The sequence below is a fragment of the Lolium rigidum genome, chromosome 2, assembly GCF_022539505.1.
Source record: "Lolium rigidum isolate FL_2022 chromosome 2, APGP_CSIRO_Lrig_0.1, whole genome shotgun sequence".
Lineage (NCBI taxonomy): Eukaryota > Viridiplantae > Streptophyta > Magnoliopsida > Poales > Poaceae > Lolium > Lolium rigidum.
The window spans coordinates 231,766,837-231,838,925 of record NC_061509.1 but is presented as its reverse complement, the minus strand read 5'-3'; the positions used below and the strand labels follow the sequence as shown (position 1 = coordinate 231,838,925).

At 43.1% G+C, this 72,089-nt stretch overlaps 3 protein-coding genes across 3 annotated transcripts; 2 read left to right on the top strand and 1 right to left on the bottom strand.

Annotated features, from left to right (window-relative positions):
• Positions 1-18,241: 18,241 nt before the first annotated feature.
• Positions 18,242-19,699, top strand: LOC124690645 (GDSL esterase/lipase At5g55050-like). Its single transcript, XM_047224005.1, has 3 exons — positions 18,242-18,521; positions 18,616-18,746; positions 18,850-19,699. The coding sequence occupies exons 1-3, from the start codon at positions 18,242-18,244 to the stop codon at positions 19,579-19,581; spliced, it is 1,143 nt and encodes a 380-aa protein (XP_047079961.1). The 3' UTR covers positions 19,582-19,699.
• A 6,291-nt stretch (positions 19,700-25,990) lies between these two features.
• On the bottom strand, positions 25,991-27,515 carry LOC124688295 (fructokinase-2-like). Its single transcript, XM_047221987.1, has 3 exons — positions 27,233-27,515; positions 26,210-26,872; positions 25,991-26,125 (listed from the first exon to the last, which is right to left on the bottom strand). Exons 1-3 carry the CDS (start codon positions 27,443-27,445, stop codon positions 25,991-25,993), a joined length of 1,011 nt encoding a protein of 336 aa, XP_047077943.1. The 5' UTR covers positions 27,446-27,515.
• Positions 27,516-40,735: 13,220 nt separating this feature from the next.
• On the top strand, positions 40,736-42,225 carry LOC124688294 (GDSL esterase/lipase At5g55050-like). Its single transcript, XM_047221986.1, has 3 exons — positions 40,736-41,015; positions 41,114-41,244; positions 41,344-42,225. The coding sequence occupies exons 1-3, from the start codon at positions 40,736-40,738 to the stop codon at positions 42,061-42,063; spliced, it is 1,131 nt and encodes a 376-aa protein (XP_047077942.1). The 3' UTR covers positions 42,064-42,225.
• The last annotated feature ends 29,864 nt before the right edge of the window (positions 42,226-72,089 follow it).

Sequence of the window (72,089 nt, the reverse complement as noted above, 5' to 3'; positions counted from 1 at the left end):
CATAGAAATCTTGATCCATTGATTTTCTTGCACACTATATCCAATGGCTAATGGTGGGTGCATAGCTAGCCACCATGGTAGCAAATCCGCGTTGTTATATGAATAATGCATATATTATTTGATAATAATATTAATAAATGAATAAAAATAAAATTATCCCATATTCAAATTTCTCACATTTTTCTAATAGTTATGCATATATTATTTGTCCACTTGTGGTTTAAAGATTTAAAGATATTAATTATTTGGTCATATTATATAAATAATGCATATATTATTTGATAATAATATTAATAAATTAATAAAATAAATTATTCCATATTCAAATTTCACACACTTTTTTAATAGTTATGCATATATTATTTGTCCACTTGCGGTTTAAATATTTAAATATATTAATTATTTTGCCATATTATATAAATAATGCATATATTATTTGATAATAATATTAATAAATGAATAAAAATAAAATTATTTCATATTAAAATTCCTCACACTTTTCTAATATTTATGCATATATTATTTTTCCATTTGCGGTTTAAATATTTAAAGATATTCAAATTCTCACATTGGAATGCTATATTATTATCTTATGGTAGTATTTACAACAAGGTACAACCACATTCGCGTGAGCACAACAGGAAAGTACCGAGGAGTTAAGCATGCTGAGGGTGGAGTAGTGTGAGGATGGGTGACCGACTGGTAAGTGACCAAGTCCAAAATTGGAGTATAGATTAGGTGTAATTAGTGTTAACAATGGTCCTAGTGAGAAAGTAACGAGTCAAACAAAAAGAAAAAAGATAAAGAAAAATGGAAATGAAAAAGATAAATGAAAAAAAGAAAACCTTTTGTCCCGGTTGTGCTTATGAGCCGGGACAAAAGGTCCTCCAGCCAAAATCCTGCATCGCAGCCACATGGTGGACTATATATCCCAGCTGGTAAGCGGACCGGCACAAAAAATTAGGCCTTTTGTCCCGCCTCCGTTGTCCCGATTGGCCAGCCGGGACAAAAGCCTGTAACGACCCGTGACAATAGGCCTGTTCTCCTCTAGTGACGTGCATTATCTTACGTAGTTGTCTGTCTCTTATGCAATACTTTCTTTGAAATTTGTATGATGGAGTTCTTTTTTTTTCGATAGTGGTTGGTCTATGCGTATGAAGAACCTAGGTGAGTCCTCCTATTGATTCATGAAGGTTTGTACCATTTATTTTGTTTTTATACCAAAATTTCCGTGTAATGTTCCACTATTGTAGCTATGCATGTTTTAAGAACTACAATATTTTGAATAATGGTCCTAAGACTAAGAAATGAAACGATACCGAAATTCGTATATTCTTTGCTTTTCCAACCTATTGCATGCATGTAATGAAGGGTGATTATCTTGCTTCCATCTCAGCATGATCTTCAGGTATAATCTTTACAAATAGTGTATTAAGCTATTGTAAATTACATTCAGAAAAGAGAGAATACAAGCAATTTTAGATGTTTAATGAAAGCTTGAAAAACCATAAGATCAGTGGTGGTGTGTGTATTCTTGCGTTACATTTATTAATCAGTTCTTTAAATAGGTACTCTAGAATCTTCATATGGTGCTCTCTATTAATATTATCTAGAATATTTCTAGTACAACTGTCGTGGTCAATTTCGTTTGTCTTGCAAAAACATTTCCGGGCTTACGACACATCTTTATATAGTTATTTTAATAGAGAAATCATTTATGTTATTTTTGTTTCTGTAATTAACAAAACTTCAGTTTGCATTACAGATTTTGGTGATATACAAATCCAGTACTATTTATGATTAACGTCTCAAAGAAGCAATGAAGTAATGTGATTTATTGCTGTAGTCTTCTCTTTCTTGGTCCCAACAAAATGCAGAGTCCTAGCAGAGATATCAACGCTTTGGGTGTAAAAATATGTATTAACGACTGTCAACTGCAGAAAGCCGCAAGTTTAGATAGGGGTAATTTGCCTTGACACATCATTGCATGGTTCAAATTGCCATGTGTGATGTGAACAAAATCTTTCATGTTGATCATATCGCTGATTTTGGTCGTGTCATTTGCTGATTAATTATGCACATAATTATCGCTATCAAAAGCTTGTTTGGGTTTTTATTATTAGGTAAGGTCAATTTGCAGCTTGGACATGTAGAATCAATTGTCTGCTATCATTATTTTATTATTAAAATATGTCCCACATATGTCTAGGCATCGTGTGAATTCTGCCCCATTTCAAAGTTCTGTTTATCATTCTCTAATTCTCTCCTTAGGATGCAGTGCACAACGTTCCCTCGCATGCAACTACGAAGATCTTCCACATATGTTATTGGTTATCTTAAAAAAATATCTACTGCGCCTCCTACAGAAATTGAAGGTTTCAGTGACTATTGTTTCACCTACTTAAGTACACTCATATGATTCAACATGCTAGGGCATGGCTTAGATGGGTGCATCTAGGTATCTACCATTATACAGCATGATGATTGTTTATTTTATTTCTGTCCATAGATTGAACTGCACTTTTGCATGAGTTATTGAAAACTTGCATTGTTTCCTTCTTCTAGCAAATGTGTGCGCTTTTGCAGAAAGAAAATTCCATTTTCCTATCCTAGATGCATTTCTTATGGTTTCTTGACAGATGAGGCTTTGTTCCCCACTCTGCTTGATCAAATGCAAGCATGCTAATTTTTTTATGCTTGCTAAGATAATAATATATTCCAGTACATGTATCGTCAAAGTGTAAATTAATTGCTTAATTTCCAAAATCTATTTAGCATTATATAATTATTTTCTTTAATATGGAAACGCGTGGTAACGTGTGCCTTCATGGATTCATGATCTACTAACATAACATGACTAAACTCTAAGTTAATTATTAATCGACAGGAAATTAGCACAACCAAAACTAATTAGGGAGATCGACGATACTGCCTCGCGTGGCAGCTGCATGCTGCGCATGTTGAGACGCGCCGCGGTGTAGTCAACCCCTTGCACGAGATGATCTAGATGCTCGGATGCAACTAAGCAGATTAAACCAACCCGATCAGAGCTCCACGTGCAGTTCTGAACTTCTGATGCCGCCATTTGTCGCTTCACGCAAAGGTCGAGATAAAGTTCCAATCGGATCACAAGTTAATCTATTTAGTCAGATGAAGAACTAACTACAAGATGAATGATACTGCAGTACGTGCCTTGTAGTTTACTCACGTCGTGTCATGTATGCTGCATTTTAAAGATCTCCGTGATCGATGGAGTCAACCTCCTGCAGCGCAACGTACGTACGAACCACGAGACGATCCACATGTTCAGATGCAACTACGAACCACGAGACGATCCACATGTTCAGATGCAACTAAGCAGAGCAAATCCAGCCATTTGCGCTTACAGTTGATTTGTACTGTATATATAACTCCATGTCAAGTGACGGGTTCGATCCTTTAATTGTATCCACGTGCAGCCATTTTCAACTAGCTCTAGAGCATTGTCCCTTCAGTCCTTCACGCGAAGGTTCCTTACTTCTTAAAACTGATTTTCGTCTCGCTGTATTAATTAACAATCATAGCGTTATAAAAGTTCGAAACAAAGAAAATACTGGAGCAATATCACAAACACACCCGAAAAAAGCAGAAAGTTACGACGAAGTGACAAAATGACGATGACCCGCAATCGTTGCGCCCTCCGTCTTTGTCCCACCATGCCCCAAGCGCCCCGAAACGCCCCGTGCAAAGCATCCCCTTCAAAAAAAGAAGTACTGTTGACACAGCGCGGTTGCTTTGACTAAAAGGTCCTAGGGTTTTTCCTGGCACGTAGAGTATATTGGGCAGGATACTCCCACGATGCCATTCAGAAAACAATGTTGCCGCTCGAGGGTGCGGTACCACGTCAGGGTCAAATGAGCTGACAAGGATTTCTTCCGATCACATCCACAAAAAATCCGGGCGCAAGGGAGCACCACCAGTCCACCACCCATCTCCACCGTTCACCGAGCGGCACCGCTTCAGGGTCAAACGAGCTAACAAGGATTTGTGCCGATCCCATCCACAAAAATCCATGGTGTAAGGAGCACCACTACCCATCTCCACCGTTCACCAACATGCGTCACCACGAGCAAAGTTTCCTACTGGGTCACATGATAATCTATTTAAGCAACCACGCAGGTAATACTGTATGTAGTATGGATAAGAACTAGTAATTACGAAAACCAATGATCGTTATTGTACTACTTTAAAGTTTACACACGTGGTTTTATGCACATTGCATTTTAAAGGTCTCCATGATCGATAGAGTCAACCCTCTTGCAGCTGGAAGCACGAAGCACAAACCACGAGACGATCCACATGTTTAGATGCAACTAAGCCGAGCAAATCAAGATGTGCCCATAACTCCATCTTTAATAAAATCAAACATGTTTCATGAAATCGAAGGGATATGTAACTTCATGCCAATTCTTTCTGGAAAAAACTATATACAAAGTTTATAGTTAAGGTGAAGGCCGAACGACGAAGGTTCTACTTGCGTCATAAAGATAATCGTTGTATATTCAGAAATTCATCTCACCCCCGAGTTCATATGCATCTGAAGAACATATTTGTCGCAAAAAAATCAGATATCTTTACTATTTATTTCATATTTACCGTTCATGCGAGGGCTCTCGGCCTCAACATTGCCACTGCAATGCTCTTATGTTGTGTTTGGATGCATAGAAAGTTGGCATGGAATTGAATTGGAGTAAGATTCTAAATCTGAGATGGAAATGAATTGGCTTCAAATTCAATTCTGTCGTTTGGATGTCTTTGAATTTTGCTGTTGGAATTAAAGGATATAACTAATTCCAAATCATGTTTGGATGTACATACTATGGAATTTGATATTGTGGGATGAATCTGGGCCGGAGCATCGAGTACGACCACCTGCCGGCGAGCGCACTGGTCGGAGCTGCTAGGAGGGCCGCCTGCCGGCAAGCGCGCTGGCCGGAGCGCAGCGCCCATATGGCGGCGAGCGCGGAGGCCATCTTCCGGCGAGCGCGACGAGGGAGGGAGGCGGGGAGGGCCGCCTCCCGGCGAGCGCGACGAGGGAGGGAGGCGGGGAGGGCCGCCTCCCGGCGAGCGCGCGGGCGGAGCGTCGAGGACGGTGACCTGCCGGCGAGTGCGGCGCGGCAGAGCGTCGACGAGGGCCACCTGCGGGCGAGCGCGGCGGGGCGGAGCATCGAGGAGAGCCACCTGCGGGCGAGCGCGACGGGGCGGAGCCGTCAACCACCATTCCCATACCGCCGCTCACCGCTGTGCCCCCTACCGCCTTCCGCCGCCGTTCCTCCTAGCGCCACCGTTCTTGTCCCCGCGATCTAGGGTTAGGCCAGGGAGTAGGGAACGGGAGGTCGTGGAAGAGGGAGGCCAGGGAGGGGAGGGCGTGGAGGAGGGAGGAGACGCGCCAGGGAAGGGAGGCCGTACCGGCGCCGGCGGCTCCAGCTCACGGCGGCGGCCCGAGCTCGCTCGCTCGCTTGATTTCTGTCGAGCCAGGAAGTGCCGAAGAGGTACGCGACGCGAGCGATGTGGAGATTCCGAGAGTTTCCGAGGTGCCGACCTCGGAAAGATTTGGGCCAAGCGTTACACGCGCGGGCGGGGGCGCGGAATTGAGCCCAGTTTCCACGTCCCAATTCTAAGCGCAATCCAAACAGCTGAATTTGCCGATTTGGCCCCCAATTCCAATTCCGAGCCCAGTTTCAGCGCAACCAAACACAGCATTATTGTAATTGTATTTCTTTTTAAGCTTGGTTGTTTGAGCTATCTTATCACGCTACAAGAGAATTGGCATGTAGAGGCACTATTTTGTTCCAATAGAGACACTTAAATTGATCTTACATAGTTATAGAGGCACTTTCCATATAGTCTCAAAACTGTCACTACGGGCGATGTGCCGATGCCTCTACGTGGTAAGGACAATAGTGATAATGTTTTTACATTTTAGATAGAAGACATAAAAGAGGCATTATATTGTGTCTCTAGAGTAAATAAATGTGAAGAAATCATGTGAAAAGTAATAATCGAACTCATGACCTTAAAGATTAGGACTTATTCCATTAACCGTCTCATCCTTTCACAAGTATATTTCATATTTGGAACAAATTTCTAATTAGTATTACCCACCGTGACCAGAACATAGAACAAATGTCTCTAGGGAACAAACAAAATATCTCAAACATTGCCTCTAGATAAAAAAGTAAAGACATACAATAAAGTGTCTCATGGATTGCCTCTTAATAACTTATTATCCGTGATACTTTGGAGTGTCTTATAAGTTGTCTCTAGAAAAAATTGCAATCTTTACAGAAATATCTCAACTAACGTCCATATATTTGAGATTATTTCTGAAGTATCCCAAAAAGTGCCACTATAACATGCAAAGTGTCTCGATGTGATTTTTAAAGAGGCAAAATAGGAAGTGTCTCCAGTAAAAGATCTCTATGGAAGGTTTTTCTTGTAGTGTCATCTTATTCATCTTACTAGTGCAATGACAAGCTTTCCACAATGTTCGAGAAAAAACAGAATAGAAGAGTACAGTAAAAATATAGAAAAGGTCCGGCGGTACTTTTGGTTTCCATTTGAAACACATATTCAAGATTCGTGTGGATGTCATATAGGGTTTTTGTGGAATCTCCATAATCATAAATATTTATGAGGAAATTACTTGTTTCTTGGGTGCGAAAGATCCAAATATTTTGAAGTGGTAGCAATCTAGATTTTTTTTGGTTGTGTATATCTGTAATAACAATAGGACAATGCGTTATTAGAGAGGCTAGGTGTAATTTATATATTCGTGATATAAATATATGCTTATAGGGGTATGTGAGCGCCTGCACTTGTACCGTGTTACTAAAAAAGTAAAAAAAAAAAGAAGTTGAAAAGGCCGAGAGAAGCCACGGAAGTGCAAGTGCCCAACATATGCATCGACTCGGTTTTTCTTCGTAAAAAGGTGGGGCATTAGAGCATCTCCACTCGGCTCCCCTATATGGGCTTCGACGTAGCTGTTTTAGGGCTCATATGAAGGACGCCGGTGGGAAAACTAAAATAGAGGCTGGGCGCCTGTCGCGATCCTTATACAAAAAATGTAAAATTTAAAACATAAAAAAATTCGACGAAAAAGTAAATTCGTTGATAGTTTGGCCATATTTGGCCGATATTTGTACTAATTTAAAAACATAGATCGAAGAAAAAACTAGCTACTGCCGCCGCCGTTGCCGCACCCTAGCCTTAGGCGGCGGTACATTGCCGCCGCGTAGTCCTCGCCATCGTCGGGTCCTCCTCCTTCGGCTACGGGAGGTAGCTGCTGCAACCCTGGCCGGCGTTGCCGCGCCTCTCGCGCGGCCTGTTGGACAAGCCAGGTTCCTCGTCGTCATCATCGAGGTTGATGGCGAGGCCGAGGCGATGGTGGCGCTCCTCCTCCTCTGGGTCGTCCTCTGCTGATGTGGGCATAACCCTTTGGGTACTCGGCATTGGCATACTGATACGTCTCCAACGTATCGATAATTTCTTATGTTCCATGCCACTTTATTGATGATACCTACATGTTTTATGCATACTTTATGTCATATTTATGCATTTTCCGGCACTAACCTATTGACGAGATGCCGAAGAGCCAGTTGCTGTTTTCTGCTGTTTTTGGTTTCAGAAATCCAAGTAAGGAAATATTCTCGGAATCGGACGAAATCAATGCCCAGAATCTTATTTTTCCACGAAGCTTCCAGAAGTCCGGAGAGGAAACGAAGTGGGGCGACGAGGCGGCGACACGCCAGGGCGGCACGGCCCAAGCCCTGGCCGCGCGGCCCTGTTGTGTGGGCTCCTCGCGTCGCCCCTAAACCTACCTCCTCCGCCTATTTAAGCCTTCGTCGATAATAACTCCAGTACCGAGAGCCACGATACGGAAAACCTTCCAGAGACGCCGCCGCCGCCAATCCCATCTCGGGGGATTCAGGAGATCGCCTCCGGCACCCTGCCGGAGAGGGGAATCATCTCCCGGAGGACTCTTCACCGCCATGGTCGCCTCCGGAGTGATGAGTGAGTAGTTCACCCCTGGACTATGGGTCCATAGGAGTAGCTAGATGGTCGTCTTCTCCTAATTGTGCTATCATTGTTGGATCTTGTGAGCTGCCTAACATGATCAAGATCATCTATCTGTAATGCTATATGTTGTGTTTGTTGGGATCCGATGAATAAGTGAATGCTATGTTATGTTGATTATCAATATCATCTATGTGTTGTTTATGATCTTGCATGCTCTCCGTTGCTAGTAGAGGCTCGGCCAAGTTGATACTTGTAACTCCAAGAGGGAGTATTTATGCTCGATAGTGGGTTCATGTCTCCATTAAATCTGGGGGAGTGACGGCAACCCCTAAGGTTGTGGATGTGTTGTTGCCACTAGGGATAAAACATCAATGCTATGTCCAAGGATATATTTGTTGATTACATTACGCACCATACTTAATGCAATTGTCTGTTGTTTACAACTTAATATCGGAGGGGTTCGGATGATAACTCTGAAGGTGGACTTTTTAGGCATAGATGCATGCTTGGATAGCGGTCTATGTACTTTGTCGTAATGCCCAATTAAATCTCACAATACTCATCATAACATGTATGTGCATGATCATGCCCTCTTTATTTGTCAATTTCCCAACTGTAATTTGTTCACCCAACATGCTTATTCTTATGGGAGAGACGCCTCTAGTGAACTGTGGACCCCGGTCCATTCTTAACATCGAATACAATCAACTGTAATACTCGTTCTACTGTTTTCTGTAAACAATCATCATCCACACTATACATCTAATCCTTTGTTACAGCAAGCCGATGAGATTGACAACCTCACTGTTACGTTGGGACAAAGTACTTTGATTGTGTTGTGCAGGTTCCACGTTGGCGCCGGAATCCCTGGTATTGCGCCGCACTACACTCCGCCGCCATCAACCTTCAACGTGCTTCTTGGCTCCTACTGGTTCGATAGACCTTGATTTCTTACTGAGGGAAAACTTGCCGCTGTACGCATCACACCTTCCTCTTGGGGTTCCCAACGGTCGCGTGATGTACGCGTATCAAGACTGTTTTCTGGCGCCGTTGCCGGGGAGATCAAGACACGCTGCAAGGGGAGTCTCCACCTCCAATCTCTTTACTTTGTTTTTGTCTTGCTTTACTTTTATTTAGTACTTTGTTTGCTGCACTAAAACAAAACACACAAAAAATAGTTGCTAGCTTTACTTTATTTACTGTCTTGTTTGCAATCTCCATATTAAAAACACAAAAAATTAGATACTTGCATTTACTTTATCTAGTTTGCTTTATTTACTGTTGCTAAAATGGGTACTCCTGAAAATACTAAGTTGTGTGACTTCACAACCACAAATAATAATGATTACTTATGCACACCTATTGCTCCACCTGCTACTACAGCGGAATTCTTTGAAATTAAACCTGCTTTACTGAATCTTGTTATGAGAGAGCAATTTTCTGGTGTTAGTTCTGACGATGCTGCTGCCCATCTCAATAATTTTGTTGAACTATGTGAAATGCAAAAGTATAAGGATGTAGATGGTGACATTATAAAATTAAAATTGTTTCCTTTCTCATTAAGAGGAAGAGCTAAAGATTGGTTGCTATCTCTCGCCTAAGAATAGTATTGATTCATGGACTAAATGCAAGGATGCTTTCATTGGTAGATATTATCCTCCTGCTAAAATTATATCTTTGAGAAGTAGCATAATGAATTTTAAAAAATTGGATAATGAGCATGTTGCCCAAGCATGGGAAAGAATGAAATCTTTGGTTAAAAATTGCCCAACCCATGGACTGACTACTTGGATGATCATCCAAACCTTTTATGCAGGACTGAATTTTTCTTCGCGGAACCTATTGGATTCAGCTGCTGGAGGTACCTTTATGTCCATCACTCTAGGCGACGCAACAAAGTTTCTTGATAATATGATGATTAATTACTCTGAATGGCACACGGAAAGAGCTCCACAAGGTAAGAAGGTAAATTCTGTCGAAGAAACCTCTTCCTTGAATGATAAGATTGATGCTATTATGTCTATTCTTGTGAATGGTAGGAAAAATATTGATCCTAATAATGTTCCGTTAGCTTCATTGGTTGCTCAAGAAGAACACGTTGATGTAAACTACATTAAAAATAATAATTTCAACAACAATGCTTACCGGAACAATTCTAGTAACAACTATAGGCCATATCCTTATAATAATGGTAACGGCTATGGTAATTATTATGGGAATTCTTACAACAATAATAGGAATACACCCCCTGGACTTGAAGCCATGCTTAAAGAATTTATTAGTACACAAACTGCATTTAATAAATCTGTTGAAGAAAAGCTTGGGAAAATTGATATACTTGTTTCTAAAGTCGATAGTCTTGCTGCTGATGTTGATCTTTTGAAATCGAAAGTTATGCCTAATGAAAATAATGATATTAAGTCATTTGCTACAACAAACTCCATCCAAGTTAGAATTAATGAGAATATAAGATTAATGGCCGAATTGCGTGCTAGGTGGGAAAAAGAAGAAAATACTAAAGAAGATAATATAGCTAAAGTTTGGACTATTACCACCACTAGTAATGCTAATACTCCACATGTTGCTGCACCTCCTACTATCAATGGTAAAATAATTGGTGTTGGCAATGTTTTCACTTCTAATGCAAGGCGTGAAAAACTGCCTGAAACTGCTAAAACTGCTGAAACTACCTGTGATAAAACTGCTGAAATTTTTTCCAACATTGGGGACAATGATCCCATTGCTTTAGATTATAATGGTTTGGATTTTGATGATTGTCACATATCTGAAGTTATAAAGTTCTTACAAAAACTTGCTAAGAGTCCTAATGCTAGTGCTATAAATTTGGCTTTCACAAAACATATTACAAATGCTCTCATAAAAGCTAGAGAAGAGAAATTAAATCGCGAAGCTTCTATTCCTAGGAAGCTAGAGGATGGTTGGGAGCCCATCATTAAGATGAAGGTCAATGACTTTGATTGTAATGCTTTATGTGATCTTGGTGCAAGTATTTCCGTTATGCCTAGAAAGTCTATAATATGCTTGACTTGCCACCATTGAAAAATTGTTATTTGGATGTTAATCTTGCTGATAATTCTACAAAGAAACCTTTGGGGAGAGTTGATAATGTTCGCATTACCGTTAACAATAACCTTGTCCCCGTTGATTTTGTTGTCTTGGATATTGAATGCAATGCATCTTGTCCCATTATATTGGGAAGACCTTTTCTTCGAACTCGTTGGTGCTATTATTGATATGAAGGAAGGTAATATTAAATATCAATTTCCTATCAAGAAAGGTATGGAACACTTCCCTAGAAAGAGAATGAAGTTACCTTTTGATTCTATCATTAGAACAAATTATGATGTTGATGCTTCGTCTCTTGATAATACTTGATACACACTTTCTGCGACTAGCTGAAAGGCGTTAAAGAAAAGCGCTTATGGGAGACAACCCATGATTTTACAACTGCACTTTTGTTTTATATTTGAGTCTTGGAAGTTGTTACTACTGTAGCAACCTCTCCTTATCTTAGTTTTGTTGCATTATTGTGCCAAGTAAAGTCTTTGATAGTAAGGTTCATACTAGATTTGGATTACTGCGCGTGAAACAGATTTCTTGCTATCACGAATCTGGGCCTAATTCTCTGTAGGTAACTCAGAAAATTATGCCAATTTATGTGAGTGATCCTCAGATATGTACGCAACTTTCATTCAATTTGAGCATTTTCATTTGAGCAAGTCTGGTGCCTCTTAGAAATTCGTCTTTACGGACTGTTCTGTTTTGACAGATTCTGCCTTTTATTTCGCATTGCCTGTTTTGCTATGCTTGATGGATTTTTCTATTCCATTAACTTTCAATAGCTTTGTGCAATGTCCAGAAGTGTTAAAAATTATTATGTCACCTCTGAACATGTGAATTTTGATTGTGCACTAACCCTCTAATGAGTTGTTTTGAGTTTGGTGTATGGAGGAAGTTTTGAAGGATCAAGAGAGGGAGATGATACAATATGATCAAGGAGAGTGAAAGCTCTAAGCTTGGGGATGCCCCGGTGGTTCACCCCTGCATATTTCAAGAAGACTCAAGCGTCTAAGCTTGGGGATGCCCAAGGCATCCCCTTCTTCATCGACAACATTATCGGGTTCCTCTAGTGAAACTATATTTTTATTCCATCACATCTTATGTACTTTGCTTGGAGCGTCTGTTTGTTTTTGTTTTTGTTTTGTTTGAATAAAATGGATCCTAGCATTCATTGTGTGGGAGAGAGACACGCTCCGATGTTGCATATGGACAAATATGTCCTTAGGCTTTACTCATAGTGTTCATGGCGAAGGTTGAATCTGCTTCGTTAAATTGTTATATGGTTGGAAACAGGAAATGCTACATGTAGTAATTGGTAGAATGTCTTGAATAATTTGATGCTTGGCAATTGTTGTGCTCATGTTTAAGCTCTTGCATCATATACTTTGCACCTATTAATGAAGAAATACATAGAGCTTGCTAAAATTTGGTTTGCATAATTGGTCTCTTTAAGGTCTAAATAATTTCTAGTAAGGGTCGAACAACAAGGAAGACGGTATAGAGTCTTATAATGCTTACAATATGTCTTTTATGTGAGTTTTGCTGTACCGGTTCATACTTGTATTTGTTTCAAATAACCTTGCTAGCCTAAGCCTTGTATCGAGAGGGAATACTTCTCATGCATCCAAAATCCTTGAGCCAAACACTATGCCACTTGTGTCCACCATACCTACCTACTACATGGTATTTCTCTGCCATTCCAAAGTAAATTGCTTGAGTGCTACCTTTAAATTTCTATTCTCTATCTTTGCAATATATAGCTCATGGGACAAATAGCCTAAAAACTATTGTGGTATTGAATATGTACTTATGCATTTTATTTCTTATAAGTTGCTTGTTGTGCGATAACCATGTTCCTGGGGACGCCATCAACTACTCTTTGTTGAATATCATGTGAGTTGCTATGCATGTCCATCTTGTCTGAAGTAAGGGCGATTTACCATGAGTTGAATGGTTTGAGCATGCATATTGTTAGAGAAGAACATTGGGCCGCTAACTAAAGCCATGATCCATGGTGGAAGTTTCAGTTTTGGACAAATATCCTCAATCTCATATGAGAAAATTAATTATTGTTGAATGCTTAAGCATTAAAGAGGAGTCCATTATCTGTTGTCTATGTTGTCCCGGTATGGATGTCTAAGTTGAGAATAATCAAAAGCGAGAAATCCAATGCGAGCTTTCTCCTTAGACCTTTGTACAGGCGGCACAGAGGTACCCCTTTGTGACACTTGGTTAAAACATATGTATTGCGGTGATAATCCAGGTAATCCGAGCTAATTAGGACAAGGTGCGGGAACTATTAGTATACTATGCATGAGGCTTGCAACTTGTAGGATATAATTTACATAATGCATATGCTTTATTACTACCGTTGACAAAATTGTTTCTTGTTTTCAAAACCAAAGCTCTAGCACAAATATAGCAATCGATGCTTCCCTCTGCGAAGGGCCCTTCTTCTACTTTTATGTTGAGTCAGTTCACCTATTTCTCTCCATCTCAAGAAGCAAACACTTGTGTGAACTGTGCATTGATTCCTACATACTTGCATATTGCACTTATTATATTACTTTATGTTGACAATATCCATGAGATATACATGTTACAAGTTGAAAGCAACCGTTGAAACTTAATCTTCCTTTGTGTTGCTTCAATACCTTTACTTTGAATTTATTGCTTTATGAGTTAACTTTTATGCAAGACTTATTGATGCTTGTCTTGAAAGTACTATTCAGGAAAAGTCTTTGTTATATGATTCAATTGTTTACTCATTACATATACCATTGCTTTGGATCGCTGCATTCATGACATGTGCTTACAATAGTATGATCAAGATTATGATGGCATGTCACTTCAGAAATTATCTTTGTTATCGTTTACCTACTCGGGACGAGCAGGAACTAAGCTTGGGGATGCTGATACGTCTCCAACGTATCGATAATTTCTTATGTTCCATGCCACTTTATTGATGATACCTACATGTTTTATGCATACTTTATGTCATATTTATGCATTTTCCGGCACTAACCTATTGACGAGATGCCGAAGAGCCGATTCTTGTTTTCTCGTCGTTTTTGGTTTCAGAAATCCTAGTAAGGAAATATTCTCGGAATTGGACGAAATCAACGCCCAGGATCTTATTTTTCCACGAAGCTTCCAGAAGTCCGGAGAGGAAACGAAGTGGGGCGACGAGGCGGCGACACGCCAGGGCGGCGCAGCCCAAGCCCTGGCCGCGCGGCCCTGTTGTGTGGGCCCCTCGTGTCGCCCCTAAACCTACCTCCTACGCCTATTTAATCCTTCATCGATAATAACTCCAGTACCGAGAGCCACGATACGGAAAACCTTCCAGAGACACCGCCGCCGCCAATCCCATCTCGGGGGATTCAGGAGATCGCCTCCGGCACCCTGCCGGAGAGGGGAATCATCTCCCGGAGGACTCTTCACCGCCATGGTCGCCTCCGGAGTGATGAGTGAGTAGTTCACCCCTGGACTATGGGTCCATAGCAGTAGCTAGATGGTCGTCTTCTCCTAATTGTGCTATCATTGTTGGATCTTTTGAGCTGCCTAACATGATCAAGATCATCTATCTGTAATGCTATATGTTGTGTTTGTCGGGATCCGATGAATAAGTGAATGCTATGTTATGTTGATTATCAATATCATCTATGTGTTGTTTATGATCTTGCATGCTCTCCGTTGCTAGTAGAGGCTCTGGCCAAGTTGATACTTGTAACTCCAAGAGGGAGTATTTATGCTCGATAGTGGGTTCATGTCTCCATTAAATCTGGGGAGTGACACCAACCCCTAAGGTTGTGGATTTGCTGTTGCCACTAGGGATAAAACATCAATGCTATGTCCAAGGATATATTTGTTGATTACATTACGCACCATACTTAATGCAATTGTCTGTTGTTTGCAACTTAATACTAGAGGGGGTTCGGATGATAACCTGAAGGTGGACTTTTTAGGCATAGGTGCATGCTGGATAGCGGTCTATGTACTTTGTCGTAATGCCCAATTAAATCTCACAATACTCATCATAACATGTATGTGCATGGTCATGCCCTCTTTATTTGTCAATTGCCCAAGCTGTAATTTGTTCACCCAACATGCTTATTCTTATGGGAGAGACGCCTCTAGTGAACTGTGGATCCCGGTCCATTCTTAACATCGAATACAATCAACTGCAATACTCGTTCTACTGTTTTCTGCAAACAATCATCATCCACACTATACATCTAATTCTTTGTTACAGCAAGCCGGTGAGATTGACAACCTCACTGTTACGTTGGGACAAAGTACTTTGGTTGTGTTGTGCAGGTTCCACGTTGGCGCCGGAATCCCTGGTGTTGCGCCGCACTACACTCCGCCGCCATCAACCTTCAACGTGCTTCTTGGCTCCTACTGGTTCGATAAACCTTGGTTTCTTACTGAGGGAAAACTTGCCGCTGTACGCATCACACCTTCCTCTTGGGGTTCCCAACGGTCGCGTGTTGTACGCGTATCACATACCCGATGCAAATTATGAAGATGGACCAGCAGAAGGACTCGACGAGCTGGACCCGCAAGGAATATCAACTTGGACTACAAGGAAAGAATACTCCAATACGAATCCTACTAGAACTCTTGTAAACCCTAGCTTGGCTGATATATAAAGCCAGACAGGGGCACCCCTTAGGACACGCATATTCAGAAACATAAATCATAGAGGCGACACGCCTAGACAACGCAATCCGCATATTAGAACTAGACTAGATCCAACAACTCCGCCTATGGCGGCCCCCTGTACACATATATTCATATAGTGGATTGTTAGCAGGACGTAGCGATCCTCCACCGCGGGGACGTGAACCTGGGTACGTCGTGGCTCCCCTCGCTCCCGAAACTTCCATCGTCCCCTTTCTCTAAAACCCAAGCCCCTCATGGTGGGCATTGCCGAGGAACCGCCTCGTCATCTGCCTTGACGATGGAGGCCACCGCCTTGTATTCCGGCGGTGGCTTCCACTCGCGCTGGCGCGGCTGAGAGGCCTCGCGGATGACGAGGGCACCGGCGCGACTTCCATGGTGGCGGCTGCGAGATGGAGCAGCCTCCACCGGCTCGTCCTTCACTGTCACCAGAAACCTGAGCGGCGGTGTGTTGTAGGGAGAGTACCCCGACAACGACACGCGTCCCGAGGACCTGCGCGAGGAGGAGGAGGAGGAGGAGCGCGATGACGAGGTGGACAATTGGCGCGCCATCGTTGCCCAGCCGTAGGTGTCATGGTGGCATCTGCAACGATGGGTTGTTCCCGTCGGCGATGTAGTGGAGGACCCACGTGAGGGTCCTCCCTGGCGCGCTCCACCATCGCCGTTGTCGACTGATATTGTAATTGGACGATGGGTTGCTGTTGCCATCGTAGGCGGCGAGGCGTTCTGCGTGCTGCCGGATGAAGAAGACGTCCCAGGCGTCATCGTTGTCCAGCGACCACTGGGGGTCGTTCTGCTCCTCCGCCTTGAGGTGGTCCCAGAAGTGATTGTAGATGGCGATCGTCCGCTCGGTCCTCGTCGACACGGGGGGGGGGGACCGGCAGGCCGCCGCGGCTGAGCGCCCATCCCCCCGGACAGCGCATGTCCGGCGGAACGAGGTAGCGCGCGTCCTAGAGGGCGCGCGCCTCGTTGATGTGAAGGGACCGTCGGCCGAAGCCGTTGGCGGCGGCGCCTGCCCTCTCTCGGTCTTGGTGATCCATGGCGGCTAGGTGCTCATGGATGACGATGTAGTGGAGGTTTGGAGGAGGAGAGGCGAGGTGGAATGCGCGGCAAGGGAGGTGCACGACGGTTTATATAGCGCCAAGGAAGTCCGTTGGCGCGCATTAATGCCGCAGCTAAAAACGAGTAGGCGGCACTGATGATGAGCAGGCGCATTAACACCGACGCGACTCAACGCGGAAGACGAGCAGGCGAGCAACCTCTGACCGCCGCTGAAGACGAGCAGGTGCATTAATGCTGACACGCCTTTGACGGGCGCGGAAGGCAATGAGGAAGACGATGCAGACGTTTCCCGCGGCTTCTTCCCATGTCTTTTCCGCCAACATGCGGTGCACCGACATCCCCGCTAGGCGCCCTTTCTACTGAGTTAGGCCTGGGGGCACTGGATGCAAAGTTAGACCACGTCGGCTAAAAAATAATTTTAGAGGTCGCGGCTAGACAGAAATTTGAGCGCTGGCACTCTCCAAAGGCCCTGGCCTAGGCCTTTGAAGAGGGCGAGTGGAGATGCTCTTACCTACAAGGTTAATTAAAAAACTCAAACGAGAAGAGATGACGCAATAAGGTGTTCTGTGGAGGTGGGACTTCAAATTCATTTTGTGATTTTTAGTCTAAAATATATGTTAAGCTAGAAACCTTAAAATAAACTATTAGTAAGATTATGGTGTGATACATCATACATCTCCATGATGCAGGGTTCTAGCTATTTAACGGACTGATCGCTTCGGACTAAGTTCAAATGTTGGCTATAAGCTCACTACCATGTCATCTGTAGTCAATTTAAAGCTAAGATGTATAATAGTGAGCTATTAAATTATACTAGCCACACCACGTGCTAAAGGTGATAGCTGCATGAGAGTCCACTCATCTTCTCTCTCCTTCTATATCACCTCAAATTAGGCAATACTATATTATTTTAATCTTTATAGCTAGCTGACTCATAGGTTTGATATCACCTCAAATTAGGAGTAGTACTTATTACCTTTTGCTAATTCTAGGTTGACCGAGAATTTAGCTAGTTCCAGATCAACTCGATAACCGTTAGATTTGTATCGTGATTCGTACATACAAGAATTACACATGGATGTGTAATTGCACATATATGTATAATTACATATTTTTTTGCCTCAGTGTTACACGTAAATTACATGAAAATCAGGTGACCAGGAATTAAGCTAATTCTGGGTTAACCGAGAATTAGCCGCGTCCTACTTATTAATACCGATTCGATACCACGAGCGGGTATAAATATCGTATCGTGTATAAATAGGCAGGAGAGGCCTCGCTTTGCTCCAACAACTCACAGGTAGATTGCCGTGCTACCATTCCAATTCAAGCACAGAGTGGAGTAGCATTAGGCACCATGGCGGGGGTGAGAGTGGCCAGTGACAAGGGCATGATGGCACTGGTGGTTGCTGTGCTCGTTATGTGCGGCGGCGGGTCGGTTGTCACACCGGCAGCGGCGGAGACCTTGGTGCCGGCGGTGTACGTGTTCGGCGACTCGACGGTGGACGTCGGGAACAACCAGTACCTGCCGGGGAACGTGCTGTACCCGCTGCCGCTCCCCTACGGCATGGACTTGCCGCAGGAGCTAAGGCCCACCGGGAGGGCCAGCAATGGCTACAACGTCGCCGACGCCATCTGTACGGTGCCCGTGCGCATGCATTTTTTCCATTTCATTTTTTTCAGATGAAAACTAGCTAGCTAACCCCATGATGCTAAACTGAAATGATGCAGCGAGGCTGATGGGTTTCAACATGAGCCCGCCGGCGTATCTGTCGCTGGCGCCAGAACTGAACGACCAGATCCTCAGTGGCTTCGGTGGGGTCAACTACGGTTCCGGCGACTCCGGCATTCTCAACAAAACCGTGAGTACTGTTAGCCGCTCGAAATAATGGCTCGCGTTTTTGTCCATCTATAATTTGTCCCGATTCTTGTTACTAATCTGTTTTTCATGTTTGCATGGATCAGGGGTTGAACAAGAGCATGCCACTGGCCCAGCAGGTGGGGTTCTTCGCGGCCACCAAGTCAAAGATGATTGAGCACGCCGGCGACCAGGGCTCCGTAGACGAAATCGAGAGGCGGGTGTCCGAGTCCCTCTTCCTCATCAGCTCCGGCGGCAACGACATGTTCGAATTCCTCCAGTCGCAGGTGTGGCTCTTCTACATCCAGCTCGCCACCAACTACAGGAAACACCTCAACACCCTCTACGACCACGGCGCCCGCCGCTTTGGTATCGTCAACGTGCCGCCCATCGGCTGCGTCCCGGCGTTGCGCAACATGTCGGACACCGGCGCGTGCATGGAGTTCGCCAACAACCTCACCAGGACCTTCAACAACGACTGGTTGAGCGTGGTGCTGAAGAACTTCGAAGCCGACCCCGAGCGGCCCGGGATTACCTACTCCGTGGGGAACTCCTACAATATGATCACCAACTTCACGGCGGACCCCGAGGCCGCAGGGTTCAGCGAAGTGGCCAGCGCGTGCTGCGGCGATGGAAGGCTGGGCGTGAATCCATGGTGCCACCCCGGCGGCGCCGTCTGCAACAACCGTACCGACCATCTGTACTGGGACTTGGCGCACAGTACTGACGCCGCCGCCCACAAGGGCGCCGCCCTCATCTTCGACGCCCCGGTGGACTGGGGATTCGCCGCGCCCATCAACTTCAGGCAGCTCGTTTCGGATGGATTTAGCAGCATCTAATTTAAATCATGCATGGTTTCCCTTCATTGAAAGGTAGTCAAGCTCGTCGCCATCCTAGTTTATTTCGTAAGTTTATGAGTCTGTTGGCACGACAGTTTTTTTTACTGAATCTGTGCTTGCCCTGTTACCATTTTGTGTTTGAATAAACTGAACCTGACACGTGCATTGTTCACGTGGAGGTGCGTCTAGTGTCAGACCGGGTGGTGATCTCGATCTTGGATGGCACGATGGAAGTGGATCATGCCGTAGGATTCAGTCCCAGTTTCTTTCTGTTGAATAAAAGGATCGCGTCCCAAAACCCTATGTCCCTTTGATATTGTTTATGTGTTCATCCACTGGTTTCAGAGTTCACCTTTCGCAGATCGATGGAGATGCAATAGAATCATAGAAAGGACGCACCCTTTTGTCTACTTACTATATTCAAATTCAAATAAAAAGTTCAAATGGCGTGGCCTTTGAATAAAAATGGTCGCCTAAAAAAACTTAGGTGCGTTTTCTAAAACCTTATGTGGAATGACAGAGAAACACATTTGAATCATGGAGAGAGGTACTGTTGTGCATGCAAATCAAGTTCATTAGTGTTGTTTTAGATAGTGTTATTCTACAGTTTTCCGTGAGCCACTACGGGAGAACCAGGCGTTGCCGTGCGAGGCTTTGCACGGCAAAGAGGCCTGTACGCACGGCAAAGCCTTTGCCGTGCGTGCACGCACGGCAAAGTTTGCACGGCAACGTCTTCGACGGCAAAGCCGCCTTTGCCGTGCGCATGGACGGATTGCACGGCAACGCCCTTTGCCGTGCGTCGCCATCTCTGCCGTGCGCTGCGGGCGCTGCCGTGAGAGGCATCTTTGCCGTGCGTCGCCATCGCTGCCGTGCGCCGTTTCTTTGCCGTGCGCCCTGCTTCTTTGCCGTGCGCCATGCGTTGCCGTGCGCAATATTCTTTGCCGTGCGAAGCTTTGCCGTGCGGCCTTGCTCTGCCACGCACGGGAAAGCCCCATACGGGCACGCCCCCGGGAGCTCCCGGGAGCACAGTTGGGCGACACGTGGCCCCTTTGCCGTGCGTGTGCGCACGGCAAAGAGACCAAATGTCCTTTGCCGTGTGCACACACACGGCAAAGGGGCCTGATTTTTTCATTTTTTTGCTATTTTTCAATTATCCCTGCATTTCAAATATTGCATTTCACAAATATAGCATATATAACATATATATCAACATAAGATCACCAAACACATCAACAACACCACAAATACATCGAGCACACATAGTTCATGCATACAATCCGTTACATAGAGTCCACATAGTTCATGCATAGCAATGTCAATTATTACAATCCATAACAAGTGCGAACAATGCATTACAACGACGACGAGTGCACGAAGACCATGCCATCAACCTTGTCCTCCTCCGCTTCCGCCGGCCTCATCGTCATTGCCTTGTGACATATAATCTATAAGCATGTTGATGGAATGAACATTTGCATTTGCATATTGAACACTTGAACAAGTAGCGGGTTGGGCACAAGAGGACTCACCGCGGTTCATGCTCCGGATGATGTTCATGTTGTTGACGGTGATAGGTGTCCCCGGGGTCTGAGTGGGCGGTGGCGGCATCCACATGGAGTAAGGTGGAGGAGGAAGACTCCCCGGTGGAGTAGACAGAGCCGTCTGGCTCATCGGCCAGCTCATCCGTGCCTCGCTGCTGCTCGCATCATCCGCTGCTGCTTGTTGCATCTCGCTGCATCATCCGTGTGCCTGCTGCTGCCGGTACTCCGGAATCGTCCGCTCCATGTTCCGTGCGTGCTCCCGGGCCGCCTGCTCCTTCGCTGCCATCTCCTCCTACGTTGTGTTGCCGCGATGTCATTAACATTTCAATGGAAAGCATGTAAAGGAAATGTAGAGACCCGAGGAAGAACATACCCGTAACCGCTCGACGGCTAGATCCGAAGCCCGTGGCCGGGGCTCTACCTCGGGCTGGCCGCTCTTACGACCACGACGGATCCGGCGGAGAGAGGGAACCCTCGCCGGGTCGACGCACCCGTCACCAAACCATAGGCGGCCATGCTTCAAGCCTTCTCCCGCAAGCACCGCGACCTCGGGGTCAAAGTCCTCGGCCTCCGGATTGGCCTCCTCGCCGTACTTCTGCTTGAACTTGGAGACATACGACGTGCACCGGGTCTCGGATTGCGGGTTAACCCACACGGACCCCGTCTCGGGATCGGGCGTCTTCCTTTGCTTCATCTTCTTTAGCACGGCAAAGACGTTAGGCTTCGCTCCTGTCCCGACTTCCCGCAAAAGAGAACATGTAATTGAGTGAAGTGACACACCCTTGGAGAGTTAACAAATATATAACATGAATTCAAAGAATGAAGGAACCATTAATTTGCTCACCTCCTTCGCGAGGTGAAGAGAGATGGGGATGCTGCCTTGGATATGCGATCCACCTCGCATCTCTGCCCGCTTCTTCTTGCCCTCCTCGTGCTTCTTGAGGTACCGGGGGCATGTCCACCACATGACCATCGCACGAAAGCACCTATCGTCGTTGCCGACGCATGCGAGGAGGGTTCTACATGCACAAGATAAACCCATTATGGTAAAATAAACTACATGGCGATAAAGAAATCAATAACACATAAATGCAAATACTGCAAGTACTGCCACGGCTGCATGAGCGTGTCGCGAGCGTCCTCCTTACTCATGTGGACGAAGCGGTCGGCGTGCCGATCGCGGACGCATTGAACACGTGCCTCGTAGTGCATGCCGGTCACCCTCTTCCTTGCAAGCTGGTGTAGGACATCATCGCACGCATTCTCCTTGCCCTCGGCCCTCTTGAAGAATTTCTGCAACATAGGTAAAACAAGGGGCATTAGTGCAATTATTGTGAACCAAGGAGAGTGTATGAATGGTAAGAAGTCAAAAGTCACGTACCCAGAATTTGGCAACAACCAAATCCGCCGCGGTGCCGCGGCCAAGAGGATCTTCCGCGAGGCTGTAGTGCGCCCACCTCCAAGCTACGTCGCAGCCACCGGTAGGGGAGATCGACTATCCCGGGGAAATAAAATCTAAGTAGGCCCCCAAGGATGTTCGAGTACCCACGTGGCGGTCTCCGCGTCGGGTCTTCAAAGCCGGAACGAGCTGCACCATGAAACGACAACATCAATATGTATGTGATAATAATGTTGATAATGACAAAATTGCGATAACGAAATGCCAAAAAATAACATGTACCTCCTTCCATAGGGCACAAGAACAACGTGCCTGTAGCGCCGGCTCTTCGGCGAGGGGAGCTGTGTTATCCCACGCCGATATGGCTTCCTATCACGTGGCCTCGGCCTCTCCAAAGCTGGAACGTACTCGGTAATCCTCCGGCTCACACCACTCTAGGCTTGGATCGGGATCGAACACTAAGTTCCCCAACCCCTCATCCTCCGAGAGGTCGTCCTCGTCCCCCTCCTCCTCCTGGTCCTCCCCACCCCCCTCCTCCTCCTCGGTCCTCCCCACCCACCTCCTCCTCCCGGTCCTCCCCACCCCCGTGGTGCTCCTGGTCCTCCTCCTCGTCATCATCATCGGCTGCGGGAGGGGGCTAGGACTAGGAGTGAGTACCCGCGTCGCATTCTTCCTACGTGGCCGCCCTGTGGGAGCGACGGGAGGGGGCTAGGAGGGGGGTAGTAGCTCGGCCCCGCCTCGAAGTCCCTACACCTACCAAGTCCTTGAGCTTCTTTTTAAGACCGCCACCCCTTTTTTTGGCGCCATGCTTCAATCACCTGCAAACACAAATGAAGAGAGTGGTTTATTAGTACGCAATATTGTAAAGAGATAAATATTAGTGAAAGCAACAGAAATATAAGTAGATGAACATTAATGAAAGCAACAAATAATGCAAAAGGTTATTGTGATGCTAGGTGGACCTATTCTATGTGTCAAAGTGTGATGCTAGGTGTAATTCACCAAATGGTGCATGGCATGGATCCCCGGTCTGACATTCCTCACCTTCGGGCGATAACACTTAACAGATTCCTGGACGTGTACGTCGAAGTGTCCCGCCGCGGGTATATCGGGGGCTAGACTGTGCCAAAGGGTCCCAATCTTGGTTCTCCATGTGTATATGTACTAAACAAACCTAAACCTATGAAAAGTTACATTGGTGCACCCTCGCGCGGAGAAATCTAGGGGGGTAGACCCGCCGGGGCACGCGTTCCGCTGTTTTGGGGGGAGGAGGGGGATAACGACCGCCGGAGCACCGGAACCCCACCAAACCTTGCATGTGGACCTATGATATGTGTCAAAGTGTGGTGCAAGGTCTAATGGTGCAAAAGTAGCTCCCCTAAACCCTAAACCCTAAGCTGGGGAGGCTTCGAGCCCTAAACCCCTCTAAATCCCTAAACCACGACGCGGAGCTGCAGAACCATGCATCATAAACCCTAACCCTAACCCTAAACCCTAAACCTAAACCTAACCATAAATACTTACCCTTTAACCTAAACCCTAGCCCTGGCCCCTAAACCCTAGCCCTAACCCTACACCTAACCCTAACCGATGAGACCGGGCACACCGTCGATCGTGTGATAATGGCTCTAGCTGCCGGTATATGTGCCAAAGGGTCCCAATCTTTGGTTCTCCATGTGTATATGTACTAAACAAACCTAAAAGAATGAAAAGTTACATTGGTGCACCCTCGCGCGGAGAAATCTAGGGGGGTAGACCCGCCGGGGCACACGTTCCGCTGTTTTGGGGGGAGGAGGGGGATAACGACCGCCGGAGCACCGGAACCCCACCAAACCTTGCATGTGGACCTATTATATGTGTCAAAGTGTGATGCTAGGTGTAATTCACCAAATGGTGCATGGCATGGATCCCCGCGGTCCGACATTCCTCACCTTCGGGCGATAACACTTAACGTATTCTCGGACGTGTACGGTGAAGTGTCCCGCCGCGGGTATATCGGGGGCTAGACTGTGCCAAAGGGTACCACACATGATTTTCCATATGTCCATGGACTAAACAAACCTAAACCTATGAAAAGGTATATTGGTGGAACGTCGCGCGGAGAAATCTAGGGGGTAGACCCGCCGTCCCGCTGTTTTGGGGGGGGAAGGAGGGGGATAACGACCGCCGGAGCACCGGAACCCTGATATATGTGGGGGATGAGCATGGAGACTAATTTTGTATTTCACATAGTGTAATAAATAGTCATCAAAAAGAAAAACTAATTAACAAAATAAATATAAGTAGTAGATGAAATAAAATAGTTAGAAAAACAAAAAAAAAGTATAATGGCGCACGGCAAAGGGAGAAGCGCACGGCAAAGGACCCTTTGCCGTGCAACTTGTCTGTCTGCACGGCAAAGTTTGGCCGCACGGCAGTGCCCAGGCCTTTGCCGTGCGCTGTTTCTTTGCCGTGCGGCTTGCGGGGACTTTGCCGTCCCAAAATCTTTGCCGTGCGCTTCTCCAATTCTTTGCCGTGAGACCCTTCTTTGCCGTGCGCCATATCTTTCTTTGCCGTGATGTGTTTCTTTGCCGTGCGCTGCGCTAATACTTTGCCGTGCATTTTTTCGTTGCCGTGCGCTCTTTCTGCTACGCACGGCAAAGAAATCTTTGCCGTGCAGCAGCTCACGGCAAAGTTTGGCTGCACGGCAGCGCCTGATTTTCCCGTAGTGAGCTGGAGAGAATATTTCACTGATGCACGACTAAACTTGGAGCCTTCGCTACTTATTTTTCTGCCTCCTGATGCACGTTTTTCTGCCTAACCTGATGCACTAACCCTCATTGAGCTCACAAATAGTAGCAAAATTTTGTGTACCATGATGCATGTGCATCAGGAGTAGCTGGTTTGTGCCGATTATTTTTCAGGAACCCGCCGCCACTTTATTGATTGTTTAAAAATATTGGGATACATAGAGAGTCTGGCAATTGTAACAACAAGAGGTGACAACCATGGTTCAGATAAGCTGAACTACGAGCAAGGCCGTGAGATTTGACATTTGAGCTTCTTTTCTCATGAGCGTACTGTGCCCAACGAAGTAGTTTGAGCGCGCCTTAATTTTGTTCAGGATGATTTTTCTTTTTGAACTCCTTCAGGATGATATTGAATATGCTCTGGGAATATGATTTCACAGTTCAAGCTGATCAAGTGGTTTATCAGCAATTCAGCATGCAGCATGAAAATAAGAGCAAAGATCACAGAGACATACTGAAGAAGGCATATTAATTTGTGCGCTGAGCTTTCACAGCTATAAATTATCATCTATGATATGGAATTCTCCATGCTAAAAATAATTATCAATCACCCATCGGTTCTGTCACACAAATCTAAATAAACCCAACGCACGCACTAATCCCTAAATAAAATGCAGCTAAATCCCACTAAATTCAATCCTGGTTGGAGGCCTGATGCGAGGACGGCTGGCTGGCTCGCTCTAGTTGCTCCCCTTGCTGATGAGCTCCAGGGCGGCGGCGGTTGTGGGGAGCGCCGGGATGGCTCCCTTCTGCGTGGTGCAGATGGCCCCGCACGCGTTCGAGAACTGCAGCACCTCCCTAAGCTTCTCCTCATTCTGATCAAAAGAGAAAGAATACATCGATTAGAAACATTTATTTCATGATGAAATTGATCAGCTGGTGATATATAGATTACTTACGTAGAAGATGGAGTCGTCCTTGGCGACGTTGACGAGAAGCGATCCAACGAAGGCGTCCCCTGCGCCAGTGGTGTCGACGGTATTGACAGCATAGCCGGGCAAAGATCCCTTGAAATCCTTGGTGAAGTACCTGCATCCCTTCTCGCCGTCCGTGACGACGAGCAGCTTGAGGCCCTCGAACCACAGGGAAAGGACGTTCTTCTCGTCGTTGGCATCTCCCTGGGTGAGGAAGGCCACCTCGTCGTCGCTCACCTTGATGAAGTCGGCCTCCTTCCAGATGCTCATGATGCCGTCGCGGGCGGCCTGAGCCGAGGGCCACAGCGGGAGGCGCACGTTGGGGTCGTACGAGCAGAGGATGCCACCAGCCTTGGCGGCGCGCATGGCGGCGACGTGTGCCGAGCGGCAGGGTTCGGTGATGAGCGAGATGGATCCGTAGTGGAAGATGCGAGCGCGGCGGATCAAGTCCAGGTTGAGCTCAGCCTCTGTGAGGAGCATGTCGGCCGACGGGTTGCGGTAGAACATAAACTCGCGCTCGCCGTTGGACTTGAGGGTGACGAAGGCAAGGGCGGTGCGGGCGTCCTGGTCGAACAGGCAGCCCTCCGCGTTCACGCCGTTCTGCTTCAGGATCTCCACCAGCATGTGACCGAACTCGTCGTCGCCAAACTACAGAAAAAACATGCATCATCGATCGATATGAAATTCAGACAGACAATCTCGGTCGATGCCACGACATTACACAGTTGACGACAAATGACGATGATGAAGAAATCCAATTAAGTTTAACTATTGCTATTTGATTCTAGTGAAAGGGAAAAACTCGACGATCTGATGGACGGTAACGCCCCAACGATCGCGCTACCCGACACATCCATGATCAGATATTCAGACCCGAACATAGAACAAAGCATATCCGAGACTAAGAAACACCTGATCCAACGCGCTCAACAACAACTATACAGCATCAAAAACATCTACCAACGGAACGGAGAATCATAGAAGTGTGGCGATGAGTGCTTTAGTTACCTTGCCGACGAAGGCGGAGGAGCCGCCGAGCTTGGAGACAGCGCATGCGACGTTGGCGGGCGCGCCGCCGGGCGCCTTGACGAATCCACCGGACTCGGCGAGGGAGACGCCGGCCACATTCGGCACGAAATCGATCAGCATCTCGCCGAAGGAGACAACCAGGCCAGGGGCGGCAGCCGCTGCCGGGGAAACTCCGTCACCGAGGGGAGCCATCGAAACTAGCTAGGTGAACGGAACTGAACGAAACGCGACTGGAATATAGGAATCAAGCTAGGAAGATGGAAGAGACGATGGGTGGATCGATGTGGAGATGCGAGGGGAGGGCTTTGCTTATAAAGGCTCCCGCGGGAGGGTTCATGGCTTGGCCGAGGGGTAATTAGACTTATCCGCCCTTGTTTGGATTTGGATAATAATCTACTGTATCTCATCTACTCCAACGCCTTCCGAAGATTATAACAGATCAGGAACGTAATGTACAACAGTTTATCCAAGAGCGCTCTTTATCCATTTCAAAAAAAAGCGCTCTTTATCCAACGCCTTCCCAGCTCACCCGTGTTTCTCGGCTCATCACCCCAAACGACCAAAAAAATCCTTCCGAAGATTTATCCCCAAAACCCTGCCCCGCGATCTCCGTTCCCAGATTGTTTGGAACATCCCACGAGTGCGCTGGAGATTAACTGACAGCCCTGGATACCAGGAACGGAAAGCTCGAGCCGTTAGGGAACTCCTCCAAAAATCTCGCTGCTTAATTAGCCTGTGTTTGAAACGACGAACCACGGCCCAACGACACTCACACCACCCGGCCCAAGGCCCACTAACTCGCACAATCATGAGTTCATGACACACTGATAGGATCAGGGCTATCTGGTATGCACGACGGAAGCCCATGTCTACACATATGTTTGTGCAGCGCTTCATATCTGAGCTGAATGAAACAAGACCGGCCGGCTGCGGGTACCACTAGATAAAGACCAACCTTCGTAAAAAGAAAAATAGACTCACTATCAAACGAAGCGTGGCAGCGAGTGCGTTCTTTCCGCTCCGCGTCGTCCCGCGCCGCGCGCGTACGTCGTCCGGCACCGCGCGCGTACGACACCTCGCATGTGCTTCGTCTAGAGCCGCGCGCGTACTTCTCCGCGTGAGTATCTCCCCTGGTAGTTTGCTCACGAGCACGTCCATGCACAAGCAGGCTAGCATATGCATGCAACCACTGAACCACATCTCTAGCTTAGTTTCCAATAGGCGTACACTTACACATAACATATAATTATAATCGTATACAAACACACGAGTACAGTTGTGTAGAAGCATGAGCACAGTTACATACAACACACGAGTACAGTTGCAAACATGTGTGAGTACAAGTATAAAAGCGCACACAAGCAGGTACAATTGCTCACACGACCAAGTACATGTACATAAATACAGTAGCGCACACGATCAGGTACAGTCATGCATACGAGCAGGTACAGTCACGCACAACACACGAATACAGTTGAACACATGAGCGAGTACAAGTACAATCACGCACACGAGCAGACACAAACGCGCATACGAGCAGGTACAGTCGTGAACACGAGCAAGTACTTGTACAAAAGTACAGTGGCGCACACGAGCAGGTACAGTCGCGCGTAAGTACATGTACAGTTTCGTACACTGGCGAGTACAGTTAGCCCGTGTAAAGGAAAAAATTGCACCAAATACACAAAAAACAGAAGTACTTATCAGTTGAAACACGAGTACAGTTAGTTACACACCACAGGTACAATCATAATATTATTGGAAGTACGAAAAAAAAGTATCTCCAAACCTATCAACATGAGATCTAGTTTTAAAGATCTCGACGCGAGGATCTCAAAAGTGAAAACGGTTCGCAATTTGGACTTACTGTTCTCAAGATATTTCATTTTGAAAAACGAATCTAGAAGAAAAAAAGGGAAAAACTGACACAACCCAGTTTTCTCTCTCCTCCTCCATCCCCACCTTCCTTCCCCTTGCGACACGTGACGAGCAGAGAGACCACTTCCCAGGGATTTTCTGGCACCACAGTGCGCCACTTGTCGCGTGCGGAGCGAGTTGTCTTCCCTTCGCGAAGATCGGCCTTTTTAAACGATTTCGGCCGGCTGCACGTTCTCATTCTCAAACAAGCAATCAGAGTGTTTCAAATCCAGCACAGAAAAAAAATTGGTACCCCATGAAAAAAGCCCAATTAGCCTGGCCTGGGAGGAGTCGAGGTCAAGAAACGGGCGATAGTGTACGCGGTCATACACTCACGCGATTCCCAGCACCCCGAGCCTCCAACTGCCGCCAACCCGACCAACCATTGCCGCCCCGACTGACCGCCGCCGCACGCCTGCCCTCCACTCTACCTGTCCAGCCCATGCTCTCTGCCCTCACTGTGTTTATCAGCGTCACCCAGCCTCGGCCGCTGTACTGACCGTCGGGCGCCGGCCGCCTCTCTCCCCCACGATTCTGATCTTCCCACCGACGACCAGGTGACCCGCCACGAGGCCATGACCACAAGTGAGCTATTCTCTATGTGTCTATGTTATATGTTATTCTCTCTGTTTGCTAAATTGCTAATGTACATAACTCAGTTTAAGTGTAGAAATAAAGAGAAATAACCAAATTGCGCAACTTTTTGAGAAACAAGCATCAACGAAGATTGCATCTTCTTCAACACCGTTAGTCATAGATGATGAAGAAATCAAAGATGGTGGTCTTTTGTTGTCGTGTCTTGATTTCGCACATCCGTTCCAATCCGATATTGAGAGTGAGATTGAAATTGGAGATACAACACCACATCCACCTTCGCCGACCAAATGCAAGGTCATATAATGCTCACTTTCTTTCGCATGATCCCGGGTAAAGGATTTCTATTTCAAGTTATGATGTTACTATTCAAGATGATGTTCGGTGAGGATATCACAAAAGATCCATACCAACTATATAAGCATGCTTTTCCAACAAAAAAGAAGAAGGGTAAAAATCGATAGTTTAGTTTTGTTTGGGTTCATCACTACAATTGATCTGCACATTCTCCACCACGGCGTGCCGCTCTGGATTCCGAAACAAGTGACTCGTTTTTATGTAAATATGGATATATCTACATACTAAAATACATCAACCAAACAGAAAAATACCACCTCTGCCTATGAATAGGTCTGAGATTTATCGAAATGTAGATGTATGTAGAGACCATTTAGTTCATATAGGTACATTCAAATTTTGATAAATCAAAAATATATTTATAGGCGGAGGAAGTAGTAAAGTAGTACTTTGTACTTTAGACTACACAAAAATCATAAAACCTAGCAAATGGAGAAAGCTTGGCCTCCAATTATCCACTCTCAACTGAAATGCATCTATCAAACCGAGAAAGTACTAGTTAGCTGCTGGTCCCTCCGTGGAAGCAAAATCGATCCGTTGCGGGCCTAACAACCGAGGAAAAAGGCATGTAACTATGCCTCCGCAGCGTGGATGACATTCATCGTGACCACCGGCAGTGTGGCACTAAACCGCACTAGCTAGCAAGAGGATGGGATTGGAATGAAACAACCCGATCGAGTGAATTCGGACACGTACGCGCGATTCCTTCCCGTCTCGATGTGTGCGGCCGCTAGAGCTCGCCAGGTGCAACGGCCGGCCCCTAGCTTTCGTGCGCATCGCCAATCAACCAACCTATCGTGGTCTCTGGACCGGTCACACATCGGCGTCTCTGCGAACGACGACGTCGACGAGTCATGCCATCGACCACTTGGAGGAAAAGCTTGCGGCCTTTCTCGTTTTCTCCATGGGTTCGTTACAGGAAGGATGGGCAGTGCTTGCATGATCCAGTACATGCATATACAGTTACATGATTATTAATAGCCTATTGGATATCAGGATATGCCTACGACTTGCTCACCACCGGGTAACTTCCGAGCTCCGTTTCTCCCAGCATTTGTACCGACGGAGCACTACAATGCGTGTCTGGCCGTATGATCATCGTGCCGCCGTCCTTCTCACTGCATCACTCGCAAAACCAAATCGGGCGAAGCGAGATCGTTTTCTCCACCAGCCTGGGTATATCTAGAGCGCAAGCCAAACCAAGCGGAAAATATTGGCTTTGACTGGAACTGGACAGTTTTGGGCCGTCGGGCGAATATATGTCTCGTCGCGCGTCCTTTTCTAGGATCGATCCGGGGCTCGGGGCAGAGGGGCCAAGCCAATTATACATTTTTTTCTTGAACGGACAACAAAGTGAGCCGTGCCCTCGGGACGGCTGGACGTACTGCATTGGATTATTGGTCAAATGGCTAGGATGGCAACGGCTAATTACCCGTGTAAAACATAGTACTACCTCCGTTCCATAAAACAATCCATATAAATTTAGTTAAGATCAACAACCTACAATATCAAATAAACTTAATTAGCTACATCATGCTCTAAGGAGCCGCCTCTTTCTTAATCTTATTTACAACAACGGTCGGTATTGTGGAAATATTTCAAAAAACTCTCGTGTTTCGCTCATTTCAAATCTTCCAAAAGGTGAGCATGATAAGGATCTCAAGAACTTTCTCTTGGTACCATTGGTGTAGATGAAGCTAAGCCACCACTCTTCGACTGTTTCTCAATTGCCCCAAGACGAAGTGTCCACATTGGTGATGCCTACCTAAGCGATAATAGAGTCCCAAACCCGCAAGGAGTAGCGGTATTTGAAGAAAGTTGTGTTGCGGTTCTGGGATCCCTTTCGCAAAGTTGACACACGCCACAATTAGGCCACACACGCTTTTGGAGGTTGTTGGCCGTCCATACACGATTTGGGAGAAGTGAAGAGCTTGCACTGTGGAGGAGCCTAATTCTTCCATATTGCCTCCGGCATGTAGGAGTTGATCATGCCAAACGATAAAGGATGGCTTGGCATCATGGACGTCGACAAGTTTGCAAGAGCTTTGCATCTACGATGGCCTTGGCTCGGTGGAAAGACCCCTCTAAGGCATGGATTGGGAATGATCACCCTTATGACGAGGTAGTATTAGAATTACCCATGAGTACATAAATGGAAAAATATCATACCATCGGTTAGAGCGGGTACATGTATGGCATCGTAGAACTCATACCCGTGAACCTACATAAGCATCCAAATTTTTATAACTGAGGCATCTGTAATATATCCTAGCATACCTAGTCCCACCTCGCCTGCGGGAAGAGGCTACGTCCGGCATATAAAGGAGAGTTTTTCTCATCCCTTTAGTTTGAGCTTTTGCGATGAAGTAGACTCTTCGCTTATAGCTAGACCTTATGCGCATAAATATCCGAAGATAGACAGAGTGCTGGACTGAGCCTGATTGAATGCTAACAAATCCACGAGAGCCTGAGAGGCTTATCGTTCTTCGGGTTATCCTAGGATGATCGGTTAATATACACACACGCTCTCCGCAGCCAATTTCAGCAGGTGCAGTGCGTTGCAAAACCATCTCATAGAATATATGATACCAAAGGGAGACGCCAAAGTGTAGATCATTGATTCATTGCTCCGGTTGTTTATGGGTATATTTGGCTCTATTTATTTGGCTCAACGTGCCCTACTCGATTGAGACTTTGAGAGCTCGCATGTCCATTTAAATATTTTTTAATTGTTTTCTGGGGTATAAATATTGTTGAAATTATAACCAAACAAGTTGAGATTATGACATGCAGTCAATGGTATAGTAAGGTACTTGGCACACAGAGCAGATAAGGTTGCGGCTAAATACATGAGCGTCTTCTATACTAACGACCCGTTCGTGTTCGTGCGCACGCGTACGAGGAAAAGGAACAAGTACATCCAACTTCTTCCCGAGCAAGTTTGGTCGCTTCGTGGCAGCTCTCCAGCCAGATTCACGTCTTCTTCGCAGTCGATCAAGCAAGCAACGTACCTTCAAGTCCACCAAACGTGAGGAAAAAACACAAGAAAACGTCGATGACATCTATGTTGTTTGGCATGTTTTAAAAGAGACATTCGAATGCGGCAGTTATTTGGCCCATAGACAAAATTATACAGTACTTTTTTAAAAATGCCAGGAAAGCTCATCCGTGCATTGTGATATATGGAAATAAATTTAGTTGTGCATTTTGGTAGTATAGAGGTGTTGTTTTTGGAAAATTATAAGAACCTAACCTCAATTTCAGTCGCTCGGAGTGAACGCATCCAGTGAATGACAACTTCACTTTTTGACACATGCCAAAGTTACCAGAACCACAAACAAATGTATCGTAGCAATTCTGTGTGTGTGTCGCCCAAGGTACCCTTGAACGAAACATTGCTCTCCACTAGGGTTTTTCTTCTTTTAGTTAAACGTTTTGCCTCATCCATTAATTAAAAAGAGGATGGTTAACATTTGGAAGAAAATTGGACAAAAATCTACAATAACAACACCAAGCCCACTCAAACCGAATATCCACACACCCACAACTAAACCTAACCAGGGTCGGCCCTATGTTTTTCCGGGCCCTTGGGTGAAGTCGATAAAAGGGCCCCTTGAATGTAATACATAGGTCGGTATAACTAGATATATAAATGTACGTGTGCCTACTTTCATTTACAGAAATATAAGAGTTAAAATATAAGCATACATACTTCATGTAAGATGTATATAAATAATATCACTTAAGAAATAATGATAAAACGGTAGCAAAGTATAAAAATTATTTCCTACTAGTTTGACTATATAAAATAAAAAATGAAATTACAATGACTCCATCGATAATTATAATTCAATGCTTCACAAAAAATATTCTTCGTTCATTCCTAGATGCAAAATCATTGACCACAATTTCAAGATCAATGTTGTTCAAGATATCCTCTCAATACAACATGTAACCAATCCATTCAATTTATCTTGTAACATAGTTGACCTCAAATAATTTTTCAAAATACGTATTTAATTCTCCTTTTTACGATTCAATAAACTGATTCTCTAGCTTTTTTCACATCACTTGACAATTAATTTGGCATTCTAATTAATATAATGGTGAAGGAATTTATATCAAATTAGAACCCAAATTAAGAGGATAAATCATTGCTTAGATGGAGGGTATGGACTTACAGGGAGGCAGGCTACCGATCGGCGAGCGGGCATGCGAGGCCGAGTCGATCGGCCATTAGGACGGCCGGCCAAGGCGATCAGGGAGCGGGCTTATATGCAAAGATGAGGAACAGCTGAACTCCTTACTCGCTAGCTCATCCAGATCTGAGTCAACCGTTCGCTGCCTATATCCGTGTCTCATTTTTTTAGATCAATATAGTCCTGCCTCGTGGAAGACTCCCGATGGGGCAATGGACAGACCGATTGCATATTTTTTACTGGGCATGTTCACCTGTATTAAATTTTGTCTTCAGCCCATACTAAAGAAAATTGTGATTCTGGGCCCCTCCTTGGCTTGGGCCCTAGGCGGCCGCCCATGGCTGCCATGGGTCAGGGCCGGCCCTGAACCTAACATAGATCCGAACAACAGTGCAACACTTACTCTAGCCAACACAAGGGACCATGTCTTCTTTTTTCTTCTTCTGGAGAAAACACATTTTATTATTTTAGATGACACGAATGAACACTCCAAACACGACACTTCAACATCGCGCCAACAAAGATATGCCATCAAACGCTGTGGATTCAAGGTAGGCAGCAACCAAGGTAGCGAGAAAATCGCAAACCTCTTTGGCAATGACATAACTTTAGACACCGTTGCCAACAGTTGATTATGGTCTTTTTCTGTGAGTAGTGGAAAGGAAGTTGATGAGAGAATATCTGAGGCACCTAAGCTCTAATGAACTTGGTTTTAATTTATTTTTGTTAAAATGGTAGTTTCAAGTTTCAAAAAAATCGTAAAAACGTATCAGTGAATACATATACATGTCATGTATAGTTGCGCACATTTCCGTAAAAAAGTTATATTTTAGCTCCAGAAATTCTTTCTTCTTGCTATATAAAGGAATATAAGATACACTTATTTTATCCAAATTTTTTCTTTTTATCTAGCCCAAAAAATGTACTGTTTAATGAACCTTGTAGCCTACATATTGCATGTGTCTATGTAGTTGTTTATATTTTTTTGGTTTGATACCTAGAAATAATGTTTTCCATTTTTTTCTAAAGAGAGCACCAATGTTGGTATGCAACTAGCGGGTTTCAGGTAGTTGAACCTCTTTATATAACTTCCCACAATGTGGATATCATAGGTGGTACCAGGAATCTAATGCATATAAAAGGCTAATGTGTCAGTATAATTGAAATGAGAGATTATACTAGTATCATATATATATACTGACATACTGTATCATAGCATGTAGAACTAGAAAAATAAATCTCAAATATATCTCGTACACAATTTTGCATTGAAATTATACAAACCAATAGATATAAGAAGACTATGATGCTACTACATTTTTTCGATAAGGGGGATAAAACCCTAGCCTCTGCATCAATTAATGCATGCGGCCCTTTATTAACTTTATTAGGTCTCCAATATAAATTTATTACAAATCATGGATCACTCAAAGTCTCGACATGAACCAGCCATCTAAAAGTGATAAAAAAATGCGCCGCCACAAGATCTTCATGTGAGCCGCCTATCAGTACACCAACCGCACCGACCGTAGAAATCCCGTGCTACCGTCGCCAAGCGGTTGCACCCAATACTATACAATATAGAGATAGTATCATACACACTAGTATCACATACAAGGGATGGCTCTAAATTTTCTAGGGTCCTTGGGCGAAGTTGAATTTTTTTTTAGTTCATGTTACTCTTTCCTCACCATGTTTACAGAAAATAGAATATCATGCCAAATAACCATACCAACTAAAGTTTTAAATTTCTCAAGTGTACTGCCTTCGCCCATTTCTTCTAGTATAATATTATTTGTGGAGTTTTGTAGCTTATAAGTTGCACACTCTTTATTTGACTCTCCCAACGATTATAAGATAAACTTTTGATATTCAGCTTTGGAACATTATCAAGCAAAATCTTCCACCTTTGAGTAGAAAATTCAAACAATACATATGTACATTGGATAGCCGAGGAATGAAATAGCTTGTTCGCAAGATTTTGCCATATCACCGAGAGTGGGATTCAAGCTATCACATGCACACGTCATATTTAATGCTTTCGGGTTTACTATAAGAAAATGATTTTGGACACCTTAATATTTCCCTTTCATGTTGGATCCATTATCGTAACCTTGCCCCTCACATTATTGACATGCAAATCAAGAGAATCCGCTGTATCCATTAGTACATTAAAAAGACCCAAACCTAATGTGTCATCAACCTTCAAGAACTCTAGGAAAGTCCACTCTCGAAATGTTACTTGATAGGTAGACACAACCCACAATTAGTGTCATTTTCTCTTCGTGGCTCACATCCGGGGTGCAATCCAAGATAACCAAGAAATACTACAGACCCTTGATGATCTTTAAGTTAACCTATTCATGGCATCAGCGGTGAGTGAAATCAACTCATTCTGAATATTGTGGCCAAGATAATGATGTTGAATTCCATTATTTTGAATGTGCCTAATATGTTCTTGCATCACATGATAAAATTCAACAATCATTTCAATTGTGCCTAGAAAATTACCATTATTATCATGATACAACTTTTCATTTGATCCTCGAAAGGCCAAATTATGTTTTGCAAGAAACTGTAGTGCATAAACTATTCTTTGAAATACATGTCTCCAACGTTCTTTTTCCTTTGCAATCTTCCATTGCATATCATCATCAAATGTTTGATTTTTTCTCAACCTCAACCTTATTTCATATTGTGTATTCATGTTTGTAAAATGTTCAATGTCTCTCTAATGTTCTTTGAGTCTCGAACTAAGGCGCTTCCAATCCCTCAACCCATCAGATGCTAGCAAAGAGTACTTGCTCTTATTTGATTTGAACAACTTGCGGCAAAAACAATAAATTTTATCCAACTCTTTGGAGTAAACCAACAACTTTCTACCAACAAACTCTTTTTAAACTAACTTATTGCAGTAGTAAGCATCATAAAAATGTCTATCAGTAGCATCCTTCGGGAACTCCATACCCAATTCTCTAATAGGCCCCTTTTCAATTAAATATCCCTTTTGCATTTGTCAAGATTATCCCATATTCCGGGATCATAGATGGATAACAGAAATCACCTTATTCCACCTGCAAGTTTTCTTTCCCCGTACTGCCCTCATTAACATTACCATCAAGATTTCCAATTACATTCAATAAATATAGTTAGATACATATTTACACTTGCAAAATCTGATGCTAGTTAGTTACTTACCTTTATTCCTAGGATGGTTCGTTGGCTTTAAGATCTGCATCTATATTATTCCCATCATCTTGTCCCAGATCAGAAATTATCCTTTGATTAGTGTTGTTGAAATCAAAACTACTCTTAGTTGAAAAATACTTATTTAAAGCACTTCTTTGTGATTCAATAAAAGTATTCTCTAGCTTTCTTTTTTTATTTTTCACGGCACCCTGCAGTTGTTTTGGAATTGTAACACTAGCACCTATAATAGCGAAGGAATTTACATAGAACCCTAATCAAGAATTAAATCATGGATTGGATGTTGAATTAGATGAGGCTTAATCATGGACTTATAGAGTGGCAGGGCGGTAGACTGCCGATCGGTGAGCAGGTAACTGGGCGAGGCGATGAGCTTCCAGGCGAGGAGATCGGCGAGAGGGCGAGACCGAGATGTAGAGACAAAAAATAGGTACCGCGTAGGAGTACAGACAGACGAACCATCGTTTGTCAATCCAGGTCGCCATGAGTAAATCGATCATCTAGTTTTTTTTAAGGGAAATCGACCGCTTAGACTACTCATAGTGAAGAAACATAGATAGTAACATCACACACCCCAAGATATTTTGGTGACATAGCATGACAATAAATGAAGAAAGAGAGTGGAGTGGTAACTAGCTATGTTACCATAACATCACACTTCCCAAGACAAGATGAGTCTACAACATAATAAATATAAGTTTGCATGACACCACACATATGTTACTCTCCACTACGAAGGTTGTAACATAGATTTGTAACATGTGCATGTTACTACTCTATGTTACTCCCCACTATAACTAGTCTTAGTCATGGCCTCATGGAAGACTCCCGAGATCAGCGTTGCGTGCTTGTTGCGTTCTTTTTATGGGTCTCTTCACATGTATTATCTTCAGCAGCCCAATCCATGCATAGTTTGAGTTCTACTATGAGTCCCTTTATTTTTTGGTCCGAAAAATAATTGTGACTAATTTTGAGTCACCGAGGAAGGGGTTAACGCGAATGTGCCCGCTAATTTCGACTTCTGATCACTCATCATTTATTTGTACCAATGGAAGGTCAATCTATATGATCGTCGGTCATGTTCGCTGTGGAGTTCTTCTGCACATATATGTCTCACCTGACTCCTTTTTTTTCTGCGAGTTCTTTCATGTATGTGACTATTACCTTTGGAACCCCTTAGCGCAAGCAAAGCCAAGGGGAAAATTCTTAATCCTGATAGGAACTCGGCAGTTTCGGATGAATGTCGCGTTGTCTTCGTTCAGGGATCGGGTCAATTATATTTCCCCGGGGCACTACCTCGAAAAAATCATTCCACGATCATTGCTTCCGTCGTCTATGGACATATAATAGCAAAACTAGCTAGCTAGGTTTACTTGGTTGTCTGGAGGGTGGCATTTGTAATGCTTGAAAAACTAAAACCCTGGATGATGTAGCTTGGATGTCTGGTTTCAATATAATTGGAACCGGGGGTGATGCCCATGTTTCTCTAAAAAAAACTAGCTAGGTTTTGGGTTCTATTAGTTTGGCTCCACGTACGTACTCGATTGAGACTTTCACAGTACGCATGTAGTACGTACTGGTACTATAAGTTTATATGCGTGTGGTCATGATCGATCGAGTGGACAGCTCGCTGAATAATCAAATTGAGTCGTATCTCGTATGAGAGTTAAGAAAACACCGTTTAATATGGTTGAATTAGTGGCAATCGAGTTGAGATTATTAATTACAGTCAATGATTTGGTTAGGTAACGCATAATATAACGTGTTGCGTACTAATGAACTAGTTGCGGCTACTGCATCCATCCATTGACTAACGACCGATTTATGCATGTTCGTGGGCACGTGTATACAGAAAAAAAAAACAGATAATACTTGCACGGTTTTACTAGTTCTCAATTGACTACGATTTTCTTTAGGCTCACTTGATTTCTGACAAGTGCAAACTTCGGTTTAAAAAAGTGCAACTGTGTAAGGAAGTGCATGTTACATTTTCACTAAATTGAAGTAACACTTATTCGAAGAGGTTTGAAACCATAGGAATCGCCTAAGCTGTAGGCATGTCCAAGTTTCCCAACGAAAACAGAGGGGAATTTTGAGCAACAACAGAAGCACAAGGTACATGTTTACACGGAACATATTGGCGACAAAGATTATAAGAGTTAAGTACAAGAAGTGTTCACTACTGGGGTGCTTCAGGTCTATCTTTTTATAATAATTTTGAATTTATATGCTTTCATAATCAAGTCACTTTTAAAATAATTGTTGGCCATTGATCCACCCCATATTTCTTTGGTCTTTTCTGTAGTGTCTCTTACAATATGTATGATAAACTAATAAGAAGTTGATGTACAACCTAACCATGTAGAATTCAAGTTTTCTGTACATCAAAATTTAGACAAATTTTTGATACAGAATATCTTTTTTGGGAAGGAGAGGGTATTACTTAAACATGTATGCCGCGGAGTGAGTTAAATATACAATAGCCATGTTGAATAGTACGTACCACAAAAATTCGTATAACATGAATTACTGAGCCTCTTGACTTTCTTTGCAGCAAAACAGACCTATATTTTGAAGTACTAGCAGCCATTAGGTAGTTGGGTAAACTGTTGAAAGGGAGAGGAGTCATAGTCATGGTCTTGTAATATATGCATGTGTTGCGCCATTTAGAAAGTGGAATTTGTTCAAAAGTAAATTAGAAAGTGGAATCGGTCATGAGAAGCCACAAAACTGCAATTGACCAACGTACCTATCCACTGAATTATATAAGAAGAAAAAAGGAGCTCCATGGCATGAGATCATTGGCAAGGTTTCAAAAGTTCAAAACAGAAGAGATGATGCACGGTTCTCGTTGCCATATTTACTCGTTCAACGGATTGATCGCTTCATGGTCAAGACACACGGAGGCCAGGCCATAACCGATTTCATACCTCGTGCGTGCTGTTATACATCGTATATTGTGTATAAATAGGCAGGGGAGGCTGGGGCTTTGCTCGGACGACTCACAGGTAGATTGCCCCGCTACCATTCCAAGCACATATTCTCGGGCGTGGGCATCTACACCCAACTGCCTACCTTGCACTCCAATTCATCTCCTATCAGCAAACCCACAATAGTGGAGTAGCTAGCTCGGCTGGAAAAGCTATAGCGTACGAGCAAATCCGATCTGAAACCTGTTGTAAACAGGCATAGGTATAGCCGCAGAACCATGGTGGGGGCAAGGGTGGCCAATGGCAAGGCTTTGATGGCACTGGTGGCGGCAGTGCTCCTTGTCTGCGGCCGCGGTCTGCCGGCGGCAGTGGCGAGCCGGCGCGAGGAGGTGCACCTGGTGCCGGCGGTGTACGTGTTCGGCGACTCGACGGTGGACGTCGGGAACAACCAATACCTGCCGGGGAACGCCCCGCTACAGCTCCCCTACGGCATCGACTTCCCGCAGTCGAGGGCCACCGGGAGGTTCAGCAACGGTTACAACGTCGCCGACTCCATCTGTACGTCCCTTCGTCCTCTCGTCTACGGCATCCATTTCCATTTTTCACATGAAACTGGCTGACGCAAGTACGCCACGGTGCAAACTCAAATAATGCAGCGAGGATACTGGGTTTCAAGAGGAGCCCGCCGGCGTACCTGTCGCTGACGCCGCAGACGAGCCGCCAGATCTTCAGAGGCTTCCGTGGAGCCAACTACGCTTCCGGCGGCTCCGGCATTCTCGACACCACCGTGAGTAGAATAATGCGTTCACTTCTTGTCCGTGTTTAATTTGTCCTGGTTCTTGTGTTACTGATTTGTTTCTCATGTTTGCGTGGATCGACCGATCAGGGGAACACCCTGACATTGACCAAGCAGGTGGAGCTCTTCGCGGCCACCAAGTCAAAGATGGCCGAGTACACCGGCGGGAAGGGCTCCGCGGCCGTCGACGCGCTGCTGTCCAAGTCCCTCTTCCTCATCAGCGACGGCGGCAACGACATGTTCGCCTTCATCTTGCAGAACCGGACGGCGGCCGAGGCGCCGTCCTTCTACACCGACCTCCTCTCCAACTACACGAAACACGTCCAGACGCTCTACACCCTCGGCGCCCGCCGCTTCGGGATCGTCGACGTGCCGCCGATCGGCTGCGTGCCGGCGATGCGCGCCAAGTCCCCGACCGGCGAGACCGCATGCGTCCCCGCCGCCAACGCCCTCGCCAAGGGGTTCAACGACGCGCTGGCGGGAGTGATGGCGAAGCTCGCCGCCGCGCTGCCTGGGATGAAGTACTCCGTGGGGAGCTCCTACAACCTGGTGACCTTCTTCACGGCGCACCCGGAAGCCGCCGGGTTCAGGGACGTGGCCAGCGCGTGCTGCGGCGGCGGGAGGCTCGGCGTGCAGACCGGGTGCGTGCCCAACGCCACCTACTGCGGCAACCGCAACGACCACCTGTTCTGGGACGGGGTGCACGGCACCCAGGCAACCTCCAACAAGGGCGCCAAGGCCATCTTCTCCGCGCCGGTGAAGATGGGCTTCGCCGCGCCCATCAACTTCAAGCAGCTCATTTCTTCTTGATGATGAAGAAAACGTGCAGCCTTGATCGATTCATAAGCTGTTAATTTAATCATGATTCTTTTTGTAGATCGATGGAGAGATGCAATAGAATCATAGAGAGGGAACAGCCTTTTGTATACGAATTAAGTCGAAATTCTAATAAAAAGGTCAATGGTCCGTACATTCAATCTTGAATAATAAAATGTGGCCTGCAAGAACTTTGGTGCGCCTTTCAAAATCTTCTACAGATCGACAGAGAAACAATAGAATCATGGAAAGGGTGTCATTGTGCTTGCAAATTAAGTTGACATCTAAACTACTTCCTCCATCCATAAAGAAGTGCACTTTTAACTTAATTTTTGCTAAATCAAACTTATTTATTTTTAACTAACTTTATGTGGAAATGTAGCAATATTGATGACATTAAATTAGTATTATTAGATTCCTCTTGAAATGTAGTTTTGTAATTTATCAATTTGACATTATACATGTGGGTACTCATTTCTACGAAGTTAGTTAAACTTAAATAAGTTTGACTTCTGGCAAAGCTAAAAGTACATTATATCACAAACTTAGGAGTGAAAAAGTCTATATAGCCCCGGACATTCAAACTCGATATAATTTACAAAATAGACTCGCTGGTCTTCCATTGCACGACACGTGAACTACCTCGGTCAAACCTGCTTATCCCTATCCACTTGTATAGTTATGTAGCCAAACAATAACACCAATCAGGTCGTGCTGCCAGGGAGTTTGAATTCAGAGAAAAGGGGGCATGTGATACTTAGAGCCCCGATTCAAAATTTTAGACAGAACGACTCATACGGGAGCAACTAGTGTCATGGCTGCAAAGGACGACCAATACCAGCTACTTTTTCATTGTTCTTGACATGTACTCTCTTCTTGGCTCATCTTTATCTAGATACTATATATCTGACTGTTTTAGTGCGTAAACACATGCGTATTTTAAATTTTTAACAAATTTGAGTCAACTAATTTGAAACGGAGCAAGAAACTCAGAAGCTCGGCAACATAGCCATTTTTGCATCGAGACCCGAGAACGGCAACTATTTTAAGATGAACTTGGATCATAAAAATTGAGCAACAAAATTTTAATTATATTATATTTAGTTAGTATCGTTAGATTCGTATTGAAAAGAACTTTTCAATAATATTAATTTTATACAAACAATGTTTATCTATTTTAAGTAATTCTTGATCAAAAAAAACGTAAAACAATGACGCCTTATTCCTTAAAACGGAGGTAGTACAGTGGGAAACGACCTGCAGTACACAGTTGGAGCTAGAAGACGATACACAGTGTACAGACGCGAACTGTCTACAGTTATCAAAGTGGTATTTTGGAGGCAGGGAAGTCTGTTCAGCACGGGTGCAGATAAGACGAGAAAAACAACGAACACTATTTTCTAGAGCAAGCACAACACGTTAATATTGCTGTGAGGTTGACAGCGACTGATGCGGAAATACCATATACACGCCGACAAACTTTTCCTTATTCAGCCTTTTTGCACGGGAAAAAAAAATGCATCCCGGGAATTCGCGATGTGGTCCGGGTAGCAGTGCCACGTTGATGGCGTTTTTCTGGTACGGGTGCCTTGGAATACATGGAACCTGGTGGGTCATAGACAAAGGGTCATTGTTGTCTCGATGCTTCGTCTTTGCCTTCATGTCTTTTTTTGGGCATGTTTTGTGTTGCTGCTCTAGAATTTTTTTAGTTTCAAACTTTTATATCTGTGTATTTGCTATACTGCGGTGGGGCGAAAGCCCGCTTCGAGGAGAGAAAAATGGCGTACATGATTATTAAGTACTCCTCCAGCCTTAGAAAAATTGTCTTGGATTTATTTAAATTTAAATGTATCTACCTGGATACATTTAAATTTAATAAAATCTTCGAGAAGTTTCGTCAGATGAAGGAAGTAGTACGATTTCAAGACAAAGAATAACTCCAAGTGACCATTCTGTCGAAGCTTTTTTTCACAATCAAATATCTTGATATACTTAGTGAATAGTACTTCATTTATTTCAAATTAGTTAACTTAGATTCATCTAGATTTATATATATTAGACATGTTTTAGTGTGTAGACACACGTGAATCTAAATAAATCCATGACAACTAATTAAAGAATGAAGGAAATAAGTACATGGTAGAGATACATAAGATGTTTATAGCGATTATACAAAATAAAGTTTTTATACAAGTGTAAAAATATGAGTAAATCTTCGAGGTTTTTAAACTCTTATTCTTTCGTAACACAATATTCTATTTTTATTAAGTCGTCCGAAGAAAAATTATACTTCATTTGTCCATAAAAAGATGCCAAAGATTTACCTAAGTTCGGATATATATGTACACTAAATAGCGTTTAGACACATCTTAGATAAACTTACGATATTCTTTTATAGACGGACTGTCACATCCCGAAATTTTCAAAATTTTGGAATGAAAAATAAAAATAAATTTAATGCTTGATTGTTTGAAATTGATTGAAAATTCACAAAGATTTAAAACTTTTGAAGTTATTTAAAAGTAATTTTTCAAAATGGAGTTTTCATAAACCTTAGTTTTAAAAGATTTGCCAACCATACTCTATTTTATTCGGAGGTTTTGAAACTTATAAAAATTCATTTGAGAAAAAAAATTAAACCCTAAAAAGGCACTATAGCCCCATAGACATGTATGTCAAATTTTGGTTTTATAAAGTTTAAATTTTTGTTCAAAATTTAGTCTTATATTGAAGTATTTTTCATAACAAATCCAACGGTACCTCATTTACATTTTTAATTTCTGAAAAAAAGAGGATGCGGCCAGGCCGAACGGCCCAACCCTGATAAGGGGTGGCCCGATCTTCTCAGTAAGCAACGGTGGTGATGATGATCACGGGATGAACACAGCGGAGATAACTTGATGATGAAGTGTATGATAACTTGTATGATGCAACGAGATCTCTCGATTGGTCTCTGTCGCCAATGCAACAGCTCTCAACCCTACAAGATATTCACAACTCCACACACTTGCGCACGTAGCCGCCGACCATGAAGCGGTAAGTTGCAACCTTCTAATTCCCAATGAAACAGCAGATCACACAAGACTTCCAGTATTGCACCAAATCAAGGCAATATGGTGTAGGGATTCACTAGAGTTGCAAAGCAATCAACTATGAACTAGGGTTTATCTTAAACGTGGTCTAAAACTATTATGGGGGCGTCCTGGGCACTTATATAGGAGTTCAGGACGACCTCAGGTCGGAAAACTACAAGAATAACCGACCCAGATCGGGATCTGGTCGAGACAGACTTGTGCACGGCCGGTCTGGGGGCCGGTCGACCGGGCCTGGGACCGGGTTAGGCCGGTTGAAACCGGACCTGGCGCCGGGTGGAAACCGGCTGAGCTTCCAGGCTTACTGGATGTGGCCCGGCTGGCACAAGCGTGGCGCGCGGTTTGGACCGGGCTGATCCGGCGTGGAAGCCGGTCGGACCGGGGCTGGGACCGGGTGGCCCGGCGGCACGGCCGGTCTGACCGGGCCTGGCGCCGGCCTGAACTGCATCTCCTCCTCTCGCGCATGCATCCCGCTCCTCCCTCGCGCGTCCATGGGATGTCTTCATGTCCAGCTTCACGTCCAGCTTCTTGTCCAGCTGCTCCTCTCCTCCTCGTGCGATGCTTGCTCCTTCTTCATACCTGATCATACATAAGTAATAGGACTTAGGAAGTATGAAGTTCTCATCGATCAAAGTATCACTTAGGAACAAACTCACCTGTTGTTTAAGTAGCTTCGCACGAGCTCGTGTCATTGTTCCAATCCTGACTTCATTGGACTTGAGCTTCACAGCAGCATCGTCTTCATCTTGTAATGACGGAGGTAGTAGTGTAGTAATAGGGATGTCCTCATCATCTCCCCCCCCCCTTCAAAAGGCGTTGACCTCGACGCTCCAAGGTCTTCTCCGTCATATGGTGTCAAATCAGCCACATTGAAAGAATTGCTGACACCAAACTTATCAATTGGAAGATCTATATAGTATGCATTATCATTGATCTTGGCAAGCACTTTGTAAGGACCAGTACCACGAGGAAGCAACTTGGACTTCCGCAGCTTCAGGAACCTATCCTTGCGAAAATGTACCCAGACCATATCACCAGGCTCGAACAACATCTCCTTGCGCTTCTTGTTCATCCTTGCAGCATTGCTCTTGTCTTTCTTCTCTATCAACTCTTTAGTCTTCACATGAATCTTTCGCCCAAAATCTGCCCTCTTGGATGCCTCCATATAGACTCTCTCATGTATGGGTAGAGGCAACAAATCCAGCGGAGTAATGGGTTTGAAACCATACACCACCTCAAAGGGACACAGCTCTGTGGTAGAATGTACCGCCATGTTTTAAGCAAACTTCACATGCGGCAAACAATCTTCCCACTCCTTCAGGTTCTTCTTGATCATGGATCTCAACAGTTGTGACAATGTTCTATTCACCACATCAGTTTGGGGATGACAAGTAGTACTGAAAAGTAACTTTGTCCCCAGATTTCTCCAAAGCGTCTTCCAGAAGTAGCTCATAAACTTTACGTCACGATCAGAAACAATAGTCTTCGGGACTCCATGTAGACGTACAACCTCCCTGAAAAGCAGGTTAGCAATATGCGACGCATCGTCGCTCTTGTGGCAGTCAATAAAATGTGACATCTTAGAGAATCTATCCACTACCAAAAATATGGAATCATGCCCTCTCTTGGTACGCTGCAAACCCAACACAAAATCCATACTAATATCTTCCCAAGGTGTAGTAGGTGCCGGTAACGGAGTATAGAAACCGTGAGGCTTCCGCTTGGACTTGGACTTGTTGCAAGTAATGCATCTCTTCACATATCTGTCCACATCCCGCCTCATCTTTGGCCAATAAAAATGGTCATCTAGCATGAGTAGCGTCTTCTCACGCCCAAAGTGACCCATCAAACCTCCAGCATGAGATTTCTGCAATAAGAGCAAACGCACAGACGATTCTGGAACACATAGTTTGTTAGCTCTAAACAAGAACCCATCATGTATGTGATATTTTTCTCATGCTTTACCAATAGCACACAAGCGATATGGTTCAGCAAAATCATGATCAGTAGCATACAAATCACATAGTATCTTGATACGTCCAAAACATATCTACTTTCCCGAACACTTTTGCTATTGTTTTGCCTCTAATTTGTGTATTTTGGATGCAACTAACGCGGACTAACGCTGTTTTCAGCAGAACTGTTCTGGTGTCTCGTTTTTGTGCAGAAATCCAACTTTCAGGAAAAACCTCGGGATTTTGACGAAAGGCCCTATTTTCCCAGAATATTGACGGAGCCAGAAGGGCAAATCAGGTGGAGGCCCGAGGGCCCCACACCATAAGGCGGTGCGGCCTAGGGGGGGCCCGCGTGGCCCTATGGTGTGGCCCCCTCGGCTGGCCTCGGACGCCCCCCTTCGGACTACTTATTCGCCTCGACCTAAAAACGCACGGAGAGAAGTCGAAGTCGCCAGAAACCCTCCAGAACGCCGCCACATCGCGAAACTCCGTCTCGGGAGCCAGAAGTCTCCGTTATGGCACTCCGCCGGGACGGGGAAGTGGAGGAGATCATCGCCATCATCACCGCCAACGCCTCTCCATCGACCAGCCATGTTTCCCCCATCCATGTGTGAGTAATTCTCCCGCTGTAGGCCGAAGGGGATGGTAGGGATTGGATGAGATTGGTCATGTAATAGCATAAGATTGTTAGGGCATAGTGCCTAGTGTCCGTAATTGGTACTTTGATGATATTGTTGCAACTTGTTATGCTTAATGCTTGTCACTAGGGCCCGAGTGCCATGATCTCAGATCTGAACATGTTATTATTTCATCATGATATTCATTGTTTATGGTCTTACACTGCAAGTTGTATACACATGTCGTTGTCCGGAACCAATGGCCCCGAAGTGACAAGAATCGGGACAACCGGAGGGGATGGTAGTGACGTGAGGATCACATGTGTTCACGGAGTGTTAATGCTTTGCTCCGGTACTCTATTAAAAGGAGTACCTTAATATCCAAGTAGTTTCCCTTGAGGCCCGGCTGCCACCGGCTGGTAGGACAAAAGATGTTGTGCAAGTTTCTCATTGCGAGCACGCACGACTATAATCGGAACACATGCCTATTGATTGCTTTGTACTTGGATACCGTTTTATTATTATCTGCAAATGCCCTGCTATGATTGTTACATGAGTTTCTCTCATCCATGCAACGCCCGTTATCCGTCCCCGTGCCTGCAGTATTTTAATCCTGCTGTTTACTAAAATCACTACTGCTGTCTTTGTTACTCCGCCGCTGTTATTTCACTACTCGCTATCGCTATAAAACTGTTACTATCGATAAACTCTTGCGAGCAAGTCTGTTTCCGAGTGCGAGCTGAATTGACAACTCCGCTGTTAAGGCTTTCAAGTATTCTTTGTCTCCCCTTGTGTCGAATCAATAAATTGGGTTTTACTTCCCTCGAAGACTGTTGCGATCCCCTATACTTGTGGGTCATCAAGACTATTTTCTGGCGCCGTTGTCGGGGAGCATAGCTTTATTTGGAAGTTCACTTGGATTGATATTGTTCGCTGCAAATTCTCCATCATGGGTAAACCTCGCGATACTAAGGTCGCCATATTACCATCCACTACAAGAAAAGGTACAACTGCGAGTACCTCTCGTTGCTCTTGATTCACCATCCGTGATTGATAAACTTTTTTCACCGCCACATGCTTCAAATGCTCGGTACTTCGCTGAATCCGAAAACTCTCATAATATTGATAATGCTTCTGCTGTGCTTGATAATAGTGGTTCATTGGGAACTTTTCTAGATGCTACAATTGCTAGGTCTAGACAAATTGAAAATACTGAAACTCCCGATGTTACTACACCTCGTTAATTCACTCGAACTTGAATACTCTAGTGATGATTTTGATGAAGATTATGTGGAACTTGATGATGATTTTATTGAAAAATGCAATGCTACTACCGATGCAAGAAAAATTAAAAAGTTGCTTGCGGAACATACTTGTTAGATATAAACTGTCTCCTGATCCTAAATTTGCCACATCTCCTATAAACATTAAGGATAAAGATTATGATTTTTCTCTTGATCTATCTCATATAGCTATTGTTGAGAAAACACCCTTTTGTGGTACTGAAAAAGAAAGTGCTGTTGAACACATGATCGAGTTATTTACTCGAGTAGCTTGTTTTCTGATGATGTTAAGATGCGAACTTACTTTGTTGCTAAAATTTTTCCATTCTCATTAAAGGATGATGCTAAAACTTGGTATAATAGTTTGCCACCTAGTTCTATTAAAAGTCCAAAAGAATTGCTTGATGTTTTCTTCCGGAAATACTTTCCTGCTAGTGCTCAACATGTCTGCTTTGCGGAGAATTTATAATTTTGATCAGGAAGATGGAGAGAAATTGCCCGAGGCTTGGGCGAGATTTTGCTCTCTTATTAGAGCTCTGCCTGACCATGATTTGGAAAAGCATGATTTACTTGATATATTTTATAGTGGATTAACCATTGAGTCTAGGGCATACCTGGATAGTTGTGCTGGTTGTGTTTTCAGGAAAAGAACTCCGGACGAAGCTGAAGAATTATTGGCTAAAATAGGCCGGAATCATGATGATTGGACTACGCCTGAACCAACTCCAACGCCGATATTGAAGAAGAGGGGTATGATTAAATTGAATGATGAAGATATGAGGGAAGCTAAGAAGTCTCTTAAGGAGAAAGGTATTAAATCTGAAGATGTGAAGAATCTACCTCCCATAGAAGATATATGTGAGACAATTCCCCCTTCATCCATGATTGAGGTAAATTCCCTACAACGCTTTACTAGGGAAGATATTCCGTATTCAAAACCTCCTGCGCAATGCTTAGATGAGTTTGATAATTATATTGTTAAGCAAGAAAATTTTAATATGAGAGTAGAGAATCATTTAATGGAAAATTCTCGAGCTATTAGTGAATTGCATGATATTGTGGAGAGAACCTCCAATGATGTTAAGATGCTTGTTAAACATTTTCATATGGTTCAAACTCAAATTGATCAACTCACTAAAGTGCAAAATGACTTGTTAGGAAATAATTCTAAAGAAAAACATGCTTATGAAGTAACAACTAGAGGTGGTGTCTCTACCCAGGATCCTATATATCCTGAAGGACATCCCAAAAGAATTGAACAAGATTCTCAACGCATTGAACCTAGAGCTCCTTCTAAGAAAAAGAAGAAGAAACATAAAAATGTTGTAGAATCCTCTCGAACCTCGTTAATGATCCTAATAGTATTTCTATTTCGATGCTGAAACTGAAAGTGGTAATGAACATGATAAAGATAATGATAAGAATGATACTCCCGATAAAGAAGAAGTTGAAGAAGAACCCGAAAAGCATGTTAAAAATAAAAAGTATACTAAAGAAGATTTTATTGCTCGAGAAACATGGTAATGAAAGAGAACCTTGGGTACAAAAGCAAATGCCTTTTCCTGCTAAGAAACTAAAATCAAAGGAAGAAGAACACTATAATAAATTTTGTGATTGGATGAAACCTTTATTCTTGCAAATCCCTTTGACTGATGCTATTAAATTGCCTCCTTATTCAAAGTATATGAAAGATATTGTTACTAACAAAAGGAAAATCCCCAATGAGGAAATTTCCACTATGCTTGCTAATTACTCTTTCAAAGGTAAGGTTCCAAAGAAGTTGGGCGACCCAGGTATACCTACTATTCCTTGTTCTATTAAGAATAATTATTTTAAAACTGCTCTATGTGACTTGGGAGCCGGTGTTAGTGTTATGCCTTTTTCTCTTTATAAGAGACTTTACTTAGATAAGTTGATACCTACTGATATATCTTTGTAAATGGCTGATAAATCTACTGCTATTCCTGTTGGTATATGTGAGGATGTTCCTGTTCAAGTTACTAATAACCGCTTGATATTAACCGATTTTGTTGTGTTGGAAATGCCTGAAGATGATAATATGTCTATTATTCTTGGGAGACCTTTTCTTAACACCGCAGGGGCTGTTATTGATTGCAATAAAGGAAAGGTTACTTTCAATGTTGATGATAAGGAGCACACCGTCTATTTTCCCCAAGAGGATCGAGAAAGCGTGCGGAGTTAATACTATTTGTAATGTGTGAAATATCAAAGTGGGAACTATTGATTTCCCTATATATGAGCCTAAAGAAGAATATCAAACTCTTGTGATTGGATCCATATCAATACAATTCAAGGTAACATGATTGATTTGAGGTTTATTTCTTCTTATGTTATGTAAAATTTATTTGGCGGCAAGACTTGATCAACCTTGTTAACAAATACCTTTTATATGCATAGAGGAGGTAAACAACATCTCTTTCTTCCTCCACTTGCTCTAGTTGCTGTAGCATTTTTAATTTTCAAAGTTCTTTAGTTAATTGGAAATTTCAAAAAAATTCCTGGCCAGTAATAATAAATTTAATACCCAGAAATGTGCATTTTTCAAAGTTTTCAAAAATTCCCGAAAATTACACCGTTTGTCCTATTTTTCGACGAGGCACCTGGGAGCACCAGAGGATGACCTGTGGGGCACCACAGGGTGCCACCTTGTGGCGTGGGCCCCTCCTTGCCCCACTTCTTCATCTCTTTCTCCCAGCATCTTCTCTCTCCCGAAAAAACTCGAACCAACTTTCTCTCACTCGCGTTTTTGCTCAAGAGCTCAGAATTTTTCGATCTCTTTGCTCAGCCCAGATTTCTGCCCGAAATTTGGCATATTTGCTCTCCGGTATGTGACTCCTCCGCCTATCCAAGTAGACTTTTGTTTGGTTGAGTATATCTTGAATATTTTGCTGCTGTAGGTAACATGTTTAGTGAGCTTGCATGCTTGTTCTAAGTGGTAGAAACTAGTTTTGATGCATGATTAGTACTCTAGCAAGTTCCTATAGTAGTTTCCCTCAATTATATGTCACCAAATCAAGATTTATATTGTTTGTTGGAAATTTCAGAAAAGAGATGAAGAAGTTCAAATTTGGAGAATTGTTCAAGAAGGGAACAACCAGCACCGGGAGGCCTTCTAGGACCGCCACCCAAATTAGGCGGTCGTACAATGAGGACATCATCGCGCCTAGCTTTGCGCCCGAAAAGGACAATGGACCTCCTAATGCTTCATCCTTCCCATGTTATGATTTTCTGACAAATGCAGGGATATTGGATGATTTCTTCACCCTTGTCAACAGGGCGGGTTTAGCCACCTACGTTGGAGATGAAAGGGAGCAATACTACATGCTCACCAAAATTTTCGTCGAGAGCTTCAAGTTCCAAAACTCGCAATATAATCCGACGGTTGCATTCAAGATCTATGGTAATCCCGTTACTATGGAATTGGAAGAATTTTGTCGTGCATTGGATATTGCCCTCGTAGGTACAGCAAGGAGGATTGATGACAACCCCGAGACTTGTTGGAGCTCTATCGAGGGATCACCAATGATGACTGTCGCACCATTCGACGGGGCAAGATAAGGAACATTCAACTCCCTGCCCATTAAATATTTTGCATATTACATTGCTACTAGCATACTTGGTAGGGAGAACACTAGCAATATTTCTAGTTACCATCTTGCCTTCTTGAATATTGCACTTACTGGACAGACATCTTATCATCTTGGCTCTCTTATTGCTCGCCGCTCGTCTAACAGGGGGCCTATTTTTGGAGGAACTATTGCACTGCGCATTTTAACATACTTAGAGCTTCCTATTGATCCTAATGATGTGCCATTAACCCCTAGGAGGCTTGATATCACTGCTATGAAAAGCCATCATTTTGTTACCACTGATTCCACTGTAGATAATATGGTCTATAGAATGTTGTTTGCCGACGGGGATGAGAAAGAAATCCCTCTTCCCCAACCGGGTTTGTTCGGTATTGACAGGGAACCATGGTCGCGCACTAAGGAGGAGGTGGATGAACATATGAAGATACAAGATTTCCACCAGCAGACATGACTCCGAGGACGCCGAGCCCTCCTACGACTGCACCGTCACGTATCCGGGTGCTTCTTCTAGCACATATCCGGAATATGATCCATCTTCGTCGTACTACGGGGATACTACTTCATGGCCTCGATGGGATTGAACTCCACTTAGGCCAAAAGCCTAAGCTTGGGGGGAGGTATACCGGCATCACTCATTCTTTGCATATTATGGTTGCTGGATACTTGTATATACTTGTTTAGTTTGTTTGAGTGGTTTTCTAATGAGAGGAAGATGATATTTGGGGAAGTGCTGCTTGAAAACAGATTCTGGGCTGTTACCGTAAAAATTCGTGCGCACAGCCAGAACGTTATTTTGAGTTGCCAATTTTTTTTCAGGTTCCCCAGGTTGTTATCTAACTTTCATTAGTTGAACACTTTTCTAACTGAGCAACGTAAGATTTTTGTAAAAATCGATTTCTGTACTGCTGTCAGGTTTTGGCAGATTTCTGCCATTTCGCTTTTCTGTGTTTCTTTTAGTTTGCTATTTCTTGTTCTTGCTTTGTTTCTTGCCCAAAACACAAAAAGACCAAAAATATTTCTGTTGTTTATCTTCATCATTTGTTTATCTTGGTTTCTTGCATTTGTTTCGCTTTATTTGCTCTTGCTAGTTTGCTATAAGAAAACCCAAAAAGATTTTGCTTTGTTTGTTTGTTTCCTTTTGTTCTTGTTCTCAAATTCGAAAACACCAAAAATATTTGCTGTTCTTCTTTGGTTTGTAAAGTTCATCATGAGTTCAATGGTCTTCGGTGGCTGGAGCGTGGTTTTCATTTTATATTATCCAAGCTACACAAGTGAAAGGCAATAATGACGATCTACGACAATCCGATTGTGGTGAGAGGCTGGTATGAACTCTATTTGTTTTCATTTTTGTACATATACTCATCCATGTGAGCATGCTTAGTTGGTTCATGTGAGGTATATGTCATTTAAGAAAGTCTAGTAGTTCATGATCTCTCATGATTAGCTCCAATTTATTAATATGAGTAGCATGTCATGGATGTTTGCTTGCATTGTTTTATTCATAAGTAAGTATGGCATTGTGGTATCCTCCTATGAATAATTCATTTATATCGACTTGGCACATGCTCACGCATGCATATGACTGAACAAGAGTCAATTAATCCTCAATAATTTACATTGCTTCAGAGTTCTTGTATCACTTTTATGCCCCAGTTAATTTATTTTAACGCAAGCATGATTATGACAGTTATTGCTCTCTTGATTTGTCGCTCCCTAGTCTTTTGCTAGCCTTCACTTGTACTGAGCGGGAACGCTGCTCGTGCTTCCAAATACATGAAAACCAAGTTATTCCAGAGTGTCCACCATAAATACCTATGCATGGCATTTCAAACCATTCCAAGTAAATTCTCATGCGCTACCTTTAAAACCTTCAAAATGCTTCTTAATTTGTGTTTATGTTTCATAGCTCATGAGGAAGTATGTGGTGTTTAGCTTTCAACCTTGACATTTACTTTTGACGGACTCTCATATGGACTAGTGGCACATCCGCTTATCCAATAATTTTGCAAAAAGAGCTGGCAATGGGATTCCCAGTCCCGAATTAATTAACTTAAATAGATACTCCTCCATGGTTTGTGTTTGTTGGACGGCACCCGAAGGATTCGGTTAGCCATGGTTTGTGTAAGCAAAGGTTGGGGGGAGTGTCATCATCATAATAAAACTAAACTAAAAAGGCACTCCTTCATGATATGAGATTGTTGGCAGGCACCCGAGGATTCGGTTAACCATGGTTTGTGTAAGAAAGGTTGGAAGGAGTGCCACATAAAAATGCAAATAATTCATGGGAGCCGCTCTTGAAAGTCCAGTTGGCGAGGTAGTTGGTGTACCCATTACCATTCGTTGACAACAACAAACACCTCTCAAAATAATTTTACTCCTGCTTTACAAATAAAAAGCTCCAGCGCATGTTAATCCCTGCTTCCCTCTGCGAAGGGTCAATCTTTTACTTTTGTGTTGTGTCTCCATTATTTCTTTGAGCACTATCTTGAGAGCACAACTGTTATTCTTAATATAATATGCTTGTCTCAAAATATGATTGATTGTGGTATAACTTTGATGCTTTTGTCTTTGACAATCACTACTTCTAGTCTTTGTATGAACTCCAGAGGTGCCCGGGCATTTATGTTTTGCCAATCAAATACAGGCAAGCGAGATACCACTCTATCATATTCTCTTATGAACATTGCAATCTTGCTTATATACATGATTCATGATGCTTATTATTAATTGTTGGTACCTCTTCATGATTGACATAGCTGTTAGATGATCTTATTTGCATGTACCTTATTATGAACTCCTTAAGTATTAGCCATATCATGAGAATATATACATCATATGAACAAATGTGTTCGTGAAAGTTCTTTTATCGCTCAGTTGTTAACTGAATTGCTTGAGGACAAGCAATAAGCTAAGCTTGGGGGGAGTTGATACGTCCAAAAGGTATCTACTTTCCCGAACACTTTTGCTATTGTTTTGCCTCTAGTTTGTGTATTTTGGATGCAACTAACGCGGACTAACGCTGTTTTCAGCAGAACCGTTCGGTGTCTCGTTTTTGTGCAGAAATCCAACTTTCAGGAAAAACCTCGGTATTTTGATGAAAGGCCCTATTTTCCCAGAATATTGACGGAGCCAGAAGGGCAAATCAGGTGGAGGCCCGAGGGCCCCACATCATAAGGCGGCGCGGCCTAGGGGGGCCCGCGTGGCCCTATGGTGTGGCCCCCTCGGCTGGCCTCCGACGCCCCCCTTCGGACTACTTATTCGCCTCGACCTAAAAACGCACGGAGAGAAGTCGAAGTCGCCGTAAACCCTCCGAACGCCGCCACATCGCGAAACTCCGTCTCGGGAGCCAGAAGTCTCCGTTCTGGCACTCCGCCGGGACGGGGAAGTGGAGGAGATCATCGCCATCATCACCGCCAACGCCTCTCCATCGACCAGCCATGTTTCCCCCATCCATGTGTGAGTAATTCCCCGCCGTAGGCCGAAGGGGATGGTAGGGATTGGATTAGATTGGTCATGTAATAGCATAAGATTGTTAGGGCATAGTGCCTAGTGTCCGTAATTGGTACTTTGATGATATTGTTGCAACTTGTTATGCTTAATGCTTGTCACTAGGGCCCGAGTGCCATGATCTCAGATCTGAACATGTTATTATTTCATCATGATATTCATTGTTTATGGTCTTACCTCGCAAGTTGTATACACATGTCGCTCGTCCGGAACCAATGGCCCCGAAGTGACAAGAATCGGGACAACCGGAGGGGATGGTAGTGACGTGAGGATCACATGTGTTCACGGAGTGTTAATGCTTTGCTCCGGTACTCTATTAAAAGGAGTACCTTAATATCCGAGTAGTTTCCCTTGAGGCCGGCTGCCACCGGCTGGTAGGACAAAAGATGTTGTGCAAGTTTCTCATTGCGAGCACGTACGACTATAATTGGAACACATGCCTATTGATTGCTTTGTACTTGGATACCGTTTTATTATTATCCGCAAATGCCCCGCTATGATTGTTACATGAGTTTCTCTCATCCATGCAACGCCCGTTATCCGTCCCCGTGCCTACGTATTTTAATCCCGCTGTTTACTAAAATCACTACTCGTTGTCTTTGTTACTCTGCCGTTGTTATTTCACTACCGCTACTGCTATAAAACTGTTACTATCGATAAACTCTTGCGAGCAAGTCTCGTTTCCAGTGCAGCTGAATTGACAACTCCGTTGTTAAGGCTTTCAAGTATTCTTTGTCTCCCCTTGTGTCGAATCAATAAATTGGGTTTTACTTCCCTCGAAGACTGTTGCGATCCCCTATACTTGTGGGTCATCATATCTCTAATCCAGGAATTTTAACATCAACTTGAGTTAATAGCATATTCTTCCTAGATAAAGCATCATCAACAATATTATATTATCCCTTCTTATGCTTAATAATGTACGGAAAAGACTCAATGAACTCAACCCACTTAGCAAGACGCTTATGCAAAGTAGATTAAGCTTTCAGATATTTCAAAGCTTCATGATCAGAATGTATGATAAATTCTTTTTGCCACAAGTAATGTTGCCAAACCAAGAACTCTAATCAAAGCATACAATTCTTTATCATATATAGGATAGTTCAACTTAGCACCAGAAAGTTTCTCAGAAAAATATGCAATTGGGCGACCCTCTTGCATCAACACACCACCAATTCCAATACCACTAGCATCACATTCAATCTCAAATTGCTTATTGAAATCAGGAAGTGCAAGCAACGGTGCAGAAGTTAACAATCATTTCAGTTCATCAAAAGCATGATCTTGGGCGGCGCCCCACTCAAATACAACACCATTTTTAGTCAATCCATTCAAAGGTGCAGCAATAGTACTAAAATTGACCACAGATCTTCTATAAAACCCAGCAAGACCATGAAAACTTCTTACTTGACTCACATTCATGGGAGTAGGCAAATTTTGAATAGCTTCAATTTTAGACACATCTACTTCTACTCCATGCTTAGAGACAACATAACCCAGAAATATGACTTTATCTTTGCAAAATGTGCACTTCTCAAGATTACCATAGAGTTTATTATCACGCAACACTTGCAAAACATGTCAAATATGTATAGTATGATCAGATTCATTGCGGTTGTAGATTAATGTGTCATCAAAGTACACAACCACAAACTTGCCAATAAAATTACGCAAAACATGGTTCATCAGTCTCATGAAAGTGCTAGGTGCATTAGTCAAACCAAAAGGCATTACTAACCACTCATATAAACCAAATTTTGTTTTAAAGGTTGTTTTCCATTCATCCCCTTCTTTCATCCTAATTTGATGATAACCACTATGCAAATCAATTTTAGAGAAAATAGCAGCACCACTCAATTCACCTAGCATATCCTCTAAACGGGGAATAGGATGACGATATCGAATAGTAGTGTTGTTTATCGCTCTACAATCTACACACATGCGCCATGTACCATCTTTCTTAGGGACTAGAATAACAGGAACAGCACAAGGACTAAGGCTTATGCGGATATAACCTTTGTCGAGTAGCGCTTGTACTTTCTTCTGTATTTCCTTCGTCTCTTTGGGATTTGTCGTATATGGCGCCCTATTGGGCAGCGAGGCACCAGGAATCAAGTCAATTTGATACTCAATACCACGCCATGGTGGTAGTCCTACGGGTACCTCCTCCAGAAACACGTCGCTGAATTCCTGCAAAACATTAGAAACACCAAGAGGAATAGGGGTCATGTCGTTAGAAACCAAAACCGTACCCCTGTACATGAGCACAAGAGGCATTGTTGTAGGATCCTCAGTAAATTCTCTCATGTCTTCTTTGGTGGCTAATAAGACTAAGGAATTCACTCTCTCACTTTTCGTTATATCACTCACGGTATTACTTCACTCTCTCATGTCTTCTATAGGTGCATCTTCCAAGTTTACTTCAATTTTCTGACGAGATTCATTGACAATTTGATATGGTGACATAGGTTGTAAGTTGATTTTCTTGCCCTTGAAATCCAAGTGATATGTATTGGTGATGTCTACGGGAGCTTCTATTCTTGTAGACAGTGTTGGGCCTCCAGGAGCAGAGGTTTGTAGAACAACAGCAGGTTTCCCTTAAGTGGATCACCCAAGGTTTATCGAACTCAGGGAGGAAGAGGTCAAAGATATCCCTCTCATGCAACCCTGCAACCACAAAGCAAGAAGTCTCTTGTGTCCCCAACACACCTAATAGGTGCACTAGTTCGGCGAAGAGATAGTGAAATACGAGTGGTATAAATAAGTATGAGCAAGTAGCAACGGTGCCGTAAAAGTGCTTGCCGGCGTGTAGTTGATGGTGGTAATATTGCAGGCGTAGAAACATAGTAAAACAAGTAAACAAGCAGCGATAGCGATATTTAGGAACAAGGCCTAGGGATCATACTTTCACTAGTGGACACTCTCAACATTGATCACATAACGTAATAGATAAATGCATACTCTACACTCTTGTTGGATGATGAACACCATTGCGTAGGATTACACGAACCCTCAATGCCGGAGTTAACAAGCTCCACAATTCAATGTTCATATCTAAATAACCTTAGAGTGCATGAAAGATCAACATAACCAAATAGATCACATCAATACCATCACAAGAATAGTTAACTTCACAATCTACAAGAGATCATGATCATAGCCTACGACAAGAACCACACGGTGCACACACTAGTCACCTTTACACCATGCAGGAGGAATAGACTACTTTAATAACATCACTAGAGTAGCACATAGATGAATTGTGATACAAAACACATTGCAATCATAAAGAGATATAAATAAGCACTTCACTACGCCATTCATAACAAGTGAATAAGTATTCGTAGAAATATAGCCTAAGAGACCCACACGGTGCACACACTAGTCACCTTTACACACGTGGGCCAAGGATTCTCCGGAGATCACATAAGTAAAACCCACTTGACTAGCATAATGACATCTAGATTACAAGCATCATCATATGAATATCAATCATGTAAGGCAGCTCATGAGATTATTGTATTGAAGCACATAGGAGAGAGATTAACCACATAGCTACCGGTACAGCCCCGAGCCTCGATGGAGAACTACTCCCTCCTCATGGGAGACATGTGGTGACCCGGCATACCACTGCATGGTGTAGTATACAAGTCTGATATAACACCAATGAAACACCGTTCCACTAGTATTATATCGCTCAGAGTGGTACAACAGAAACATATGCGGGTCCAAGGCATGTCTATAGAATTACAACATTGACTCGTTACATAAGATCATTACATGACCTCTTACTTTACAATGAGGTAAAACTGCAATAACTCCAGAAGAACGACTCGTAGACTAGTCTTATCACGAACTCTATTTGTAGAGTATTTAACTAGCTACAGAGGCTATGAATAGATTCTAGCTAAATAGGAGCTCAGTTTAGGAAGCTAGTTCCTTTCTATTGCTAATCTAGGTTTCTCCTTGTTGGATGTGGTATTTGCCTCTTCTGACAGGTTCCTGTCCCTTGAAGTAGTTGTTGACTCCTCGGTCTTCGTGTTGCACTGTAGATCCTCCTTCGATGCCTCCATATCTAAGCAGGGGATTTAAGAGTGGGATGAGTACGAGCGTACTCAACAAGTTCATTATAGGAAAGAGGTGTTTAATGCACTAGCTACAGCATTAGACCAGAAAAGTCTAATACCAATGCAGGTTTTCATAACCATTTCTTCAAAAGGTTGCTTTTATTCGGAAGAACTATGTCCGTCAGCCTTCACCGGTTTACTAGAACTTCATGGAGCTCCTTTCCGGCAGCGTTCGCAGCTCCATATCCCGAACAGGAGTGACAGGTCACGGTTCTTTACACTCGCAGAGGTGTGTTGCTTTACCCATAAGAGATCTTAACCTTGGTGCCAACCGAGTTGCAGGCTCGTCCACACTTCCTTTGGTGTGAGGCCCGGTATAAGGTCTAGCCAATCATGTTCCTCCGCTACCTCGAACACCCACCCTTTGTTGCAAGCCCCGAACCTGGGTCCTCGCCGGTCCCATTATTCCAATATATTTCAGGGTGGACCCCGACCACGACGACAGTCTGGGATCGAACCAAACTCCTTCGCCGGTAGCTGCAACCCATCATAGACCGCAATACCGTGGGGACTTAGGACTCCCCAGCCTCACCATCTTGCTCCTTCGGCGACAAGTGTACTACGGACAATGCCGTGGGGACTTAGGACTCCCCAGCCTCACCAGCCTTGCCCCTTGGATTACAAGTGTACTACGGGAAAGCGCATCCGTTGATGAACGAGAGGTGGAAACACGTTTGACTACTCCGTCCCACTCCGGATCTTATGGTTAACACGGGTATTACGGCACAAGAATCATCGGCGACATTTGTTGTTTAATCCTAGATGGATATAAACCCTTGCAATGGAACCTCCACCATATCAACACAATCCATGGTTCCATTGCCCACCACATAGTCATATTCATAGTTATGAAAATAGTGGTTTTGCTTTTCATGCGATAGTGATAAACATAGTACTTTGCAAGTAATTTGGTAAAAATACTCAAATGACATGAGCAAGCGATGAACTTGCCTTTCTTGACCGCAAGATTATGCAGCAAGGTCTTCGATACGTAGTAACTCCAAATTCTGAAATAGCATCATCGTCCGGTAAGGATGATGTTTAAAAGATTGGCAAGGATGCAATAATGCATAAGAATGAGATGCAATCGCTCTAAGCGTGACCTAACCCCGATGATTTAGGATTAGTGAATTGAAATGATTTGTTTAGGATGTGTTGCACTTTTAGAGTGATTCACATACAAGGTTCTTATTCGAGTGTGATTACTTGGTATTGTAAACAGGTGGATAATAAAGCCTAATAATCAATTGAGTACACAAAGAATGATAATTGGCTTAATGTTAACAAGTAAAGAACAGTGGTCAGTTTTAGTACTATAGGGCATGATTAATGATTAATTATCATATACTTTAAAAGAATAACTTTTGAAGAACATACTTCTTAAGTAATAAGAAGTATATCAATTAGGGTTGAGGTGGTCTAGGTTTTACTGTTGGTTCTATTAAGTAAGGAATAATTGGCTCTTAAATAGGATGGTTGATTAATATCCAACACTAGTAGGGTTTAGTGGAATATGGTTAGGTAATACTCAAGATTTGGCATAGTTGCTCCTGAGGTTCATCACATTATTGTGATGATAAATATGGATATTTAAAGTTGTTGCCTCTAAGTATAGGAACTAGGGTTGGTCCTATTTGATCATCTAGGTTGGGTAGGTATGCCTACATGGACTACCAGTTATTGATAATAGGGCTCCTACAACTTTATGTGGCATGGCAAGTATGTAATTGTTATTATGATTCTATTTATGAAAATTAGAACACCAAGATTATATGAGAGGATCTAGGGTTCAGGTTTTAGAAGTAAATTAGGGTTCAAAAGAATTAGTGGAGCTAGGGTTCCAATTTGGATTAGGGTTTTAGAATTACACATGAAATGATAAGTTCCTAGTTTTCTACCATATAGAACTATGGTTGCAATATTACTATTTAGTTCATAAGTTAGTAACTTCATTAATAAAGTTGAAGTTATTAATAACTTTTCAATAAAATAATACTCAATTTGGCTTTTTATTATTTTTAAATAATTTACTAATTAGGGTAATGACTAGGAAATTTGCCCGTGCTTCGCACCGGGAGAGAAAACTAATAGGATAATAATTTAAAAGGTTATTAATAGAGAAAATTTATGTATAGAACAGGTGGCATTTGAGAGAAGCTATATGTACAATTTTCATTGTACAATATCGGACAGAAAAGCGTTCGCACAGAAGTTCCATGGGGATATAATCAATCAAGATGTTAAAATTGGTATCGATTGCAATGTAAGATCGAGCAATTCATCTAGTGGCAAGTAGGGTTATTTTCTAGATAGGGTTATTTTCCAAAATAGCAATAATGTTGTGCATATTTCAATGGAGTAGAATATGACTGACCACGGATAGCCAGAGCCATGATACACGCCACGCTGCACGACTTCTAGGATGCGCTGAAGATTCCGTCCACCCCCTTGTTGAGCGGGGTATCCTCGCGGCAGAGACACTAAATAGTAGTTAGATACATCTAAATTTTGATAAATCTTAAATATGTTTCATGTGATGCAGGGAGTATAAGGTTCCATGTGTGTAGCGGTAAGATGTACATGTTGCGTCGGGAACAGACAGATTTCAGGCAAAAAGAAGTCAGAGCCTAGACGGCGAATCGATCTTATTGTGATGGGACGAAATGCTCTTGACATAAAAAAGCATTAATAAAGTGCCAACAATAGACAAAAATCAACTGCAATCAAAAAAAATATTAAATATGTCACATGTTGAAGCTAATTTGAGCGACACAACTTATTATGTATGCTCCCATCTAATTGCTGCAATCAAGCAAACTTCAGGTTTGTTCTTCCATTTAACAAAAAACTCAAGCTTCTATTTATTTCATTAGTATTATTTTATTAGTACACATGAATCTCCTGCACAAAAATCATAATACAGTTTCTAACCATCTTATACAAATGAAAAGAATGCGCTGTTGCATACTTGCATATCAAAGAACATGTCAAGAATTTGTTGCACACCAGGAACAACATCAGATCCATTCAATAATGAGTTGAACCTTGAATTAACCAATTTTACAAATGCTGGACAGATTTTCTAATGAAGAATACATGTGCATTGCCCGGATGTATAATGCAATAGTTAGTTTTATGGTGAGATACATACAGAATTCTTGTTGGCCTGAAAAAAATCGTGGCATAAAAATATCCAGATCTGACAGAAATATAGATGGAAAACAAAGTGGATCTGCGCATAGAAGAAAGATGCAAATCAACAACCCGTTGGCCACCAATTAATGTCCTACCTACTTCCACTTCATCTCCACGAAAACGACTGAGTAAGAGATGAACCTCCTCTTCCTTGCTGCGGACACACTGCAGAAGCTGCACCTATGGCCACCCGTGGATCATGGATCTGGGCCACGCTCACATTTGGGAGCCCGTGTAGGAGGAGCACGAATCCTTGGAGGGAGCAGGCGCTCGCGAGGTCCGTATCCAGCGACCCTGCAGGCGGGCGAATGAGATTGGGGATGGATGGGCATGGCCGTTCGGTGGTCATGGATGGGGATGGCAGAACACATGCTGGTCTGAAGTCTTCTGGTTTCGCTCACCAGGGAAATAGGAAACGTTGTGGACGAGGCGGCGCAAGTGAAGTAGCAGAGGTCGCTGCCGTCAGCCGGATAATTCTCCAGGTCGTGGGATCCCCGCGAGGTATGAGCAAGGGGCAGCCGGCCAGCGTGGGGAGGTTGTAGGCTCCTAGTGCCGAGGAGGATGGGGCCAGCATGGGAAGGGATTTGGAGTGTCAGCGGCGGTGGCCGCGCGCGACCCGCTCTAGTCATGGAAGTGGGGGAGGGCGGCGCGGGCGGAGGACGAGCGAGAAAGGCTCGGGGCGGAGTAGCGTTGTTGGCCGAATCGTTATGTTCACTTACCGGTGGCAATTGCTTGTAATTTTGTTCGAAAATATGGGCAATAAAAAACGGACCAACAAGAAGCTCTTTTGCTTTTATTATTAGGTATAGATATAGATTAATCAGGGTTTAAATCCCTTTATTAAGGATTTAACAAATTAACAAATAAAGAAAATTAGTTTTAATGTTTTCTTTATTTTCTTACTGGTTTTTATTTAATTTGAGAAATTTTCCTAATTTTCTGAATTTTAATTGTATTAAGAATTAAAATAAAAGGCTTAATTAACAAGTATCAAATAATTGAATAATTATTAAAAATAAAAATTCCATTTATAGTTTTATTGGTTAGAGCTTATCTTTATAAGAATATTGATATCTTATTTATATTTTTCTGAGTTATAACGAATTTTCTATGATTTTATAAATTTTCAACATTTTTCTGGTTTTTAAATGAAACAGAAAACACTAAAGCTACCCGGTACAGAGCTAACCCTGGTGACTGACTAGTGGGACCATAGCCACGTTGGATGCCACGTGGGCTGACCAAGTCAAAATTAAAACGTGGCTCTGAGCTCCTCCCCGGCGAGGCAGTAGAGGACGGCGTCGACGGCGCGAGGGTTCCCGCGGACGTGGGTATAGACTAGTTCGAACCAGCACGCTTCGGTGAACATTATGGTACCGGCGCCGCCCGCTAATGACCACCGGAGCATGGCCGTCGGCGTGGTTCTCGCGGCGGCGGGCACGGTGAACGGCGCGGCGTAGCTACGGAGTGCTAGCGAGCAAGGCGAGCATGCTAGTCGGTAGAGGGGCTCACCAGGAGCACGACGAGCTTGACGGCGAAGCGAATGGAGCTCGGACGGCGACGAAATCATCCGAGAACCTGGCGGCAGTGGTCGGAGAAATTGGCCAAATTCGCCAGTCCAGGGCTCCCCATCTTGCAAGCTTCGACGAGAAGAACGAGGAGAGGATGGTGGTGCTGGGAGTATCCTCGGCGAGGCTCGTGGATGCCTTAATCGCTGACGGTGAACGAAGGCCGGCGAGCTAGGGTTTCGTCGTTGGGGAAGAATGGAGCAGAGAGAGGGAAAATGGAGGGCGTCTGGGCGTTTTATATCTTCTCCGCCATGCGCTGGCGGTCGATATCGGCGGCGGGGACGCGGGACGTGGCGACGTCGGCTCGGTGGCGAGCTCCTGTGCGCCCAGAGGAGAAGACGAAGACGACGACCTCCCACCTCGTCTTTATCCACCGCGAAGGGGTACGGGCTGGTGTTGGGTTGTATTTTGAGCCGGGCCGTGCCGCTTACTCGGGCCGTGTTGCCGGGTTGCGGCCGGGCTGCACCATGGCCGCCGGTGGACTACACGGCCGTGTATGTCCAGGTAATTCCTTTTCTCTTTTCCTTTCTATTTTTTATTTCCTGTTTTCCTTTTCTATTTTGTGTTCTGTTTTAAATCCAATTCAAATTATTTTATACCCTGCAGGTAATTTATACTTTGAACATTTTATGACTAGATAAAGGGCCATTGTATTTCTGAGTTATTCTGAAATAACCATTTAATGTAAGTGAGCTTTATTGTAAATTTTGATTAAGCATGATTTTATGCACTATTTTAATTTCCTTTTTATTGTGTATTAATTTTATTGTGGATGATTATGGTTGATGCTTTCATCTCAAAGTATTTCAGAGATTGTTCTATGGGCTTGGTTTCAATTTGAGGAATTGGTCACTTACACATGATTTTATGTGAGTACCAATTTATTAGGGGTTTATGGTTTCCATTATAACCCCTTTCTTAGGGTTAATACCATAATTACCTTTGAGAGTATATGAGTAAGTATTGTTTCCATCATGGTTAATCTTAGTTACCAAGATAAATAGTTGATCACTTCACATATGGTCTTAACCATATATTGTAGCACAAGGTTTTTCTTATGTTCAAGCATTGAAGCATAAGATTTATTTGATGTGCAATTCTAGGGTTCAAATGCTATTTACCTAATGACACATGGGTTGAATCTTAATGGTGGTTTAAATTTTATTTGTGATAACCCAGGTGATACTCAAACTAGGGTTGAGATTTAATTCTAGGGTGTAGAATTGGGATGACATCATATTGCATTTGTTAGGGTTTACTCTCCTTTATACATGATAAAATGGTTACTCGCTTAATAGTTCATGTGCTCCTTCAATTACTAAGGATTTGAGAATTGGTTCTATCTTATTTCTATTAACTTCTTTTATATCCTTAAGCTATTAAAAGAGTAATTAAAGAGGTTGTAGTTCTTTTTTTATAGTTAACTTTGGTCATATGAATGGATGGTTTCTCACCATATCAAGTATGGAGTTTTACTCTAAGATTTGCTTAGGTTCTTTAATTTATGAAATATAGATGTGGTAGGATTCTACTTATGATTACTAATTGAATCACAAGTTAAAGTTGGGATATCAGCCTAGGGTTGCTTACTAGTTACCTCCCAATAATTTCATGTTGTGAATGATATCTTCTAATCCTATTAGGATTTACTTATCCTCACATACCTCAAGAGCATGATCATGGATTAGGCATGATCCACTTGTTCTTAATATCCTTACCTCAAGTTCTTAGGGTTTATGATCATTACTCAATTTATAATGATCAAAGTTTGGCTCCTAAGATATCTCTCATTTAATAGGTTTCCCACTCGTCAAGATCAAGTGTTGTCTTGATCAATTAAATATATACTTTCTTTTATAGTTTCTTGAATGAGCATGGTTATGGTTGTCTCAATTATCTTGAGTATAATACCATAGGTTGAGCTCTCTCATTTAGGAACAGTTATTCTAGGGTTTATGGTGTACTCCTAATATCTCCTTAGGTATCTAGGCTAAGGTTCCATTTGTCTAGCTTAATTGGGTTAGTCTCTTCCTCACCTTATCAATTCTTGGATATGGTATTATTTCATGTGATATTAGGTTGTCTCACCATTCCAAGATGAAATGGTTAATCTCCTAATACTTTAGTTCAATGATTATCCTTTAGTCTTAAATAGGTAAAACTAAGATTGGTATGAGTGGTCTCTCTCTTATTTGGGAAAGGACTTTAATACTAACCTAAATTTAGGCTCCATAGAAATTGATATGATCACCATTATCTATGTTTCACATAAATGTTGTCTCTCTCTAAGGAATGTTTTGAATAATACTCTAGGGTTCCTCTTAAAGATGATGATTTGAATACTTGGATGTATATCCAAGGTTTAGCTCCAGGTTTGTTATTGCTTATCTAATAAATAATATAAAACTCTCACCTCTCTAGGTTTGATGTAGTATTAAATTAGAATAGAGAAGGATTGTATTCCTTAGTTGGATCTCCTTGTCTTGTTTCCAAGCTTAAAGTAGGATAGATATCATAGAGTTTATGATAAGTGCATGGATTAGTTTAAGACATGGAAAAGATAAGTTAAGAATGGTTTCTCCATTTTATTGTTACTTGCTTTGCAATTGAATTGGTGTTCATATGTTATGACAAGGATTACCATATTATAATCTTTTATAAGATCAATCAATTAATCATTGAGTAAAGTGTTGTTGTGTTGATTATTAATTCCATTTGATCTAACCCCTTAGATCAAATCAGCTCTACCCAAAACAAGGTGTTTAACAAAGTCACATTGAGGTTTATAACGCTTGACTTGATGAGCTACTTCAATTCCACCAAGGTCAAGTGAAACTTCGACTATCGTGGATTGTTTCACTTTAAAGCGCGAAAATTCCCCAGATTTTCTATGCATGAATGCAATGCACACATCTGTTTCCTCTATTTTTGTAACCCCATTACCTGGGATATTACAATCTCTACCCCTTAAACTAAACTTCGTCCTCGAAGTTTGATCTCTCTCACGTTTCGGAGTGTGGATCTGACTTGTGCAGACTAAATCTTTTCTCGAACTCCATGGTGATCTTACTGGATATAATTGAATACATCCCTTGTCCAGATTCTTCCTGGAATCCATTAGTGTTTGACATCAAACAACTATTACTTCCTTTACTTCCATGATTTCCTCCAATATTATAAGCTTGTTTCCTTTCTCATTGAATATTCAATGATTGGGACTTCTTCTTGTCCTGACAGTCTTAATTGAGGACTAATTGGATAACAATCTCCTATTTGATAAAATAGGTCTTTGTTTTCCCTTACTACCAAAAATTGCAGTAATGGTGCTTAATAAGGTACTAACCATGGAAATGGTTGTGATGGTTTATTTTCCTAAGAATGGATTAGACTCATTTAGTCTATCCAATCATGGTTTATAATTGATACCTATAACTATTTTGGGTTATTTAGGTTCCATGAAAGGAATCATTCTATTAGTCTTTAGGTTTGGTATAGTCAATATCCTTCGGTCTTTGGCCTTCTCAAGCTGTATTTGGTCTCCGATATTTCCTTTATCCAACTTTATTATCCATGACTTACTTGAGCTTCCGTACTTCTGAGTAAATATTTCTCACTTTCTCAAGTTATAGTCCAATTCTTACTTCCTCGAGGTATAAACCTCGGCTTCTGGTCTGCCATCCTTCTGAAAGTAGTGTTCAACAATCTTATGAAAATAAGATTGAACTTCCTCTCAGTTCAGACCTTCTTATTCTGTCTTGCTCAAAATATTGAGTTATTGTACATCCAACTCAATCTTTACTCTACCCCTTAGAGTTTTCTTATGGTCTTCAACTCCTTTTCTTCCAACTATTGGACTTATGATTAGAATATTGGTATAGGTCTTGTTTATAATTTATATTCCTCTAAGGTTTTGCGAAGAAACTTTGTGGTGTATCCACTCAATTGTGGACATCCAATGTGAATCATTTGGCTAAATGATCACAGGTCGTAGTTATTTGGCTGACAAAACTTTATTTGTTCACAAACTTTTGTTACAACTAATTAAATCGTGGACTATTTGTAATACCAACTGATACCAGCTGTGGTTATTATACCAACTGTGGCCATTTGATATCTAAAAATGGATTCTATTATAGGTTCTGATCAACTGGACGAGACATCTTCTACTTTATCTCGCAGTATTGATATTATACCAATTGTGGTCTTCTGATATCGACTATGGTCTTCTTATGTCTGCTATGTTTTCATATATCACCTCCCTTCATTCAGAGTTTATTTTGCAAGAAAACCACTAGCTGACACTATGATTATAGTATCCTAAGTGATTTCCCATGCATTCCCTCTTTTATGTTGACTATGGATCTGCTTCAGCTTCACCATAATCACCATATTTCTTACCTTCGTGCTTCTCATGTACTAAAGTACTCCTCTGTTGAGGTAAAGCATGAGTTTTGATTGGTACTTCCTTCTGAGTATTGTGGTTGCTTCCCACAACTTTGTTTCCTTTACCTGATGAACCTTCATCTTGTCTTCAAAATATATAGAATTCGTCACTTCCTCACACGAATACCATTACCCTCTAGATCTATAGCATCAAGTAAGGACTTGATATTGCAACATGCATTTGCATATCAAAGTCTAACTTCATGTATGGATCTAGTCAAACAATGAATATCCAATAAAATCCAAGAAGATTCAGCTTTGTGCATATAATACACACCATCATAAGCCTGAATATGATTGTTGAGTAAGACATCTCTAAACATCAGGCTCTGATGTGTAGTATATAACACCACATAAGATAGGTTTATATTGTGATACCTAGCACGAGTATATGGGATTCTACTATTTGTCTCAACATTTACCTTAATTGCACAATTGCAATGGGATAAACTTGACACAAAGTAGTCTGGAATAGTTCAAGTTAACCTAGTTTTCTTTGGAAGTACTACTTAACTTCCATTTTTGTTGAGGACTAACTCACATGATATGTCTAGGTTCTAGTATGGCTACTCTAAACACATATCTATTGGAATATAGCTTCTATCCTTTCAAGTGTTTCTATCATAAACCTATGGTCATGATGTGCTTGGCGCACTTCCCATATTTTTGGAACACAAGTTCTTGCACTAATATACACGGCTTCTTATTGTTCTCCTCCTAAATATTTATGAGGTTCTATTTCATCACATAGTGATTCTCAGGTGAATCTTATATGATTAACAACTCTACCATGTAAGTGGACACATTTTATTTCTATCTCTCTTCCTTACCTCCCATGATTGACTCTTCATGGTCTATACTACCTCATATAACTCATAGTTATCACTTACTATCAATTATTTCACATGTCTAGATAATTTTTACTTACTCATTACTTATCTGGGTCTACATCTTCTATTTGGATATCTTAATTATCTTCATCACTTGATATAACTCCTATTACAGTTCTGGATAGCTCTTACTTAATCATAACATCTGTTGGTACACATTTTCCAATAGGACAGCTTCCTTATGGTTGTATCCTCTCTTTGGACTACCATGTATTGTATACCAACTGTGATCTACTCATCCATTGTTTTAAGGACTTAATGGTATACTACATATTTGGGATTAGCTGACTAACTTTACTTTATCTTGGTAAGCTAGGTAAGAACTGTTGACTCAAGTGTGTCGGATTATTCTCAAGTGAATATCCATCTCAAGTCATAAAAAGATTTGGTTCAACTAAGACAACTTCCTATAGACACTACCAATCCTATAGGTCTCCTTTAAAGGGTTTTAATCCTAGGGTCAAAGCATTTGCTTCGATACCAACTGTGGTGACCCGGCATACCACCGCATGGTGTAGTATGCAAGTCTGATATAACACCAATGAAACACCATTCCACTAGTATTATATCGCTCAGAGTGGTACAACATAAACATATGCGGGTCCAAGGCATGTCTATAGAATTACAACATTGACTCTGTTACATAAGATCATTACAGCCTCTTACTTTACAATGAGGTAAAACTGCAATAACTCCAGAAGAACGACTCGTAGACTAGTCTTATCACGAACTCTATTTGTAGAGTATTTAACTAGCTACAGAGGCTATGAATAGATTCTAGCTAAATAGGAGCTCGGCTTAGGAAGCTATTTCCTTTCTATTGCTAATCTAGGTTTCTCCTTGTTGGATGTGGTATTTGCCTCTTCCGACAGGTTCCCGTCCCTTGAAGTAGTTGTTGACTCCTCGGTCTTCGTGTTGCACTGTAGATCCTCCTTCGATGCCTCCATATCTAAGCAGGGGATTTAAGAGTGGGATGAGTACGAGCGTACTCAACAAGTTCATTATAGGAAAGAGGTGTTTAATGCACTAGCTACAGCATTAGACCAGAAAGTCTAATACCAATGCAGGTTTTCATAACCATTTCTTCAAAAGGTTGCTTTTATTCGGAAGAACTATGTCCGTCGGCCTTCACCGGTTTACTAGAACTTCATGGAGCTCCTTTCCGGCAGCGTTCGTAGTTCCATATCCCGGAACGAGGAGTGACAGGTCACGGTTCTTTACACTCGCAGAGGTGTGTTGCTTTACCCATAAGAGATCTTAACCTTGGTGCCAACCGAGTGTGTGCTCGTCCACACTTCCTTTGGTGTGAGGCCCGGTATAAGGTCTAGCCAATCATGTTCCTCCGCTACCTCGAACACCCACCCTTTGTTGCAAGCTCCCGACCCCGGGTCCTCGCCGGTCCCATTATTCCCATATATTTCGGGGTGGACCCCGACCACGATGACAGCCTGGGATCGAACCAAACTCCTTCGCCGTAGCCGCAACCCATCATAGACCGCAATACCGTGGGGACTTAGGACTCCCCAGCCTCACCATCTTGCTCCTTCGAGCGACAAGTGTACTACGCGACAATGCCGTGGGGACTTAGGACTCCCCAGCCTCACCAGCTTGCCCCTTGGATTACAAGTGTACTACGGTAAAGCGCATCCGTTGATGAACGAGAGGTGGAAACACTTTTGACTACTCCGTCCCACTCCGGATCTTATGGTTAACACGGGTATTACGGCACAAG

Coding starts and splice junctions, on each gene's coding strand:
- LOC124690645 (XM_047224005.1), top strand. CDS start 18,242: ATGGCGGGGGTGAGAGTGGCCAGTGACAAGGGCATGATGGCACTGGTG. Junction 18,522..18,615: donor CAACGTCGCCGACGCCATCT/GTACGGTGCCCG, acceptor GAAATGATGCAG/CGAGGCTGATGGGTTTCAAC. Junction 18,747..18,849: donor CCGGCATTCTCAACAAAACC/GTGAGTACTGTT, acceptor TGCATGGATCAG/GGGTTGAACAAGAGCATGCC.
- LOC124688295 (XM_047221987.1), bottom strand. CDS start 27,445: ATGGCTCCCCTCGGTGACGGAGTTTCCCCGGCAGCGGCTGCCGCCCCT. Junction 26,873..27,232: donor CCTCCGCCTTCGTCGGCAAG/GTAACTAAAGCA, acceptor TTTTTTCTGTAG/TTTGGCGACGACGAGTTCGG. Junction 26,126..26,209: donor AGGACGACTCCATCTTCTAC/GTAAGTAATCTA, acceptor TCTTTTGATCAG/AATGAGGAGAAGCTTAGGGA.
- LOC124688294 (XM_047221986.1), top strand. CDS start 40,736: ATGGTGGGGGCAAGGGTGGCCAATGGCAAGGCTTTGATGGCACTGGTG. Junction 41,016..41,113: donor CAACGTCGCCGACTCCATCT/GTACGTCCCTTC, acceptor CAAATAATGCAG/CGAGGATACTGGGTTTCAAG. Junction 41,245..41,343: donor CCGGCATTCTCGACACCACC/GTGAGTAGAATA, acceptor TCGACCGATCAG/GGGAACACCCTGACATTGAC.